This window comes from Vombatus ursinus, unplaced genomic scaffold, assembly GCF_900497805.2.
Source record: "Vombatus ursinus unplaced genomic scaffold, bare-nosed wombat genome assembly UNPS02014786.1, whole genome shotgun sequence".
In the NCBI taxonomy this organism is placed as follows: Eukaryota; Metazoa; Chordata; class Mammalia; order Diprotodontia; family Vombatidae; genus Vombatus; species Vombatus ursinus.
Window position 1 is genome coordinate 46,996,559 of NW_020954564.1, and position 72,089 is coordinate 47,068,647.

General features: G+C 42.8%; 1 protein-coding gene across 1 annotated transcript; it reads left to right on the forward strand.

Annotated features, from left to right (window-relative positions):
* The first annotated feature begins 9,663 nt into the window (after positions 1-9,663).
* Positions 9,664-55,984, forward strand: LOC114047377 (olfactomedin-like protein 2A). Its single transcript, XM_027868202.1, has 8 exons — positions 9,664-9,804; positions 27,503-27,766; positions 31,192-31,299; positions 34,866-35,051; positions 38,710-38,959; positions 46,244-46,516; positions 49,376-49,561; positions 51,686-55,984. Exons 1-8 carry the CDS (start codon positions 9,736-9,738, stop codon positions 52,288-52,290), a joined length of 1,941 nt encoding a protein of 646 aa, XP_027724003.1. The 5' UTR covers positions 9,664-9,735; the 3' UTR covers positions 52,291-55,984.
* The last annotated feature ends 16,105 nt before the right edge of the window (positions 55,985-72,089 follow it).

The following is a 72,089-nucleotide window of genomic DNA, read 5'->3' on the forward strand; positions in this document are numbered from 1 at the left end:
CGTGAGAAAAGACCACCAGAATTAACAATAAAGAGATCATGGTAACTTTAAAGGGGGAAGTTTCAGTTGAGTGATGAGGTCACAAGCCACTTTAGATTGCTAAATTGAGGGGTAAGTGAGAAGAAAGGCATAAGTGTTTGTTAACTGTTGAATGAGGAAGTGGAGGCAGCAAGTATAGAGAGCCTTTTCAGGGAGTATGGCTAAGAAAGGGAGGAGGGTTATTAAGCTATTATTCCTTGCTTTCGCTACATGAATGCTTCTCTCCCTCTCCCTCTCCCTCTCTCCTCCTCTCCCCCTCTCCCCCTTTCTCCATCTCCCCCTCTCTCCCCTCATACCTTTCTTGTCATCTCCCATAAACCTTCCCTCCTTCCTAATTTCGCTATTACTGTTGAGAGTACTACCATCCTTCCAGTCACTCATGCTAGAAACCTAGATGTCATGCACAACTTCTCACTCTCTCTCACCTCCCATATGCAGTCTGTTGCCAAGTCTTCCTGATGCTACGTTCTCATCAGCTCTCGTACATGCCACCTTCTCTACTCTGACATTGCCATCACCCTGATACAGGCTTTTAGTCTCTCTCCCTGCTTCAAGTCTTTCCCCATTACAATCCAATCCTCCACTCAGCTGTCAAATTAATCTTCCTAATGCACAGATCTGAACCTGTCATCCCCAAATTCAATAAACTCTAATGTCTTCCTATCATCTCCAGGATAAAATATAAAATCCTCTGCTTGGCATTCAAAACCCTTCATAACCTGGTCCCCTCCCACCTTTCTAGTCTTCTTACACTTTACTTACCCCAACATATTCTGTGATCTTGTGACACAGACCTCCTTGCTGTTTCTCAAACATGATACTGCATCTCCCAACTCAAGACATTTTCACTGGCTGTCCTCTATGCTTAAAATTCTCTCCCTCATCAGTTCTTCCTCCTGGCAGAGTCCCAGCTAAAATCCCGCCTCCTACAAGAAGGGTTTTCCAATTCCCCTTAATGTTATACCTTCCATTTGCCAGTTATTTCCAATTCACCCTGGATATATTGTGTTTGTTCATTGTTGTTTTCATGTTGTCTCCTTGAGAACAAGGACTGTTTTTGTTGTTGTTGTTGTTGTTTGCTTATTTGTTTGTATAGCACTTAGCACAGTGCCTGGCACATGGTAGATGCTTAATATATGCTTGTTGACTAATATCTTTGACACCTCTTCTTTGGTGCAAGTCATCATGGGTTTAAAAAAAAAAAGGCTTGATCCTACAGTTAAATAATTCAATTATACCTTTAACCTTGAATCCCTTGCCTTCTTGTTCTATAGCTACTCATATCTTGCCAACCCCCACCCCTGAATTATCTTGAACTCAACATACCAAAAATAGAATTCTTGAACATGGCGTATCTTAAAAATTTTTTAAAGATGTGAAAAAAGTTACATGTTGAATTTGTTATACACTTTAAAAGAAAAAACAAGCATTATATAATAGAGATTCACAGTTTCAAGCACAATGCTATTTTTCTGTTCTAAATAATTTTTTGAAAAATCCTATGGGAGTAAAAATAAATAAGTACACAGAACAAAAAGAAGTTTGAGAGCAAAGAAAGATAAGAGGGAGAGCTTTGGAACTAACCTGATGAAAGTATTATATAACTTTAAAAATCTCAAGTTGTAGGGACAACTATGTGGTGCAATGAATAGCATACTGGCCCTGGAGTCAGGAGGACCTGAGTTCAAATCCAGCCTCAGACACATAACACTTACTAGTTGTGTGACTGTGGGCAAGTCACTTAACCTCAATTGCCTTTGCAAAAAAAAAAAAAAAATCCATTTGAGGCAGCTAGGTGGCGCAGTGGATAGAGCACTTGTGGCTTCATGTACAATCTTCTTTTACTATTTTTTTTCTCTAGGGAAATATTCATATTTGCTGGTATTTGTCAGGTTCAGGATAACAAAAAAATTTAATTATGTTAAAGATAGAAGCCATTTTCTTCTTCCTTAAACCTGTCCTTCCTCCAAACTTCCCAATTTCAATTGAAGATAACCCCAGCTATTTCGACAACTCAGGTGGTCAAGCTCACAACTTAGATTTCATCTTTGACTCTTCCCTCTCCCTCATCCCCCATATCTAATCAACTACCAAATCATGTCAGTTCTACCTCTTTAATGACTCTTATATCCCCATTAATACTTCAATAGCTTCCTAGATTGGTTTTCCAGCCTCACGTCTGGAAAAGTGACTATGTCACTTCCCTGTTTGAGAAGCTCCAATAAATTCCTATTGACCCTATGCTAAAATACAACCTCTTGGCTTGGTATTTAAAGTCCCTCCCAGTCTCTTCTTGCCTCCCTTTCCAGACTTGTTTCACATTTCTCCCTTTCACCGTTATACTGTCCAATTAAATGGGTCTTCTTCTTCTTCTTCTTCTTTTTTTACAGATGAGGAAATTGAGGCCCCTGGAGGTTCTTATTTTTTACATGTAATTTATTTATTTTTAGCTTTCAACATTCATTTCCATGAGTTTTTGAGTTTTTAATTTTCTTTCCCTCCCTCTCCTCCCCCCTCCCCAAGACAGCGTGCAATCTGATATAGGCTTTACTGATACGTTCATACTAAACATATTTTCACATTAGTCATAATGTAAAGAAGAATTAGAACTAATGGGAGGAACCACAAGAAAGAAGAAACAAAATTAAACAACAAAACAAGAGGAGAGCAAATAGTATGCTTCCATCAGCATCCAGACTTCTAAGTTCTTTCTCTGGACGAGGATAGCACATTCCATCTTGAGTCTTTCAGAGTTGTCTTAGATCCTCGAATTGCTGAGAAGAGCTAAGTCTATCAAAGTCAGTTATCACACAATGTGGCTGTTACTATGTACAATGTTCTCCTGGTTCTGCTCATTTCACTCTGCATCAGTTCATATATGTTTTCCCAGGTTTTTCTGAAGTCCACCTGCTCATCATTTCTTATAGCACAACAGTATTCCATTATATTCATATACCACAATTTGTTCAGCCATTCCCCAATTGATGGGCATCCCCCTCAGTTTCCAATTCTTTGCCACCACAAAAAGGGCTGCTATAAATAGTTTTGTAGAGGTGAGTCCTTTCCCTATATTTATAATCTCTTTGGGATATAGACCTAGAAGTGGTATTGCTGGGCCAAAGGATATGCAGTTTTATAGCCCTTTGGGCATAGTTCCAAATTGCTCTCCAGAATGGTTGGATCAGGTCACAACTCCACCAACAATGCATTAATGTTCCAATTTTCCTACCTCTTCTCCAACATTTATCATTTTCCTGTTTTGTCATGCTAGCCAATCTGATAGGTGTGATGTGGTTCCTCGGTGTTGTTTTGGTTTGCATTTCTCTAATCAACAGTGATTTACAGCATTTTTTCATTTGACTATAGATAGCTTTAATTTATTCCTCGGAGAACTGCCTGTTTATATCCTGTGATCATTTATCAACTGGGGAATCAAATGAGTCTTCTTACACAGATGAGACATCGTCTCCTGTCTCTTCTACTTTGCCCAGGCTGTTCCTCAGGTCTGGAATGCCTTCCTTTCTCATCCCTGACTCTTAGAATCCCTTCAAAGCCCTGCTCAATAGACACTTCTCCATGATATCTTTCCCGAGCTCTCTCAGCTCCCCTCAAATTCCTTTCTTCCTATCCCAGATTCTTATATTTATTTTATATATTTTAAAAGTATATTTACATATCTACATGTTAAATTCTCAGACAGAATGCAAGATCCTTGAGGTCAGAGGTTGTTTTATTCATTGTCTATAGTGCCCAACATAGAGTAGGTATTTATTTTTTTCTATGAATGACATTTTATTTATGAGGGGAATATGATAATTCATAGTCACAAAAACCTGGTTGAGCAAGAAGGAGGAAAAGAAGAACATATCAATTTAGACATTCTGCTCTAGCAATTAATCTGTGAAAAATTATTTATTTGTCTCCTATAAGTGTGTTCAACAAGATCAGAGCTACAAAGAAATGCAACATACTCCCTGTCCACAGAGCAGTCAATGTCTATTTGAAGAAACAAAATAAATATACATGAAACAATTAGAGGACTGTTAATTTGAGTTCAGTATGTCTTGAATGAATAAAGGATTATCCATAGAGTCCATATATAATATGTGCAATAGGAATTTTAAGAAAGGAAAAACATGTATAGTCTAAAACAATTGGAATTCAATTCAATTCAATATGCAACAATTGTGCACAAGACATTGACTTAGTTTCTAGAGACACAAAGCCAAAAAGAAGAAGATAAAAAGAAGAAGAAAAGAAAAAGAAACAGTCCCTGCCCTTAGAACACTTACGTTCTATTAGTAGGAAATAATTCATGGAAGAAATACCGCACAGGAATATTGTACATCACCACTGTAAAAAGAGCTGCTCATTATTTCAACTGTACTAGGTTCTAAGAATACAATGACAAGAACAAAATAAGATTGGCTTCAAGGAGCTTACATATGATTGAACTTACATATGATTGATTATATCTGATTAAGGGAAAACAAAATGGAGAAAATTAACATTTAAAAATAGATACAAATATAGAATATACAAAATTATTTCTTGTATAAGCAACTAACAATGGAGAAAATTAGCATAGGCTTTTGATATGAAGTGGCACTTGACCAGAGCTTTGAAAGAAGCTAGGAAATCCCCATTTAAACACTGAACTGGAAATCCTATTTATGCTTCTGTTGGGTCTTGATATTGGAGGTCAAAATTTTTGTTTAGTTCTAGTCTTTTTATGAAAGCTTGAAATCCTGTTTCATAGAATGAACATTTTTTCCCTTGATATATTATGCTTAATTTTGTTGGGTAAGCGATTCTTGTTTGCAGTTTTAGCTCTTTTGCCTTCTGTGATATCATGTTCCATGACCTCTGATACTTTAATGTTGCAGCTGCCCAGTCCTGTGTAATCCTGATTGTGATTCCCCGATATTTGAGTTATTCCTTTTTGGCTACTTGTATTTTTTCCTTGACCTGTTCTTTCTAAAATTTGGCTATAATATTCCTTGGAATTTTTATTTTGGGATGTCTTTCCCTATGTGATCAGTGGATTCTTTCAATGTCTATTTTGTCCTCTGGTTCCAGGACAACAGAGCAGTTTTCCTTGATAATTTCTTGAAAGATTCTGCCTACGTCCTCATTTTGATTATGGCTTTCAGGTAGTCCAATGATTCTGACATTGTCTCTTCTGCATCTATTTTCCAGGTCAGTTGTTTTTCCCATGATGTTTTTTTTTCCTTATCTTCCATTCCTACTATTAAAATAGATGATTTCAGTTGTTTTTCAGTTGGTGATGATCATAAAAGCGATTGAATGTGAAAATCTAAACTGCTTATTGAACATATCATGAGATTCTTTTACAAACCAGGGATATCCATTTTGAATAAAATCTCACCCAACATTTCTTTCTATCCCCCAGTCCTAACCTCCATCCCATGAACTGATGCTGAAGTGAGCAGAATCAGGAGAATACTGTATATAGTAACAGCAACATTATGCGATGACCAACTTTGATAGACTTAGCTCTTCTCAGAAATACAATGATCTAAGACAACTCCAAAAGACTCAAGATGGAAAATGCTATCCACATCCAGAGAAATAACTATGGAGTCTGAATGCACATTGAAGCACACTATTTTCTCTTTTTTTTTATTTCTTGTGGTTTTTCCCTTCTGTTCTGATTCTTCTTTTACAACATGACTAATGTGGAAATATATTTAATATGATTATACATGTACAGTCTATATCAGATTGCATGCTGTCTTGGGGAGAGTGAAGAGGAGGGAGGGAGAAAAAAATTTGGAACTCAAAATCTTATAAAAGTGAAAGTTGAAAACTAAAAAGAAATAAAAATTTAAAAGTTAATAAATAAATAAATAAATAAATAAATAAATGCTTGTTGATTGCTTGATTGATTATTGAGTCCCCTAATTGTTTGTTCTCTCACCTCCTCAAATTATATCATGTTTGTTTATCTGTGTAAGTGTTGTATGTCTGCCACCTCTCACCTAGTGCAGGACAGTTACTGTTATTATTTGTCTTTATACGCCCAGCACAGTGCCAGGAAATAGTAGGTGCTGAATAAATGCATGTTAAAATAAACCAAATATAGTTTATACCACTTTTTCCATCTAGATTTTCAATGGAAATATACTTTAGCCTATTCACAACTACCATACAACTTGTCACTGACCTTTGGGTGACCTGAAATTCTGATTCTTTAGAGACTGTGGTGTTCAGGTGACCTGGGCAGCAGGAGAGGCAGAGGCTCTAAGAAGCAATTTTGACTCTTGATTTAGCTTTTGGGACTCTTGGTTTAAAGACAGCGGTAGCAAAGTGAAAAGAGCATTGGACTTCACTGTCAGAATACCTATGTGCAAGTACCAACTCTTTTACTTACTACCTATGTAATCTTGGTCAAGGCAGTTTTCCTGGACCTCAGTTTCCTCATCCATGAAATGGGTCAATTCATGTCTACACAGCTGACCTCGCAGGTATTAAAAAAAAAAAAGCTTTCAAAAGTTTACTGTAATTCTTATTTTCTTGGCACCCTGCGTGGTTACTGATTGATTCACCAGAAAAACACCAGGTGGCAGGCAGGAGCTGAGTTAAACTTGGAAAGCATCCACAGGAAGACTGCAGTGACAGGATTTGGGATACTGCAGTTGGCCACCATTCAGAGAGAAGGCTGGACTAGCCCCATAGCTTCCACCACATCTTTCATTCAGCCTTCCTCTGCTATGATCTCCCCTATAACTGAGATCTCCCACTACCACTATACTCTGAACACTTCCAGGATAATACAACAATGTATCCAGGTTGGAGCTCAATTAAATAAATTGGGGTGAAGAGAGGCCCTGACTCTGATTTAAGTAGTGTAAGAAACTCCCTTTGAGGAAACTTCATGCATCAATGCAAGTCTGCACCTATTTTGCAATTTATAATTTTAGAAAGTTGCCTCAGGCACTGAGAGGTTTTGTGACCCAGTCACACACCAGTATGTGGCAAAGAAAGGACTCACACTCAGGTGTTCCTAAATCTGAGGTCAGCTCTAACCATTATACCATGTTGCCTTTCAATAAATGTGTGCTTCCATACTTCAATGATGCATGATTTCACCAACAGAGGAAAATGAATTTCAGAGAGACACGAAATGATCAATTCTTGATTCTTTCCTACCAAAATAAAAATAAATTTGTTCTTTGTATAGCACTTGAAGTTTTACAGAACACTTTATCTAGACCATCTCATCTGATCCTAGCAACAACCCTGATATTTTCATCTTTCGGGTGAAGGAACTGAGCTCAGAGAGGTTGCATTGCTTGCCTAGGGTCACACAGTTATTAAGTACCTGAAAGAAGATTCAAAACTAGGTCTTCCAGACTCAGTTCAACACTCCATGCACCACCCTAGGATTCTTGTTCAGATATCAATTGGACTAGATCAGTCATTCCCAACTGTAGGCCCTCCTTTGAAGGGGAAGTGGGGCTCAGAGTTTTTTTTGTTTGTTTGGTGAGGCAATTGAGGTTAAGTGACTTGCTCAGGGTCACACAGCTAGTAAGTGTCATGTGTCTGAAGCTGGATTTGAACTCAGCCCCTCCTGAATCCAAGGCCAGAGCTTTATCCACTGTGCCACCTAGCTGCCCCTAGGGCTCAGAGTTTTTGCACGGGTTCCAGAACTCCATATGCCCACCAACCATTGTCCTTTTTATTTTTATTTGGCTCCAGTGAAATATGTAGCATGATTCAATACAATAAGCAAGCATACCCTCTGCAGATTGAATAAACTATCTTACACACATATTTTCTGTTTTTAATTGAATTTAGATGATGTGATTAAGAAAACACAAATTTATTTACAATGCTTCTGAATTCATACTAACTTTTTGTCATGTATTTTCTCAATGGATATTAATGGTACTACTAAGTGGGGGGGGAGATTTACAATTTAAACATTTTTTTTTGTTGTTGTTTTAAAAGAGATCCTCATATTCTAAAAGACCGGGAACCTTTGGGCTAGTTGACCTCTGAGGACTTTCCCAGCTCTGAGATTCTGAAGCTCTGTTAGTCGGTGTGGACGGATGGGGGAGGTTGCTCGGAGAGTGCTGAAGGATAGAATACAGGGAAAGAGGTAAGGGGGAAATATCCTTGAAGGCATTGAGAAAGCGATTGGTGACCTCTCTGCCATTTTCTATCGTAATTCTACCTTTTTTTCTCTCCTTTTTCCTGCTTTCTCCCAGAAAGTAATGGAATAGATCATCTTTTATGATTTACAAAGCACTTACCTCACGATGGCTCTGTGCAGTATCCTTAACCCCATTTTATAGAAAGAGGAAACTGTTGCCCAAGGTTATACAGCTGCAAATGGCAGGGCCAAGAGTCTAATCTACATCCTCGGCCTTGTAGTCCAAAGACTTTTCTGCTTAGTACCTGCCTGGCACGCAGTTCAATCAAATTAAACTTTTACTAAGTCATGTAAATAATACAATAACTATTGAATGCAAGGCTGTATGCCTGGAAGTGTGAGTATATAAAGTAATCGCCCCTGCCCTCAAGGAGCTTACGTCCTTGATCCCGGTGGAACATTGTGAGTGTCGAAAGAATGAATGGAAATTGGGTGGTTCTAGAGTGGGAAATGCGGGCGGCTAGGTAGCAGATAGAGTGGATAGAGAGCCCAGCCTGGAGTCAGGAAGGCTCATCTTCCTGGGTCATTTACTAGCTATGTGATCCCGGGGAAATCACTTAACCCCGTTTGCCTCAGTTTGCTCATCAGTAAAATGAACAGCTGAAGAAGGAAATGCAAACCACTCCAGTATCTTTGCCAAGCAAACCCCAAATGGGGTCACGAGGAGTCGGACACGACTGAAAAAGTGGGAAACTGAGCTAACGTGTTTGGTTAGAGAAAGTGGAATTGAGGGTCAGCGCATAGAAATCTTTGCTCTGGACTAAAGAAGCGACAAGTCTACGAAGAGGAGGAAGAGAAAAACAGAGACACAGAAAGACGTAGTGAATTGAGTCCAAGCAAACAAGAAGAAAGCGAGAAAAAGAAGTTGAGACAAAGAAGACTGAGATAGAGAGGAAAAGCAAAGAGGTTACAAAAGCAGAAAAAAAGGCGGGGGGGGGGGGGAAGAGAAGACAGATGCAGGAGATTAGAGAGAGAAAAATAGAGGGAAGAAAAGACTGGGAGAGTACTTTAAGTAGACAAGATACGGGTCCGGAGAAGTGGAAAAAGGAAGAGAGCTAGGAAAAAGCCGAAGAGAAATGAGAAGAGACCCTTCATAATCCCAGTTTTGACACCCCACCCCAGTGTCTCCAGTTGTCTCCAGGTTGTGAAATTCTCCAAACCAAATGCTTTTAATACACTTCAATTTTTTTTCTTTAAATAAACACGTGCTCAGTTGGGGAAACGCAAGTTCAAACAAACCACTCTGCGCATGGGAAAGTCCCAGGACCGAGGATTGGGGGCCGGAGGGATAGGCGGGGCGGGGCGGCGGCCGGGGCCCAACCCACGGTCCCAGGGGTAAGTGAATGAGGGGGGTGGGGCTGGCCACTTCGGCCCCACCCCCTGGTCCAGACCCTACACAAGCCTGGCAGGCTAGGGCGGGGCGGTCAGAAAGAGCGGCGGGAGCTTCAGGGACTTAACTGCGAGTTGAGCCCAGCCCAGCCGCTCGTCCCTCTTGTCCAGCCTGTCCAGCCCTAGCCATGGCCCGACGCGGACTGCTCTGGTTGCCACTGGTGCTCTACGTCGCCTCAGTTAGGGCCAACAGCAAGGTAAGTCCTAGGGAGCCCAGGGGAAGTGACTCCTTTGCTCACACCGGCTCCCTTCATCCTTGTGTCTTTAGAACCCTAGGATGTCAAGACTTGAAAGGATCTTGGAACGTAGAATGTCAGGGTTGGAAGGAACCTTAGAACACAGAATGTCAGAGTTAAGTGAGACCCTGGGACTTAGAATGTTAGAACATAGAATGTCAGAGCTTGAAAAGACCTTAGAAGGCAACACTGTATTGCTCCAGTTTTAAAGATGAGGAAACTAAGGTTCAGAAAGGGAAAATGACTTGCCTTAGTACTGTGCTAAAGCCCTATGGCCCTGGAACGACTCTTTTCTACTGGTACTCTGCTAAGAGATCTCTTGCCAGTTATCCCCAGGGGGGGAACTAACCCTGTGGCTTCTTAGTGTTGAATTGGGGTGGTGCTGTGACCGGGAGAAGGAATGCTATGGTCCTGGCAGAGGGAGAGTATTCTTGGGAGGGAGTACTCTTGGCTGGGGCCTGGGAAAGGGGGTAGAACCCTGGAAAGGGGACATTTTGACCAGTGCTTTTTCTGCTTAGTATCACCCTGCCCAGCACACCTCAATCAATTTAAACTCTTACTAAGTTAATGTAAATAATACAACATTAGGATGCGTTCAGGGTCTGAGACCAGAGCTGTTTTTCCTTCCAATCTATAAAATAAGGAACTTGGATCAGATGACCTCCAAGATCCTTTCTAACTCAAATATTCTTTGTCCTAAGTTCTTACATTCTATGTTAGAACATTTTGCATTTTAAGAACTTTTCCAGCTCTCTTACATTCTGATTCTGCAAGACCCTTCTTAAGCTACTAGATCTCCAATAGAAGGGGGTGGAGGGAGAAAGATCCATCTATTGACCCTGGTAATTCAGTGAAAGGGAATGAGGCAGGAAAGGGCAAAAACATTGTCTGAGCATAGAAAGAAAAAGGAGGCAGGACTGTCTTCCGCAATTGCAGCTAGTTCACCTAAAGCCTCTGGTGGGGTTTTCACCAGGAAAGTGTAACTTATAAAAAGTGGTACAAATGCCTGCCTGCAGTGAATGATAACCTGCAGTGAAGTATCTCTTTTTCATTGACCATGGAGCCATTCCTGGGGGAGGAGGGAAAAAGACTTCCAGATGGGACTGGAGTCCCCTGTGCTTTTTCTTACATATCTTTCCTCTGACTCCTAGATGCCAGGTGAGTTAGCTCAGGTCCCCCGAAAATATCAATTTCACTTAATTTCCAGAAGAGTTGAAAAGGAACCTAGAATATAATAATAGTTAACATTCATATAGTACTTTAAAAATTCTTACAAATATTACTGCATTTTATCCTCACAGCTACCCTGGGAGGGAAATGCTATTATTATTTCTATTTTACAGGTGAGGAAACTGAGGCAGATAGTAATCAAGACACTTGTCCAAGTTCACATAACTAGTAAGCATCTGAGGCAGGATTTGCACTTAGATGTTCCTAACTCCAGATCCAGTGCTCTGTCCTCTATACTACCCAGCTGCCCCTAATGTTAGGACATAGACCGAAAACCATGAGTGCTAGAATGTTAAGTATCAAAGAATCTCAGGATGGGAAGGGACCTCAGGGGTCATCTAGTCCAGCTTTTATCTGACTAAGAATCTCCTTTAAAACACCTTCAACAAGTAGTTGTCCACCCTTCCATTGATGTCTTCTAGTCAGACAGCCCCTTTTATTGTCCTAAAGATCAAGTTGTTGAATGTCAGTTTAAATCTGTCTCTTCCAAATTCCTGCCCTTTCCTGTTCTGGCTACCTAGGCTAAGCAGAAGAGAAACGGAGGTCTTTGAGCTAGGTTGAACTTGGAGGGTTGGTTGGATTTGGAGGAGGAAAACATGGTTTCTATATATGAGGGTAAAAAAAAAAAACCCTTCCCAGATCTACCATTAACTTGCTAGGTGACTCTGGACAAATCATTTCACTTCTCTCTACCTCAGTTTTCCCAACTGTAAAATAATAAGAATGGACTAGAATGTTCAGTGTCCTAACATTCTATAGTCTAAGGTCTCTTTTAAATCTTTCTGAGTCTGTGCCTTGCCCTTGGTTAGTGGCCATATCCAGGTCTCCTGAATCAGCTATTTCTACTAATTCACTTTGTCATAGATACAGGAAGCAAATATCATCTTGTTATTTTTTTCTCCTTCATCCTCTAAGGTCTCTCTAAACAGAGCAGGAGGTTGTGTGGGCTTGTGGCAGAAGAATTTAAATTGAAAGCAGAAAAGATGAAAATCCAAATATGCTGTGTTAGCTAAATATCACTTTCTTTTTAAAAAAAAAATTAAGAAATCACAAACAAAACAGCTTGGTCCCAGGTGGACGATTTTTGTGGCTGAAGCTGCTGTGGTGAGTGAGTGTTTGGGGAGCCAGGCATCTCTACCATCTAAAGACAGGAATCTTCACTCCATAGGAAGAGGCACTCTGGTTACCATGATCCAAATCTGTCCTTGCTGGGAAAAATACAAGTTGAGTTTCCAATTTGTCTTTCTTTTTTTGCTGAAAGCCCTAGGGGATAGGACGGGGGGGGGGGGGGGGGGGGGGGGGGGGGGGGGGGGGGGGGGGGGGGGGGGGGGGGGGGGGGACCTGCAGCCTCCAGGCCACATGTGGGTTAAAGAAACCTAGGTACAGATCTCGGCTCTGCTATTTATTTGTTGTGAAATAACCATTAACAAGTCACTTTCACCTCTTTCACCTGTTTCTTTGTCTGCAAAATAACAGGGTCGGACTAAGAAATCTCTAAGGTTCCTTCAACTCAACTCTAAATCCAAAGGTGTGTTCAACTAGATGGGAGCAGCTAGGTGGTGCAGTGGATAGAGTGCTGGTCTTAGAGTCAGGAAAACCCATCTTTTGAGTTCAAATGTGGCCTCCGACAATTACTAGCTGTATGACCCTGAGCAAGTCCCTTAACCCTGTTTGCCTCATTTTCCTCACCTGTAAAAATGAGCTGGAGAAGGAAATGTCACACCTCTCTAGTATCTTTGCCAAGAAAACCCCAAATGGAGTCAGAGTCCCTTTTGGTGTTGTTCTGTGTTCTATAACATTTTGTGTTGTGAGGTCATTTCCAGCTTTAACATTTTACATTCTAACATTCTCTGCTCTAAAAGCATATCATGAAAGGCACATTGAATTTAGCATCAGACAGTCCCGGGTTCAAATCCTTGTTCTGCCACTTACTACCTATGTGATATTGGGAAAGTCACTTGACCTCTCTAGTTTTCTCATCTCTAAATTGAGGGGGTTGGTCTGAATGGCCTCTGAGGCCTCTTCCAGCTCTTACTCTGTGATCCCATGATTTCTCATAGCCTTCATCTCCTATGAATCTAGTCTCCTCTGCAGATTAGACTCCTAGCAGGTGCTAGCAGGTGTAGGTTTCTGCGTGGGTTAGGGGTTGGGGTAGGGCAGGGAGCTGTGGCTGATCCGTGTCCTCTGTTAGACCAATGAACTGGGGTTAGGGGTGGAGGAAGCCTCCTTTTAGCTGGTGATAACTGGGTGTGAGAGGCCTGAGGAAGGAGGCCCCTACTGAAATAACCAACAGCACACTGGGGGTGGGAGAGAAGGAAGCAGCTGGTAACAAGGCAGGGGAGCTCTCAGCCCCAGGCATGCCAGGCTTCATTCAATTCCAGGCTGACCCTGGGGTCCCTGGGGAGCAGGTGGGGCTGGGGAGGAAGCTGGCAGGAGGTGGCCCTGGCTCAGACCCTTCCCCCATCATCGGGTAGGGCTGATTCTGCTCACATGTTTCAGGCCCTGATGGCCTCCTGGGCTTAGGTGGCTCTTCTTTGACTTGTGGAGTTTCCGCCCGGGGGTGTAATTGGAAACAGGACGAGCTGGAGCAGGAAAAGCTCTTTGCAGCTGTCACCCCTCACCCCCCTCAACCACTTCCCCCCACACTTCTGACCATGAGTGCCAGGGCCAGAGTTAGGGCAGGCTCAGAGCATGTGGGATCTTCTTGTGGGATCTCTTACCTCTACCCCAGGGAGGTGGTGCCCCTTTTCACCCCGAATAGTGACCCTCTCCTCCAAGACCCCCTTTATGAGGCCACCTTTGCTTCAGGAATACCTATCACTCTGCCTGTTAATTCCTCTGAGGTTCCTCTTCCACCTACCCCTAGGGACCCTTCTACCTCTCCTTCCCACACCAATAGGGGCCTTCTTTGCTCTGGGAGCCTCTCTTTGGGGTTTCTCCCAGGGCTCCACTGAGGAGTTTCTTAGTCTAGGGATTCCTTTCTTTCTAACAACTCCCACCATTAGGTCTTTGCCCCCTACTGGAAACCTTGCCTCTGAAAACACTTCTGGGATTCCTCCATACACCAAAGGAATAGTCCCATTTTTCAGTTTCTCTCTCTCTGATAATCTTTCTGGGTCTCTCTACCTCTGGAAGGCTTCTCCCCACTGTTGGCTTCTGTTCTTCTTAGGTTCACCTCTCATTTAGTCTTTTTCCCCACTTCTCCCTCACACTGTGAAGTAGTTAGTAGGAGCATTGGGTTTAGAGTCAGAAGCCTGGGTTTAAATGTTGATTGTGCCATTTATACTACCTTTGTGATCATGGTCAAGTCCTCCTCCCCTCTAGACCACAGTTTCCTGATCCTTAAAATGAGGGGCTGGATTAGATGATCTCTAAATTCCCTCTCAACTCGAAATCCTTTGATCCTGAGAACCTAGTCATACTTCTAGCAAGGTCTTCCTAACCCTGTACTCCTCAAAGCCCCTGAAGCCCTGCACATGCCCCAGCCTAAAGAGGAATGGGGACTAGATGTGGTTTATTGGCCACAAATGTGTACTATGTGACCCTCATGTGAGATTGAAGATTTCAGAATGTGGGAAATGATGGGGGTGGAGGTGAGGGTAGAGACAGAGGAGGAATAGGATAAAGAGAGGGAGAGAAAAGAAAGAAGGGGAGGAGAGAGACTGGAAAGATGGAGATGCCAGGGAGACAGGAAGAGAGGGAAACCTGAAAAAGAAGCAAGCCAGGAAAGAGATAGAAAAGACAATAAAGGGCAGACAGCCAGTTAGACTGAGAAAGTTGGAAGTTCTTTCATGCAGAGGTGGGAAGGAAGGAGGAATTGATTGGTTGGGGGGAGGGGTCACAGAGCCTAAATTCGAGTTTTTGGCAGACAATAAGATTGACCCTGATTTCCAGTCTGGAAAAACTTTGCCCTGGGAGGGTAGTTGAAGGTGAGGATGAAGATAAAGTAGGGGACAGACACCCTGGCTGCCGGCAAACTCCAGATACTGGCTCCAGTTGAGGAGGAGCCATATAGCTCAGCATTTCCTTTGACTGACAGACAGACATTATACTCCTCCATCAAACGCTGTTAGGAAATAGCTTTGATTCTGACTTTGCTTCAAAGGAAGAGAACTAAATGTGTTCGTATCAGCCAGCAACTAAGACCTGGAGATTTTCAAGTCCTACAGGCTTGACAGGAGAACCCAACCAGTAATTTTCCCATTCTAAGTGGATCTAGCCTGACACAGGAGATGGGTGAGGATATCTTTGTGCTTAATGTATTGTAACATGGATTGAACTTTGACAATCAATCATCCAATAGCATTTATAGATTGCACACTAGGTCTATTTCAGGTCTGTCCCTCTCGTCATGGAGCTTATAATCTACAGACAGGACAAAGAAAATCACGGGAGCTAGAAAAGATTATAGAGATCATTTAATCCTCCACATGGGGAAACTGAGGCCCAAAGAGGGAAGTGATTTCCCCAACATTACACAACTAGTAAATAATAGAGCTGGGGTTTGAATCCAGGTCCAATGCTCTTTCCATTATTCTCTAATTTATATCACTCCTCAATTAGAATGTAAGCCCAATGAGGACAGCGATAGAGTTAACCTAAACTTTGTCTCTTCTTCATCCACTGAGAGCAGTGCTCTGTATAGAGCAGAGAGAAAGATTTGTTTGTTGAGTTTTAAGTGCCAACTGAATGACACAGACCAGCTGTGTCACATAGGAGTGTAGAGAAAGGACAAAATCCTGTGAGCTATAGTCGTTAGAGAAAGTTTCCTGGAGGAAGGGAGGTAATTGAATGAGTTGAAAGATGGCTAGGATTCCGATAAGCAAAAGAAGAAAATGGCAGGCATTTTTGGGAATAAACACTGGGTACCAAAATGGAGAGGCATTTTTTCCGTGACAGAATTGTAGAATCTCAGCATTAGAAGGAACTTTAGAGACCAATCAGTCTCATCTCTAGCTGTCCAGGAATCCCTCATACAATGTCCAACAAGTATTCATCCAGGTTTGACCTAAAGACCTCTAGTGACAGACCTCTGGCTATCTCCCAAGGTAGGCCATTCCATTTGAGGTTGGCTGTAATTTTTTTCAAACATTTTTATTGATATTTTTTGTTTTTTACATCAGATACATTTCCAAATGTATCCTTTCCCCTTTTGTCTTCCAAAAGAAGGATCCCTAACAACAAAGAATAACAGAAAGAGAAAGAGGAAAAAAACGGGTCAGTGAAACTAAGCAACCCATCCAAACGGTCTTGAGCTGTCTGTAGGGCCCCAGACCCATAGCTCCTCACCTCTGCACTGGGGGAGTGAGGTGCCTTCTCAAGCTTTGCTAGTAGGGATTCTTTCTTTAAACGTATTTATATCGCTAGTGCCTAGCACAGTAGTTACTGATCAATCAATCAGTAAGCATTTATGAAGTATTTACTATGTGCTAGGCACTGTGTTAACTGTAACTTATTAAGAAACTTTTTCTTACATCAAGCCCAAAACTGCCTGTCTACAACATTGCTCCTAGTTCAGCCAGTTGAGGTTAAGAGCATGTGTAATCCGGGGGTGGGGAACCTTCAGCCTTGAGGCCACATGTGGCCCTCTAGGTCCTTAAGTGGGTCCCTTTGACTGAACCCAAACTTCACAGAACAAATCCCTTTTCTAAAAAGATTTGTTCTGTATAAGTTGGACTCAGTCAAAAAGCCTCACCCGAGGACCTAGAAGGACACGTGTGGCCTCAAGGCCACAGGTTCCCCACCCCTGGACTCTCTCTTCCATTTGACAGCCTGTCAAATACTTAACGTTACCTATCTTGCCAACTCTTCTCTTCTCTAGACTCAATATCTTCAGTTCACTCAATGTCATTCCTTCTATGACATGGTCAAAAGGTTCCTCACCCTCCTGGTTTCACTACTCTGCAACTTCTCCAGGTCAGTGAAGTAGTTTCTTAAATGTAGTACCCAGAACTGAATATACTACTTTAGAAGTGATCTGACCGAGGCAAAGAATTTGGCCTTTTCCCAATTTATGGACAAGATACTTCAAAAACAGCTTGATAAAGCCCAAGATCTCATTGCTTTTTTGGCTGACATGTTGTACTGCTGACTCACATTGAATTTGCAATCCATTAAAACCCCCAGACCTTTTTCACTGTTGTCTAACCACCATATGTCCCCTGCTATATATGTGGATTTCTGGAATTGATTTTTTAAAAATTCCAAGTGGGGAACTTTGTATTTATTTTATTAAATTTCATCTTATGGAGGTCTTTTTAGATTTTGGTTCTGTCATCCAATATATTGGCTATCTTGCCAAGGTTTGTGTCATATGCAGATTTTATTAGCATGCCATCTATGCTGTCATCCAAGTTGTTTATAGTAATATTAAACAGCATAGGGCCCAGGATAGGCCTGTGGGGTATTACATGAGGGACCTCCTTTCAAATTGACATCTACCCATGAATGAAGACTCTTTAAGACCAGTCATTGAACCAGCTCTGAATCCATCTAACTGTACTCTCCTCTAGCCTATATCTCTGCATCTTGTCTATAAGGATAGCATGAGAGACATTGTCAAGTGCACTGTTGAAATCTAGCAAAAAAAAAAAAATTGTTGCCATAATACCCTGATCTAGCAGTCTTTGAACCCAGTAAAAAAAAAAAAAGAAATGAGATTTGTATGTCATGACCTTTTTTTTAAAGAGCATGGCCATCATTGTTTCCCTTCCTAGATGTTAACAAATCATCCTTTCAATAATATGTTCTAGAATTTTTCCAGGAATTGAAATCAAGCTTCAGTTATCTGTAGGGTCCAAGACTTACGGCTCCCCACCTCTGCACAGAAAAGAGGTGCGATTCTATAGTTTTCAGACTCTACTGTCTTCCCTTTTTTAGAAAATTAGAGCAGTGTTTGCCCTTCTCTAGTCCTGTGGGACCTATCCCATTTTCCACAGTCTTTCAAAGATCACTGACAATTACTCAATAGTGGCATCTGATTGTTCTTTTAGTAGTTTGGGATCTACTTCATTCAAGTCAGGTGACTGGTACTCATCAAGCTTAACTATCTCCTCATTTATCTTAGGTTCAACTCCCTGTTAACCATTTTTGTTCTCCTTGGCAGAGAAAATAAGGAAAATATTGACTGGACTGGATAGTTCATTTAGACTGGAGAAGTAATGGGAAATAAGGCTAGAGATTTGGGTGGACAGCATTCTATAATGGGCTGAGGTGTGTGGGCAGTGAGGAGGCATGGGGTTTTTTAAAAGCATAGTCAGCTCTGTGCCTTGAGCCTGGAAGCAGTGTGGTATAATGAAAAGAGGACTGGATTTAGAGCCAGAAGACTCGGAGACTGGTTCTATTACTTAAAGCTGTATGAAGAATGAATTGAAAGAATAAAGAGGGAGATCACTTTGTTATAATAACATAAATCTAGACCAGAAAGGGATCTCAGAGATCATCACATCTACCCATCATTTTACAGATCAGGAAACTGAGGCTCAAGGAGCTTAAGTCATTTGCCCAAAGTCATCCAAGTAGTATTGTCAGAAATGGGATTTGAACCCGTTTTCTGATTTCAGAGTCGCTGCTCTTTCCACTATGGCAGAACTTGGGTTATAATAGTGGAAGTAAAGAAGAGGAGAAAAAGGGTTAGAAGAGATTTTTTTGAAGGAACCTTCAAGATGGGTTGGCACCTGATTGAATGTGGAGGCATGAGGTGGGGAAAAGTCAACATGAAGGTTTCTAGCCTGAGTGACCAAATACAGGTGGTGCTGTCGTGAATAGAAATAGAGAAGTCATGGGGAGAAACAGATGAGAGGGGACAGGAAATGATGAAATCAGGTGGAAATATGTTAAGTTTGAAGTGCCAGTAGGACAATTAGTTGGATATATTCAGCAATCAGTTCAACACATAGATGTAAGTCTCAGAAAGGACATCAAGACCAGAAATATAAAACTGGAACTAATTTAAATAGAAGCAATCATTGAACCCATGGAAGTGAATTAGACTACAAAGGGAGAGAGTATAGAGAAAGAAGAGAGTCTGAGAGAGTGTTAGGGCTCAGCAGGGTGCAATCGATCAACAAGTGTTTATTAAACACCTGCTGTGTGCCAGGCACTCTGCTAAGCGTTCCTCCAGGAGCTTATTCCAGAGGTGGGAGACAACTTGACTTATATAAGCATATCCAAAATATATTCAAAATGAATATGTTGTATAATAACGTAGTTCGGGGAAGGATACCTCTAGCAGTTTAGGGATGAGGAAAGGATTCTCGTAGAAGGTTGCATTTGAGATCGCTGGATTGGAGTCAGAGAATCTGGGTTCAAATCACAGATCTGTCCCTTACCTTGGAAATCACTTAACCCCTCTCAGCCTCAGCTTCCTCATCTATAAAATGAGGGGAAGGACTTAGATGACCTTTAAGTTCCCTTCCAGTTCCAAAGCTATGGAACTGTGAACTTGTACTTAGGAAGCAGGAGAAAGAAAAGGAATTGGTGAAGTAGATTGAAGAGTGGTTGGAAGGTAGATATTTGGAGCATTGAGAGTAGATGAGATCTCCCAGGGAGTAGTAATAGGGGGAGGAATGTGGGGGAATAGGGGTGGTGAAGAGTAGGAACAGTAGTATTAATAGGAGTAGGGAGTGGAGGAGGAAGCAGAAGAATAGAAGGAGGAGAAGGAATAGTAGTAGGAGTAATAGGAGGAGGAGGAGAAGGAAGAGTAGTAAGAGAAGTGATAGGAAGACTAAAAGACTGAGAGTTGGAAAGAACCTTAGAGATCCTCTAGTCCAGGGTTATTAACCTATTTGTGTCATGTATTCCTTTGCCAGTCTGGTAAAGCCTGTGGACCCTTTCTCAGAATAGTGTTTTTAAATGCATAAAATAAAGTGGACGGGAGTAAGCATTTATTAAGAGCCAATCATGTGCCAGTCACTGTGCTAAATTTACAAATGTTATCTCATTTGGTTAAAAAAAATAGAAATTTAAGAATAAATAAAACACAGAATTACAAAGGAAACCAAGTATACATATATGTATATATATATATATTTAATTTGGTTAAGCAGTGGGGTTAAGTGACTTGCCCCAGGTCACACAGTTAGTAAGTGTTATGTATCTGAGGCCAGATTTGAACTCAGGTCCTCCTGACTCCAGGGCCTGTCCTCTATCCACTTAGCCACCTAGCTGCCCCCCGAAACCAAGTATATTGAAATATGGTTATCAAAATATAAAAAATAAGTTCAGAGGACCCAGGTTAATAACTCTTAACCTTAGTCCAACCACATCACTTTACAGAGAGTGCACATTTCTGTAGTGTTGTAAGATGTACAAAACATTTTTTCCCAGCATCCCTCTGAGGTAGGTAGGAAGTAAAGATTATTTTCTCTACTTTGCAGATGAGGAAACTGAGGGTCAAAGAGGTTACATGAATTGCTGAGCTAGTAAGTATGAGGGTTAGGACTCATGCCAACTGACCCCAAATTTAGCATGCAGCGGGTGGAGTGAGAGAGACAAGACCAAAAAGACTGGAACTGACTGGGGAGGTATGTCCACAATTAGGTGATTTGCATTATATGTAAATTAGGCCCCATTGCTTAATGTTAAAGTAACTATACTGTCTCAAGTAAGAGCTCCAGAGGCCAGATTTTCAGGCTTTTAGAAGGACAGAATCACCTTCCAAGTAGGTGGCAGGCTATCCTAATGGAAGGAGGTGAGGGGTTGGAGAAGAAATACAAAGGGATAGAAAGGGAGAATAGCAACTTTCTTTGGCACTAATGGTCCGTGCAGAATTTGATCCATCTTAGAATCTAATTGACTCATTTTCAGTAAAACCACTAATTTTCCCCCTGATGGTTTTTGGATTCTATTGTGAACTACTTGTAAGCATTCAGAGTCATGTTTATATAAAAACTACCAAGAAAATGAGGACAGCAGCCGTCTATGTGGGCAGTGAGGAGTTTTGTTTCAGAGGTAGCAGAAGGGTGGGAGTAAAAGAGGAGAGTGGGAACCAGGGAGATCAGGACTTGAAGAAACATATTTTCCAGGTTTGCCTAGGGGGAGGACAGGATTAAGAAAAACAGCCAGTTGTAAAGAGTCACCAAAAGACTCCCCAGGATGTCTGGAACACAGTCATTTAAAAGCTCTCTTGGCCCTTTACAGAGTGGTGTCGGGAATGAGCCCTGATATGAGAGGCAAGAGAACTGGGTTCTAATCTTAGCTCTGCCTCGGTTCGGCTCTAACTTTGGGAAAGTTGCTTTCTCTCTCTGGGTCTCTCTCTTCTTTAAAATAAAGGGGTTGGACAAAGAAGATAGACCCCTAAGGTCACTGCCAACTCACACTCTTTGTTCTAGAGTCTAACATTCTATGTTCTGAGGTTCCTTCCAGCCCCTCTATGTTCTGTGTTCCAACATTCTATGTTTTGAGATTCCATCGAGTTCTAACATTCAGTTATTAGGAATCTTCCTTCATTGTGTAAGTTAGTGGAGGAGAGGAAGGAATTCAGAGTCAGCTCCACCTCCAAGTATGCACAGGGTTTTGTCTTTAGAAAAGTGAAAAGATGGGTGGTAGGAGGGAACAGGAGTTGGGTGGGGGATGGGAGGCAGGAGCCAGCTGGGTAGGACTTGGCTTGGGGTGGGGTGAGGAGGGGCTCCCCTCCTGGACCAAACCCAGGATTGTTGCCAAAGGCTATTTCCAGGCCAGCTTGAAAACTGACCCACCAGTGGGCCTGAGTAAGCTTTGCCAACCTCCCTGCACCACATAGGACGTTGCACCTCATCACTGAGGGAAAGAATGTAGCAGATGGTCGCTGCTTGGGCAGATGAGCTAAACAGCTTTTCCTGCCCAGTAATGGGGGAGGCTCCAGTTAAGTCCCCCACACCCAATTTCTGTCAGCTCCCCTTTTGCTAGGGCACCATCAGACCAGGCCAGAGAAGCACAGGCTGGGATTGTGAGTGGGCAGAAGCAGGGAACCTAGAGGCCAGCAGGACACGAACTCTCTGAGAGTCTGGAGACCCTTGGGGGTGATTTTCCAGGGTTGAGAAGCAGCCCCATTTAGTGCAGAGAGCTAGAGGCAAAGGACCTGGATTCTGGTCTGGCTGTGCCACTAATCATCCGTGTGATGTGGGCAGGATTCATAGCCCTCACAGGGCCTCATTTTACTGATTTCTGTTTTCTTAACTCAAATTAGGGGGTTAAACTAGTGAAGTCTAAGGTCTCTATCAACTCTGCTCTAATATTTTGTGTTCTAATATATTTTCTAGCTCTAACATTGTGTGTTTTAAAGACCCCTTCCATTTCTGACCCTCAGTGTTCAAAGGCCCTATCTAAGATTCTGTGTCTAAGGTCCCTTTTCATTCTAATATTCGAACTTCTTTGTTTTAACAATCCATGTTCTAATGTCGCTTCCAACCCAGGTAGCATATACGATTTTATGATTGATTAGATGGAATTAGCATTTGGAAACTCCTCCCACAAATGGCATGGGGCTGTGGAATGCAGCAAACACCAAGCCCTCATCCTGGCCTGGTGTTAACCATTAACAGGTAGGAGATAATTACCTGGCAACTTCAAAAGTAAGTTTTGCCAGGAAAGTGTCCTTGTTACCAAAAACTTCCTCCAGCAGTCCCAGAGCTCCCTGCTCAGGACTGGTCTGTCTTCTCCACAGGATTGTGAGGTTAGAGTTGGACCTTTATTGCTGGCCTTCCCTTTCAAAAACCCCCAGAAAAGGGAAAGAGAAGACTCAAGTTCAGGGATCAAGATTCTGAAGAAATAAGACTATAAGAAAAGCAGTTTTTTAAAAGATGAACGCTAACCTAATCACCACCACTACAAAATTGGAAATCCAAAACAAATCATGAAAGCAATAAGCCCATATTTCTGTATTTGATTACAAAGTACTCTTTTTATAGTAACTTTTATGAGGTAGGCAATGCAAATATTATTGTCCCCATTTTGCAGATGAAGAACTAAAGATGGAAAGTGGAAGTGATTTTCCTGTTAATAGCTCACATTTCTCTAGTCCTTTACAGTTCACAGAATCATAGGATTTAGAGCTGGAAAAGATCTTAGAGAGATCTAGCCCAACCCTCTGATTTTACAGAAGGGGAAACTGAGGCCCAGAGAAGGCAAGTATCACTCAGGTAACAGAGCTGGGATTCAAATCCAGTGTACTTTTCATTTCAACACGTTGCCTCCTAACTTTACAGAGTACTTTTTTCATAGCAACCCGGTAATAAGAGGTATGAGGATTATTATTCCCATTTATCTAAAGATGAACCTAAGACCCAGAAGGGTTAAGGCACCAGCACTGCTTTTGGAGTCAAAGGGTCTGAGTTCAAATCCTGACTCTACTGCTTACTGCCTCTGGCCTTGGGATTCCTCATCTTTAAATGGAGAAGGACAGACTAGGAGGTGGGGAACCTTTGGCTTCAAGGCCACATGTGGCTCTCTAGGTCCTCAAGTGAGGTCCTTTGACTGAATTCAGGCCACAGGTTCCTCACCTCTGAGAGAACCTTTAAGGACCCTCCCAGTTCTTACTTCTATTACTTGTACAAGACCACAACTACTATGTATCAGAACCAGGGCTCAACACCATGCCTCCTGAATCTCATTGCAGGGCCCTTCTCTTTATTCCTTTATGTCTTCTTATCTGGGAATGCTCAGATTACTTGTAGTTATTCTCATTTTGTGATAGTATAAAGCAGAAGTCTAATCTTTCTTCCATATGACACTTTATTTAAAGGTAACTATCATGGTCCTCCTCTCAGTCCTTCAAATCTTCTCCAAGCTAAATGTTTTGGTTCCTTCCAACATTCTTCACATAGCATGATCCTGAAGTTCCTCACCATCCAGATTGCCTTCCTCTGGGCCCTCTCTAGCTCATTACTCTCCTTTCTCTTTCTCTTTCTCACGTTTTTTCTGCTAGGCAATGGGGTTATTACTCTCCTTTTTCAAACATGGTAGGCAGAACTAAGCACAACCTTCCAGATGGGTTCTGATCAAGGTAAAGAACAACAGTAAAGTTGTCATTGCCAAAATCATCCAACCTAAGGTTGAATTAAATTTTCTGACTGTCATGTTGAACTGAACTTGCAGTCCACTAAGACCTCCAGATCTTCACAAGAACCAGGACTTTTTTTTGTTAACCTGAGTGTTAACCTGAGAGGACTTTATACTTACCACTATTAAATTTCATCTTATTTGACTCACTCAATTTTTCTAGCCCATGGAGGTCTTTTGGGATCCTGGCTCCATCATTCAGTTAGCTATCCCCACAAGTTTTATTCCATATGCAAATCTGATACCATTATCTAAGTTATTTATAACAAGATCAAATAAGCACAAAACCCAGAACAGAACTTTGGGGTAGTCTTCACTGAAGACCTTCTTCCAAGTTGATATCTACCTTGGGACAGCTAGGTAGATCAATGGATAGAGTGATGAGCTTAGAGTCAGGGAGGCCTGAGTGCAAATCCAGCCTCAGACAGATACTTAGCTGTGTGATTCTGGGCAAATCACTTAAGCACTGTCTGCCTCAGTTTCCTCAGCTGTAAAATGGGAATAATAACTACCTACCTCACAAAATTAAGAGGATCAAATGAAATAATATTTGTAAAGTACTTAGCTCAGAGCCTTGCACCCTTCCCTCTCCTACCTCTGAAATCTTTAGGACTTATTCAACTACATCTGAATCCACCAGACTGTTCTCTTGTATAGCCCACAAGTCTTCATCTTGTCCACAAGGTTAGCATGAGAGACATTGCCAAATGCTTGCTGAAATCAAGTCTACAATGTCTACAACATTTCCATAATGTATCAATCAAGCAACCCTGTCCAAAAAAAAAAAAAAGAAAAAGGAGGGATCATAGGAAGAAAGCAAGTATTTATTAAGTCCCTGCTATGTGCCAGGCACTATGCTAAGTGCTTTACAAATATTGTTTCATGTGATTCCCACAATGACTATAGGAGTTAGGTGCTATTATGTTCTCCATTTTACAGTTGAGAAAACTGAGGCAAACATAAGGTACATGACTTGCTCAGGGTCAAACAGTCAGTGAGCCTCTGAGGCTAGATTTGAATTCAAGTCTTCCTGACTGTAGACTCGGTGTTCTATCTACTGCACCACCTAGCTGCCTGCTATAATCACAGGATCATAGGTTTAAAGCAGGAAGAAACCTCAGCCATCAACCACTCCCTCATTTTACAGAAGAGAAAACTGCTCCCATTCATTCCAGTAGACAACGGCAGATCTTGTGCTTTCCCTCTGTACTATGCTGTTAGCATATGAGTCTGGTCGGCTGAGACTTGTTCTTGGGGAATTCACACAGTCTCATTCTCATCACTGCTTCCCTTTCCAGATGTTCACAACCCTTCCCTTTAATGTATGTTCTAGGATTTTTCCAGGAACTGAAGTCAAGCTCAGTGCCCTATAAATGACAAACTCTGCTTTTTTCCTGGTTTTAGAAATGGGAATATTTGCCCATATTCAGTCCTGAAGCATGGATCCTGTTCTCCACAGCCTCTCAAAGATCTCTGCAACTGGCTCAATAATTATACCTGCTTCTTCCTTCGGTCCCCTGGGATATAGTTCATTCAGGTCTAGTGACTCAAATTCATCAAGGGCAGTCAAGCATTCTCTTGCTATCTCCTTCCTTAACATGGGCTCCAATCTCTAATTAATCATTTTCTAGTCCAGGATCGTTTTTTCTTAGCAGAGAAAAGAGAAGTGAAATGAGTTGAGTAGTTCTGCCTTTTCTTCATTATCCTTTATCTTTGTTCCAACCCTCTTGATGAAAAGCTGTCCTAATTTTTGTGTGTGTGTGTGAAACAATTGGGGATTAAGTGACTTGCCCAGGGCCACAGAGCTAATAAGTATCAAGTGTCTGAAGCCAGATTTGAACTCAGGTCTTCCTGATGCCAGAGCTGGTGCTGTATCCACTGCACCATCTAGCTGCCCCAGTCTTCCTCTCTCTTTTGCCCAATAGAACTAAAATGCCCTACTCATGGTCAATGTCAGCTTGATCTGAACTTTTATATTCTTGACACTCTTCTTACAAGACCCTGGAGCACTTTGGTTCTATTACCTATCCTTGGTCCTACCACCTTTATATCCTTCTTAAAGTCTACATTGATCTCTATAGACCATCACTTCTTAAACTGTGGATTGCGACCCAACATGGGTTTGCGTAACTGAATATGAGGGTCACCAAAAATTTGGCAACAGTAAAAGGTTTCTGAACGCACATTGACCAAAAATTAATTCAAAATCAAATGTGTAATGAATCTGAGGTGTTTCCGGCAGCGCTTGACTGTGTTGCATCATGCAACTTCACTGCAGCCTTGGTTCTGAACACACAACATGCACACTTTGCACTGTGCATGCCGTCACACTACACAATGCAACAGGAATGCTGCCAGAAACACCTCGGCTCAGGTTCAAGACTATTGTATGTTATGAACTGCAGTATTTTTAGTGTGCCTACAAAATCGTTAACTGAATTTTGGCTTGGGATTAGGACAGAATTTGCAGCAATTTCTGAAATGACCCTAAACATACTTCTGCCATTTTGTACTATGTATTTATGTGAAGTGGCGTTATCAACATTGATGATTATAAAATCAAAATATCAATCAACTTTGAAAAACATTGAAGATGTTCTACATCCTTCAGTATAAAATATTCCACCAAGATTTAATTATTTATGTAAAAATAAACAAGCATATCCATCTCATTAATATGTAAATTTGCTTTCATCTTTGATAAATGGTAAAATTATATATATATCAAAGAATCATGATTTGTATACTTATTTTATGTATCTGTATACCTGGGGACATGTAAAAATTTCTCGGGCAAAAAAAAAAAATTTCTCAGGCAAAAAGGGGTTGTAAATGGAAAAAGTTTAAGAAAGCCTGCTATAGACAACACCCTCTTTCCTTCCTCATTGGAGTTGTTTTTGTTTGTTTCTGTTTTCAGAACTTCATTCTTGAGAGCTTCCCATCCCCTTTGGACTGACTTCCCCTGTAGAATTTTTGGCAGTGGGCTCCTACCTAGCTTTCTCCAAATGCTTTGAAATCTATTCTCTGAAAATCTAGAATGCCTGTCAGACTATCCTTGCATCTCCTCTCTTCCTCTCTCAGAGATTTTAAGATGAAGTGAGTGGTGACTTCCCTACAAGGTGGTCAATATTTCTAATTTGGCAGCCAATTCCTTCTTGTTGGTGAGAATCAGGTCCAGAATAGGTGTAGTTGTTACTTCCTTCACTTCCCATAAAAGGGAAATTTTTCCACTTAAGAGAGGAAGAAGCCTTCAACTTCAGTAATGTTGGTGGTCCCTATTACTCATGTGCCTACTCTGCCTATCAGTTAAATGGGCACTTCTCTCCCAGTGCCCACTCTATCTTTGGACCTTCTCTCCAGGAACTTCTGTTCTGCTACTCCCCCCGCCCAGGTATTTGGTGATACTGAACAGGTTCAGATGACGTCTGAGGGCTCTGACTGCCGCTGCAAGTGCATCCTGAGACCCCTGAGCAAAGACGCCTGCAGCCGCGTCCGCAGTGGGAGTATGAGAGTGGAGGATTTCTACACAGTGGAAACTGTGAGTTCTGGGACTGATTGCCGCTGCTCCTGTACTGCACCACCTTCCTCTCTCAACCCCTGCGAGAATGAATGGAAGATGGAAAAGATCAAGAAACAGGCACCAGAACTCTTCAAGGTATGTGGGGTAGGGCTGAGCAGATACTTTCCCTTTCCAGAGAAAGGGAAGCAGCCACAGTGGCTGGTGGTGGAAAGGGTGGAAGGGAGGCAGGCCCAGGGGCCAGATTCAGGAGATTACAGGACCTGTAAAGGGAACCCCCAAATACTCAGCAGTAAGTCATCACAAAAAACATGACTTCTCGTACTCAATCAAAATGGCAAGTCACTGTTCCAGTGTAAAGTCACAATCTCAATAAATTCCCTAATCTCTAATCTCAGTAAATTGTAGAATCAATCCCCACTGTGATTTCAATATATCACAGGTTGGCATAAGAAATTAAATGGGAATTTTTTAGGAGTTTGGCGGAAGCTTCAGACAATACACGAAGGCCAGCAAATGACACAGAAAAAGTTTAGAAACTCGGAAATGCATAAAATACATGTATGGTATTGTAGAATATCAACCCAAATTTTACAAGAGGGTACTGTAAATACCCCATAAAAGAAGAAGAAAAAATTCAGGTTTCTTTTCTGGTACAAAGGGAGGGCCAAAAAATTTTACACAGATTTTCCAGATCGTGGGGGTGCTGTGTCCCTAACCCTCACAATATGGAGTGGATAACCATAATGAAAACTGAAATGGACCTTGACTGCAGAATGTTAAACTTGGAATAAGACTATAGAACATGGAATGTTAGGAAATAAAACATGGAATAGGACCTTAAAACATAGAATGGAACTCTAGGGGTTACCTAATCTTACTCCTTCATTTTACAGATAAAGAAACTGAGGCCCAGAGAGAGGAAGAGATTTGTCCAGAGCTGTACAGTTAATTAAGATTGGGGATCAGAATACAGGCCTTCTTACTCCTAGTACATTGTCCTTTCTGCTCTATCTACTAACAGCACATGGGTTTCAATGTCTGTCCGAGAAATTCCAGGGAGTCACTTGTGCATTCTTTTTGTTTAGGGTTTTGGCAGAATTCCGTTTTTCACTTCTGTCTTCCTTCCAGACTCTTAGTAAGGGTGTTTCTCCAGGTCCTAGATCTCAGGCCCTCTTTTTAGGGGTGGGGGGGGAGGGATGAGTCAGATTGTAGCTTCAGAAAACTGAGCCAGGGAGCTGAGGATCAGCTCTGTCCCTTTGGGCCTAAGTATAAGAGTCAAACCCATGTTTCCTGTGTGGATTGGTTGAGGGGAGGGATAAATGTTATTGAGGTTGGAGATTTAGGAGACTTCCAGAGAAGGGCAGCCTTACCAAGACTTTGGAAGGGGAAACAAATGTCACGAGATGGCAGATATTAGTGAGGGTAGAGTTCGAAGGACTGAGGAACAATCGTTGCCCGCATGGTTCTTTGGAGAAATGGTAGGATGGGGTAGGTATACATCAAGGAAGGTGGAAGGACGGGTGGGAACCCATTGGAAAATACGGGAGAGCTGGGGAAATGGAATATTTGCAGGGATGGGGGCAGAGGAGAGAGGAGAGGAGTTAGGAGCTACTCTTTCTGCAGTCATGGCCTTTGATGTCCCTCCCCCCAACAAGAGCTGTTTTGTGTGATAACCTCCCCCTACAAGTCCTTTGGCTTCTCATGCCAGCCCTTCCACCCCCTTCTAAGGGAGCAGTGATTTCAGTTAAAGGTCAATCAGGACAATGTCCTGGGTGTGTGCTTTTTGTCTCAATCATTTTTCCAGTTTGGTGTGGGGAGGAGACCTGAGACATGGAGTCAATGAGGGAAAGGGTGTGGGCTCTGTTTCCCTTTTTACTCCCAGACCAAGCAAAGTTAACATCAAACACATATGGGAAGGAGCCAGCTTTCCAGGCAGGAAGGGGGCATAGGACCAAGAGAAGGGAGGGGAATTGAAAGTAGTAAGAGTCCCCAGCAACGGTCCCAAGGCCTCAAGGCAGGGGGTGGGCTCTGAGGAGGGTACCCCAGCCCACCAAGTATAGGAAACTCCCAGATTTAGGCTCTTGCGAAGGATTGTTGTTTTTTTTTTTTTACTCTCATGCACTGTTGGCCAAAAGAAACCTTAGAATGTGGACTTTCAGTACTAGAATAGTTCTTAGAACATAGAATGCAATGACTAGAAAGGACCTTAAAACAGAATTTTAAGGTTGGAAGGAAACAACATAGAATGTTAGGGCATAAAGGACTATAGAACATCAATTGTTAGAACTGGGAGGACTTTTGAGACATCGACCATCAGGGCTAGCAGGAGGCTTAGAGCTAGAAGGTATCCTAAAACAGGAATTGTTAGACTTGGAAGGAACCCCAGAATGGAACTTGTTAAAGGTGAAAGAAGGTTGAAAGGGGCCTTAGAACCCAAACTATGAAGACTGAAGGAACTTGAGAACATAGACCGTGAGCTAGAAGGCCCCTTAGAACACAGAATGTGAGGGCTAGAAGGGACCTTAAAATTTAGAAATTGTTAATGCTGGAAAGGTCCTTAGAATATAGAATATAGTCCTTAGATCATAGAATGTGAGCATTGGAGGGGACCTTAGAACGTAGAATGTCAGGGCTGGAGGGGACCTTAGAACATAAAGTATAATAGCTTTAAGTTAATAAGAAGAGACCTTAGAAGAATGTTAGGATTGAACAGTGCTTTAGAACATAGTACTTGAAGGGACCTTGCCAAAACTGGAAGGAACTTTAGTCTAATAATGTAATTTTATAGAGAAGGAAACTATGGTTCAAGGATGGAGGAATGACTTGCTCAGGGTCACACTGTGAGTTGGTGGCAAACTCCAGACTGGAACCCAGTTTTGCCGAGTCCTGGTCCAATGTTCTTTCCACTAGATCAATTTTTCTGGAAAACACAGTATCAAAGAGACCAAGAATGGGAAGTGTAGACCTCAGAAGTCATCTAGCCCAATCCCCTACCCAATGTATATCTCTCTGTTACAAAATCTAGCCTGTGCTTGAATCCCCAGTGATGAGGAACTCATTGTCTTTTGAGGCAAGCCTTTCCAATGTTGGAGAGTTCTAATTGTTAGGAAGTTCTTTCCTATTTCATACTGAACTCCGCCTCCTTATAATTTCCTCCAATTGCTTCCAGTCCAGCACCTGGAGCTAACCAGAATAAATCAAATCCCTCTTTCCCATGACAGCTGTTCAGCTAGTTGAAGTAGATTCTTGATGGAAACTAATCCTAGTTCAACAGCAATGGAGCCCCAGTTGCCAAGAAGTTGAAACTGATGGAAATACTTAGTAGAGCTCTCCCTTGTTGCTGTCAGAGCTTCCTGAGTCATAGGCCATCTGGTCCAACCCCTCGCTGGAGTGTGAATCCTCTCTAAACCATCCCCAACAAATGTTCATCCAACTTCTGCTCACATACTTCCATTGACAGGGAGCTTACTATCTTCCGACACAGTCTGGGGCCCCAGGTAGGGACCTGGGATGTGAAGTCTGGAGATTTGGAGGAAAACTGTGGCCTTTTTTCTTTATAGCTCCAGTCCATGGTCGACCTCCTGGAAGGGACATTATACAGTATGGACCTGATGAAAGTCCATGCCTACATCAACAAAGTGGCCTCTCAGATGAACACACTGGAAGAGGTGAGAGGGTCTGACTCCTCCAAGATGGTAACAGGGTTTGGGACTAATGACTGGAGTAGAAGCAAAATTCGATATTGGTTCAAATATAGGGCACACTCTCCCCCTAAATCTTGTTTGTATGAAATCTGGAGTCTGGGAACCCCAGGCTACCAGGGAAAAAAAGGCTGTGTTCCCTTCCATACCTTCTCCTTTTTAGGGCATCTAGAGCAAAAGGAAGGAACCAGCAACAGCTCCATCTCTACCATTTAGGGGTCCAAACAAATGGAACCAAGCCCTTCCTGGGCCAGCCTTAATCCTTTCAGAACCAAAATGGAGATTTGGTGGAAAGAGGGAGTGCCTTAGAGTCAAGAGACTTAACTTTGCTTCCCTAGCATAGTACCTGGCATGTAAAAAGTGCTTAATAAATGTTTGTTGAGTGAATGAATGAATTCAAATCCCAACTCTGTCATTTCCTAGCTGTGTGACCTTGGACAAGTCACTTCCTTTCCTTGAGCCTCAGTTTCTTCATCTGGAAAATGGTAATAACAATCCTTGCCCTCTCTACCTTATGCTATTTGACTGTTCAAGTGTGACAGAAATATGAGTTGTTCTAACTCCTCTTTGCTTCATTACCCCAAAAGCTGCCTCCAGTCTAGGCAGCCTCCTGACCTAGAGGAAATTATGAGGCAAAGAACATCCGTAGACAGCTCTTCATTAATATTGTTGTTAGAGACTGCCTGGAGGAATGAAAAGAGAACTGAACTTCGAGTCTGGAGTCCTGGTTTATGAGCCTAGATCTAATACTTACTTGCAGCATGACTTTGATATTCCTCTCTATGGGCCTTAATTTCCTCAAACTGGGCTCAATGATGCCTGAACCTCCAGATGTAGCTTTGAGGTTAAGGTGAGAGAAGGTGAATAAAAGGCTCTGTAAATAGTAAACAATAACCAAACCAACAATTATAGCATTTGTATAGGGCTTTGTAAAGCACCCTGTGTATGTGGATTTGTATTACTGGCGTTGAGCCCAAGGCTCGTTTCACAATAGTGAATAGTTAATAAGTATTTGTAAGTGAATGTAATTGAGCCTCATTTTCCTCACCCGTACAGTGTGTGTAGTCAACCTTGCACTCCCCTGGACCATGGAGATGAAAGCACTCTGTAAATATAAAACATGAGCAGTTATTATTGTCTTTTGTCTTTACTGGCTGGGTCTCTAGGCCCCTTCTACCCGTACCTACCCCCCCCCAGAGCTTTGGCTGGGAAAAGGCCCCTGTCTCTTCAGGCTTCCTGCTCCTGCCTCCAGTCTGTGTCCCGCCTTCCTTGTCTCTCAACTCCCTCAGACTCTTCCGGCTTCGGTGTGGATACCTTTCACCTTCCCCTTTGGTGCATCTGAGAGAGAAGCTGGATTTTTCAATAATTAATAATGATTAGCATGCATATTTACATATTTCCCATCTCACATCTCATTTGAGCCTTGAAACAACTCTGTGAAGTATACCAGTATTGCAGGTCTCATTGTCCCCGTTTAGCAGATGAAGAAACTGAAATCCAGAGTGTGGCAAAGCTGGTGGAATGTCCACTTTGGGATTATTAATAGTAATCTTATAATAATAGCTGGGCAGCTAGGTGGTGCAATGGATAGAGCACCAGCCTGGAGTCAGAAAGACTTATATTTGTGAGTTTTAAAGTCCAGCTTTAAACACTTCCTAGCTCTGTGACCCTGGGCAAATCAGTTTTCTCATCTGCAAAATGAGCTGGAGGAGGAAGTGGCAAACCATTGCAGTATCTTAACCAAGAAAACCCCAGAAGGGGTCATGAAGAGTCAGACATGACTCAACAACAACATAGTGCTTTAGAGTTTGCAAAGCACATTACAAATATTTTATTTTATCTTCAAAATAACCCTGGGAGGCAGGTGCTATTATTGTCCCCAATTTACATATGGGGAAACAGAGGCAGATAGATTAAGTCATTTGCTAAGATTTAATAGACTAGTATCTGGGGTAGCATTTGAACTCAGGACCTCTTAATTCCAAGTCTAGTGTTCTATCCACTGCACCGCCCAGCTGCCTCCAGCTAGGTGTTAGGCCCAGCTGAGAACCTAGGCTTCCTGATTATCAAGTCAAGGCCCTTAACTACATTTTTTAGCTATGAAAAAGATCACATGCTGTTATTTAAAAAAAAAGAAGGAAAGAAAAGAGGGGGGAAGGAAGGAGGGAAGGAGAGAAGAAGGAAGGAAGGAAGGAAGGAAGGAAGGAAAGATTTCATATGGTTGAGGGACTATCTAAACTTACATCTTAATAATATAATGTGAACAATAGTGGTGGCTGACACGTGGTACTTTATGAGAGAACTACAGACATAGAACTGAGAGGGAACTTAGGGGTCATCTAGTCTAAAGAGGTCAACCTCTCATTTTTTAGATGAATAAACCAAATTTTAAGGAAGTTAAATGACTTACCCAAGGTCACAAAGATGCTAAGTCACCTAGGAGGAATTTGAACCCAAGTCCTCTGACTCCAAATCTGACGGTCACCCCTCAGCTCCCTGCTGCTTCTGGTGATGCTTCCTAGCCTCCAGCCATGGAATATGATGGTCTACAAAGAATCAACATTGACTTTATCCAGGCTATTAGCAAAAAAAGCACATATTAATGACTGCATGGAATCCTTACAACAACCTCAGGAAGTAGAAACTCAGAAAACCTGGAATGAGTCCAAACTCTGCCACTAACTTGTGTGATCCTGGGCAAATCACTTTGGTACTGCTCACTTAATCTCAGTATCCCCATCTGTAAAGTGAAGAGAATGAAATACTCACTGCTTTTCTCGTACAGTCAGCTGAGGTAGTACATATGTGGAAAGCAGCCCATGGAAATATCATTTTTCCCATTTTTCAGATGAGGAAAATGAGGCTCAGAGCAGTAAAGTGACTTTCCTAAGGTTACATGGCTAGTAAGTGACAAGGTGAAGACTTGAACTCAGGTTTTACAACCTTACTCCAGTTCCTGTGCTTTCTCTACTACACAACAGCCTGCAGTGGTGGACAGGAGGAAAGGGGATGAGGAGTAAAGAGTGGCAGGAGAGATGCTGGGATGTAATGATAATAATTACAATACTACTAGAGAGCTTTGTTGCTGTTGTTTAGTCATGTCCTACTCTTCATGACCCCATCTGGGGTTTTCTTGGCAGAGACACTACAGTGATTTGCCCTTTGCTTCTCCAGTTCATTTTACAGATGAGGAAACCGAGGCAAAAAGAGTTAAGCGACTTGTTCAGGATCACGCAGCTAGTAAGTGTCTGAGGTTGGATTTTAATTCAGATCCTACTGACTCCAGGCACTCTATCCATTGGGTAACCTAGGACTTACAAATATCACTTTCCTCACAATAGTCCTGGGAGAGAGAAAGTATAAGGATTACTATTTCCATTATACAGATAGATAAACTGAGGTTCAGAAGGGAAATGACCTGCCCATGGTCATGCAGCTACTACCAGATCTAGGACTTGAATGCAGAAGTTTCTACCCAAAAGTTCAGTGTTCTTTCTACTAAGCGTTATGCTTCTTGTCCCTGTCCCTTGCAGACCATTAAGACAAACCTTAGCCGGGAGAATGATTTCATGAAAGAAAGCGTGGCCCACTTGACCCACCAGATGAAGCGTTATGAGAACTACTCAGACATCATGATGAGTATTAAGAAGGAGATTTCCAGCCTGGGCTACCAGTTGCTACAGAAGGATGCAGCTGCTGGTCCTGAGAGCAAAGCCCAGGTAAGCAAGAGCCGTGGATTATGTTAATCATGAGAATAGCCCATGTTGCTAGAACACTCTCCAGTTTGCAAGTTGATTCCTTACAAAAACCCCATGAGGTAAGTCATGCAAATGTGTTATTAACCCTGTTTTACAAATGAGGAAACTGAGGAAGTCACTTGCCTAAGTCACACAGCCAGAAAAAAGAATGAGGCATCTCTTCTTAGCTACTCCCCGAACTTTTGGTGCCAGTTAGAGTCTCCACAGGTGACTGACTACTTCTCTCACAAGGTTCTAGGGGTGACTCTGAGGGGTTATGCATCTAGTACCATTGCTCCTGAGCCCCCACCATTCTCTTTCCTATTAACAATCAGGGGCAGCTAGGTGGCGCAGTGGATAAAGTTCTGGCCTTGGAGTCAGGAGAACCCGAGTTCAAATCTGCCCTCAGACACCTGACACTTACTAGCTATATGACCCTGGGCAAGTCACTTAACCCCAATTGCCTAACCACCCCCCCCCCAAAAAAAACAACAAACTCCCTATAGGAGCAGCTAGGTGGTGCAGTGGATAGAGCACCGGCCCTGAAGTCAGGAGGACCTGAGTTCAAATCCAGCCTCAGATCAAACACTTGACACTTATTAGCTGTGTGACCCTGGGTAAGTCATTTAACCCCGATTGCCTAAAAAAAAAATCGACCAAACATGATTAATTAGCTTTAATCAAAAGCATCTACTAGGATGCCATAAGAACAGTTGGTATAAAAGATTGTTCCCCAAAGCACACTCTCTCACAGATTCAGGACCATGGGAAGGAGAAGCTCACATTGAGAGGCCAATGGGAGTCAGGCACACATGGACCGGCTGATCCCTAAGGTACAAAAGTGCCAAAGGGGTGACTCCTAACTTCTGGTGCTTTGTGACTGGAAGTCCTTTCTTTAGTCCATAGCCAGCGTTCATCTTTGGTACAAGGAATCGTGCTCCTCGAAGCTTCCTTCTTTCTCTGGTGCCCATCTTTCCACATCTGCTTTTCCTCAATAGGTCACTCAGTGGGTTGCGTTGTCTCCTACCAGTCCAGTATCTCTGATCCTAGCTGGACACATCGATTGCTACTGCTCCAATCTCTCTAATTAAAATGGTGGGAGGGGAAGAGAAGACTCTTTTCTTCCCCCAACCCCAAGACTGATTCCCTCTCAGGGGCTTGGCTCTGGAACTGGAATCCTCAGCTCCATAATTTGAAATCCTCCACCACTGAACTGGCCTTCTACTGTATGATGCACAGGGGAAGGGAAGGGTATAAACATTTGCACAGTATGTTCTACTGGCCAGGCACAGTGCTAAGTGCTTTACAAATTACAACAATATTGCAAGGTGCTGTTATCCCCATTTTCTGACTCACTGTGACCTCCATTGGGATTTTCTTGGCAAAGATAGTAGAGTGGTTTGCTATTTCCTTTTCCAGCTCACTTTGTAGATGAGCAACTGAGGCAAATGGGTAAGTGACTTGCCCAGGATCACACACCTAGTATGTGTCTAAGATTGGATTTGAATTCAGGAAGGTGAGTCTTCCTGACTCCAGGCCAGGCACTCTATCCACTGTACCACCTAGATGTCCTATGCATATGTGTGTATACGTATATATGTGTGTTGATAGATAGACAGATAGATAGATAGATGAGTCTTCCTGATACAGCAATTTTTGAGATGCTGTTATCCCTATTTACACTTGAGCAAACTAAGGCAAATAGAAATTAAGTGACTTTCCCAGGGTCACACAGCTCGTAAGTATCTGAGGCTGGATTTGAATTCAGGTCTTCTTGACTCCAAGCCCAGAACTCTATCCATTGAGCTGCCTCTGAGCATAGCCTCAGAGACATGTCTGATTCTTTCAGCCATTCACAAGATATTTCCTATGTGGCTTCATCTGCCTTCATCCAATGGCCAAAGGTCTATAATCCTGTCAAGTCGATTAAAAGACTTATTTGCACATTGTGGTAAAGTCTTAGAAAAATTCCTTAACAATTAGTTTGCTCTGTTGGTTGGTTGACTGATTCAGGTTGAAAGACTAGATAAAGAGGACATTTCTCCTTAGGTTGAAATTAGACTAGATGCTTTAACAGGGTTTTTCCAACTCTGGAATTCTGGGATTATTAGTCGTATCATTAATGACAATGATGTATTACATATGAAATGTGGACATTTAAAATAAACATCAAATGAAAGCTACACATTGCCTTGGAAAAAAAAGACAACTGACATGACTGGGAATTGGATTATATATGTAGTATTTGTCATATCACCAAGAGTTTTCGTAGATTGTAAATTGTGGGATCTAAAAACATTGAATATCTGAGTTGGAGTGGACCCTTTAGAAGATCATAGAATGTTAGGAGTGGAATTAGCTTAGGGATAAGCTAGTCCAAATTCTTCCATTTAAAAAAAAATTCTTAATTCAAGTTTTATTTAGGACTTCCTTAAAGGAATGGCAGAGAAGCTTGGTTTCTCCTCTGTGGCAAATGATTTGATAAAAGCCACCCAAAGAATTAATGACATAGCCAGGACTTGAACCCAGATCTTTGGACTCCCAATTGAGTGTGCTTTCTACTGTGATTCTTCCCTGATCTGCTTCAACAATAGATTACATAATGGACTTGGCCAAAAGGGCCCCCATGCTGTTATAGTGAGTTAACACCAGAGTCATCTGAGCAGTAATAAAAATAACATTATTCATCCTCATAATAATAATAGGGAACAAGCTCTCCAAATGCCTATATACTAGAAACTACTCCTAGGAATGGAATAATGAGGTCATGTTGTTCAGTTGTTTGAGTTATATCGGACTCTTCATGACTCCATTTGGGGTTTTCTTGGCAATGATACTGGAATGGTTTGCCATTTCCTTCTCCAGCTCTTTTTTAATAGATGAGGAAATGGAGGCAAAAAGGGTTAAGTGACTTGCCCAGGGTCACATGGCTAGACAGTGTCTGAAGCTGGATTTGAACTGAGGAAGATGGGTCTTCCCAACTCCAGGGTCGGCACTCTATCCACCGTGGCACCTGGCTGCCACCAATGAGGTTATAATAACCAGTAAAAGGTTGAGCTTGGAGAGTGAAAAATTCATAGAATGTCAGACTTAGAAGGAATTTTGGATTATAGAATGTAAGCTGGTGGTGCAGCTAAGTGGCACAGTGGATAAAGTGCCCGGCCCTGGAGTCAGGAGGACCTGAGTTTAAATCTGGCCTCAGACACTTGACACTTACTTGTGTGAACCAGGGCAAGTCACTTAACCCCATTGTTTAGCCAAAAAAAAAAAAAATGCAAGCTGGTATCTAACTTTGAAGTATAGAATGACCTGGAAGGGACATTAGAACATAGAACATAGGATGTTAGAGCTGGAAGAGACTTTAGAGGTCATCTTAAACCAACCCTATAATTTTACAGATAAAGAAACTGAGGGCCAGAGAGAAGTGACTTACCTACGATCATACAGCTAGCAAATTACACAACCAGGTCTCCTGATTTCCACATCCAGTTACTCTTTGTACTCCTCCAGGGACAATGGGAATTGTTACCTGGGCATTGACTTGACAACTAGAAACCTATTCCCCCAATTCTAAACCCCAAATAGCGTCACAGGTGCCCCCCAGCAGGTCTAGGAGTCTTTTTTCCTCTTTCTTTCCTAGGAGACAGCTGGTGGAAAAGGCAGAGAAGCCAGCAAATATTCTGGAGTCAAGAAAAACTTTGGGGACAAGGCTGTCCCAAGGCCTCCCAAAGACAAGCTTCTGAAGGTGGAGAAGGTGAGAAAAGACACTGTGAAGGGCAAAGCCCTGCAGGCCACAGCTAGGCCCCGGGTCCTCCCACACCAGCAAGCAGTAATCCGGGGCATCACCTACTACAAATCCACAAAGCAGGAAGAGGTGGAAGATGCAGCTGGTAAGTATCTTGAGAAGGAGGATTCAGATTTTTCTCTGATACAAGTAACAATAACATTAGGAGACTAGTGAGCTGTCCTTGAATGTTGGAGCTTCTAGGGATGGGGGTGGGGACAGGATGGCAAGGGAAATAAAACATGGAATGTGAGATCATATAACATAGAATGACAGAGTGGAAAGCGAACTTTAGAAAATAGGATGTTAGGGGGCAGCTAGGTGGTGCAATGGATAGAGCACTGGCATGGAGTCAGGAGGACCTGAGTTCAAATCCAGCCTCAGACACTTACTAGCTTTGTGACCCTGGGGAAGTCACTTAACTCCAATAGCCTAAAAAGGAAAAAAAAAAAAAAACAGATAAAGAAAGAAAATAGGATGTTAGAACTGGAAGGGACCTGAGAACATAGAATTTGATCATATATACTACAGAATGTTCAAGAACAGGCCTTAAATTGTCAATGTTTAAACTGAGCCTGTGGTCAAGAGACCAGATAGAATGTCTGAGGATTTCTCTGCTGCTGCTCCTACCACACATAATTCATATGATGGCAGGACTTCCTCAGCATCAGGTGCTCCCTTCTGCCCAGCTCAACCAAGGAAGAGCCACGACCTGGCTCCGTTTCCCCATATTTATTCCTTCCCAGACTTTGCCCAAAAAAAGGCACACAGCAGACAAACAGCTGCAGGAATCTGACTTTGCCAACAAGACCTGTGGGAACCAAGGCTTTCTCTCTGGCAAGCCGCCCAAGACCCATCCACCCTCTCCCTCTTGTGTTGCCGGCTGGCCAGGCCAATGGCAAGGACTCTGAAAAGGGATGCAAGGCCCTAATGTCCCCCTTCCCCTTCTGGCTGGGAGCAGTTCCAGGGCCAGGCCTGATGTGTGAACAGGAAGAAGGCAAGGAAATGCTGATGTGCCCTTGATAGCACATCAAAGGCAGGGGAGGCTAGGGGAAGAACCTGGTCTAGACAAGGTCTGATTCCCCCTTCCCCTCTGTCACCCCAGCACCCCTGGATCCAGACCTTGTTTCTGCTGTAAAATGAAGGGTGAGACTAAGTGATTTCTAAGGTCCCTTTGAGCTTTCACATTCTACATTCCAGCATTTTGTATTCTTGAGGTATAATGGAAAATATTCTGGATTTAGGACTAGCAGACTAAGGTTCCTATCCTGGCTCTGGGGCAAGATACTACAACTCTCAGCCTCAGTTTCCTCTTCAGTTAAATAAGGATAATAATACTTGTATTGTCTCACTCATGTTGTTTTGAGAAAAGTTCTTGGTAAAGTTTAAGGTATTAGCTTGATACACATATGTATGTGTGTATATATGCACATATATACACACATATATATTTAGATATACATATATTTGTTGTTTAGTCATTTCAGTCATGTCCAACTCTTCATGACCCAATTTGAGGGTTTTTTTTGGCAAAGATACTGGAGTGGTTTGCCATTTCTTTAGATAAGGAAACTGAGGCAAACAGTTGACTTTGTGAGGGTCACGTGGCTAGTGTCTAAGGCTAGATTTGAGCGCAGTAAGATAAGTCTTCCTGTGTATGTATATATGTGTACGTAATTTATTGTTCCGATGTCCTTTCCATCACTGAGATTCTATATTCTAACGCTATCCTTCTATCATTCTACATTTTATTCACTTGGTTTAAGGTGAATCACCATAATTCACCCTTGCCTCCCTTCCCAAAGGTGAGCTGGGTACAAGATGGTGACTTTAGAGTGGGAAGACACCTCAGAAGCCATCTAGACAGGGGCATGCTGCTGAACGTTTAGCAACAGTGGTGGGAGGTGGATGGGGAGGAGGGGAATATGTGTACAGGACACACTTTTACGTTTGTCTGCATTATTAACACTTTCTTAAGTCTAGATAATCAACAAAGCAATAAATCAAACCTTGATTGGTAGTGGTTTGCAAGTTTTGATCTCCTAGGTGTAAATGTTCCCGGTGAAAATCACCTATATGTTTCAAGCTGCCTCCAACTGGCCCAACCCCCTCATTTTTTAGTTAAGGAAACTGAAGCTAGAGAAGTTAAGTGGCTTGCCAAGGTCACAAAAGTAATAAATGGGAGAGCTGGTATTTTAATTCAATTATGGGTTTCTAAGAGACAGATTCAACTGATTGTAAACCACTTAATCCCTCTGAGACTCAATTTCCTAACCCATAAAATGGGAATAACATATTATACTATTTTCCTCACAGGGATGTTGTGGGGGGGAAAAGTGCCATGTAGATTTTAAAGTCCTACAGAAATGTTATTATTATCCCTTAGTAGGTATCCAGCTGCTTACAGCTGTGCCTCTGAATTGAAGATTTGCAGAATTGTGGGGGAGAAGTTATAGGTGAGGAATGTGGGGATGGGATAAAAGGGGATGCTGTGGTTAGCTTCATGTGGTGTTTGACCATCACTCTGACAGCCTGGTGGGGAGAAGGGGTTAAGTTAGTACTTAGACGCCAAGATTGGTTTGTTTCTGTGGTTTGGGGCCACAGCCCAGGGATAAAGAGGGATGCTGTGGTCACTTTGTATGTTGTTTGACCCCATCACCGTGACAGCCTGTGGAGAGAAAGGGTAAAAGATTATTGCTTGGAGACCAAGGCTGGTTTGACTCTGTAGGTTTTGGCTACAGCCCAAGGAAAAGTCAGCCAGATTCTAGGCTGATTGGGATTACACTGGGGGTTTGAACTCTGCCATAAATGAATTGCAAAAGGCCCCCCCCCAAACAAAAGAAAGAAAGAAAAGAAAAGAAAATGTGAGGGGACCTCTCCTTTCTAGAACCAGGCTAGTCTTGCAGGTAAGCAAGGATTAAAATTTTTCAAAGCCAAATCAGATGGCTGGAGGAGATAATCCCCAGGGAGAAATTAAGTAGGATAGTGTAGTGGAAGCAACATTGGACTGGTACTCAATTCATGAAGTACAGGATCCAGCCACTTCTGCTATCTAAATTGTCCAATGAAAAGGCTGGATTACATGACCTCTAAAGTCCTTCCTAACTGTAACATTCTATGTTCTTTCCAACCTTAAGATTCTATATTCTAACTTTCTATGTTTTGAGTCTTTTACTGCCCTAACATTCTGTATTCCAGGGTCCATTCCAGAGCTGATATTTTATGTCCCAAAGTCCCTTCCAGTTCTAACATTCTCTGAGTTTGTGAGTCATTGTCCTAAGTGACCCCCTTCATTTTCCCCGTATATTTTTCTGTTACCTGCCCACAGCTATAGGATTGAGAGGCAGGGCCAGTAAGGAGCCTTTGTCCTGCTGCCAAGTTGTCTCAAGCAACCTTTTTAGTGAGAGGAAGTGGATGTCTTGACTCTTAGGGAGAGGGACCAATGTGATTGATGTCTGGTGGCAGGGTCGGGAACAATATTGTCTGCCTTTGAGCCAGGGTACAGAGCAGGTGGCTTTGGCACCTTTAACCCCCATAACAAACAAAGTCAAGGCAACAAAAAGGAAGCATGGAGAGGGAAAGAAGTAGAACAAAAGGGAGAAGAAATGAAGGGGAAGTGGGAGAGTGTAAAGATGGAATCAGGCTCTGTACCCTGAGGATCAGAGAGTGTTAGACCCTAGAACGTAGAATGTCAGAGGCAGAAGGGACCTGAGAGCAGAGGATGTCAGAGCTGGAAGGGACATAAGACTATAACATGGTGAAACATAAAGCCTGGATTATTAGAGCCAGGAGGGACCCTAGAGATCACCTTTCATTTTGCAGATAAGAAAACTGGAACCCAGAGAGAGAAAGTGAGTTGTAAAATGTCACATAAAGTCCATGGTTGAGCCAGGACTAAAACCCAGGTCTCTTCCACAGTTCTTTCTACTCCCATGTTCCTTTAGTCCAAACCAAAATGAAGTACCCCTCTCAGAAAAGATTCAGTTTACCTCAAAGTCAGTATGTTCCAAACAGTCTTGATAACCTTCTCCCAAGGCTGCATCTTCTCTTGACTTCTCGCTTTCTGTCTGGACTCCTATCACTCATCCATCCTCTTGCATTTGAAACCTGTTGGTTATCTACTTTTTTCTTCACCTCTCAAGTCCAATTACTTCCTAAAGCACTTCAGTTCTAATTCCATAACATCTCTCTCTTCCTAGTTGAGGAAAGACTCAGAGATGGGGAAAAGTAGGGCACATTTGGGGCAAAACAAGCAGGTCAGGTGGGTTAGAATGTAGAGTAAACATGAGAGGAATGAGAGGAGGGAATAAGCATTTATATCACACCTACTGTGTCAGGCACTGTGCTAAGCACTTTACAAGTATTATCTCATTTGATTTCCCTCCCCCCCTTCCCCAGAAACTCTGGGAGATAGATACTATTGTTATTCCCATTTTGCAGTTGAGGAAGCTAAGTCAAATAGAGGTTAAATGACTTGCCTGGTTTCAAATAGTTAGTATCTGATGCAAACTTAGGTCTTCCTGACTCCAGGCCCAGTATACCACCTAGCTGTTTCTGTGTACATGAAAGAGAAGGCTGTAACTTGAGGCTGAAAAGGTAGGTATAGGATAGCTTATAGAGAGCCTTGAAATTCAGTCTATAGGCAGGTTTTAACCTCTCTGCTAAGGATTTTTAACCTGTCAGGGACCCTTTTGGCAATCTGGTGAAGCCTATAGACCCCTTCTCAGAATAATTTTTAATGCATAAAATAAAATACATAGGATTACAAGGGAAACCAATTATATTGAAATAAAGATGTAATTGCTTTTTCCCATCCAAGTTCATGGACCATGTGAAATCTATCCAAAGACCCCCAGGTTTCGAACCCCTGTTCTAAGTAATGAGGAACTACTGAAGGTTTTCATGCAAAGGGGAAGGAGACCTTGATCAAAGCATCAGGGGCATTATCCACACCAGTGAGGTCACTCTGGATTGGGGAGAGGAAAGACTGGAGGCAAAGAAAGCAGGGAGGCAGTTACAACAGGCCAGGCAAGAGGGAAGGAGGGCTAGACTTGGGAGGGTGCAGAGGCAATGGAAAAGAGGAAATGCATTCAAGAACTAATCATTGCATTTTGCATTTCTAGAGAGAGCACTTATAAATTTACCGAGTGCTTTCTTCACAGTGGCCCTGTCACTTCAGACTGTAGATTGAGCGTTGTAAAGGACCCTGTAGAGGATGTCTAGCCCATCTCCCTCATTTAACAGATGTGGAAACCGAGGCTAAGAGAAGTGTGATTCCCTAGACCACACAGGCAGTAAGTGGAGTAACTGGGACCTGAGTGGAGGTTGCCTGATTCCAGACGGGGAGTGTTTTCCACTGACTCACATGCAGTACAAGTGTGAGGAGCCTCCCACATTGGACGAAGAACCCAGGACTCGGAGGGCTGATGTGATTGGCCCACGATTACCCCCCACAGGGCAGAAACAGCACTTTCTTCCTGCAAGTCCAGCACTTTTTCACTATGATGATCAACATCTAGGGCTAGGCTATATGACCCTGGTCAAGTCTCTTCACCTTTCATGAAATGTTAAAGTTGAAGGAGCCTTAATGGACTTTATTAGTCCAGGCTTCTTATTTTATACCTGAGGAGCATGAGGCTCCACCAAGGAAACAGATTTACCTGTCCAACCCAATCCAATCCAGGAAGCATTTATTAAGCACCAGCTATGTGCAAAGCACTGTCCTAGGTGCCAGGAACACAGAGACGATGGATGAAACAATCTTTACTCTTGTGGAGTTGGCATTCTACCGAAAATCTACAGTTTGTAAAGAGAGAACTACGTATGATTGTTTGAGGAAGACAAAGGCACTTGTAGGAGTAAGAGATCAAGAAAGGCTTCCTGTAGGAGGTGGCACATTAACTGAACCTTCAAGGGAGTCAGGTGACATAGGTCATTAGTAACAGGCAGAAGATCTGAACCCAGGACTTCTGGTCCCCTATCAAATGCTCTTTCCATAATGACGGGCTGGCTCCCCTAATTGGTGTTGCTTTCTTTAGAAACATGGTCTTTGGGGAAGGGGACAGCCTCAGCCCAGTTAAAAAACAAAAACCAAAACCCCCACCTGCTGATAAGGGGCCCACAGGCTGCTTGAGATATGTGCTCTCAGAATACTTAATGGCCCCAGGCGGGCTTCAAACATCAGGAGGCTGCCATGACAAACAAGGCTGGAGGAATCCGTTTCCTTCCTGTAGATGTTTCTGTGGCCTCCCTCTATCAGAAGAGGGTGGCTGGGGAGAGAGGGCTCCGGCACAAGGCCTAGTTTGTTTCCTGCCTCCCTCGCCTGCCCTGCCAAGGGCTGAGTGAATCTGCATGTCTAGCCCCAGGGTATCTCCACCTTCCCACAGTTTGTAATATGCTCAGGAGGAATTCAGAAGAGAATGAGAGGCAGGGGTGGAGAAAGAGGAAGGGTGGAAGAGAAAAAGAGGGTGGGCCAACCCCTCCATTCCCCCAAGGACTTGGACCTCCATGCATCCAGAGCTTCTTCTCCTGAGGAAAGGGTCTAGGACAAGGGTGGGGAACTTGCAGCCTCAAGGCCACATGTGGCCCTCTAGGTGCTCAAGTTCGGGCCCTTTGACTGAATCCAAACTTGATCCCCTTCATAAAAGGATTTGTCTGTAAAACTTGGACTCAGTCATCCCAAGACCTAGAAGGCCACATGTGGCTTTGAGGGCACAGGTTCCCCACCCCTGGTCTACAAGTTCAAAGTCCTGGGTTTGAATCATTGCTTACTAGTTGTGAGACGTTGGGCAGGTCATTTGATTTCTCTGCAAAGCGAAGGGATTGTATTATATCACTTCTGTTTAAACTACCTATATTATGGTGCCTTTGTGAGGATCAAATGATACCATATTCCAAAGTGCTTGACAGTAGTAAATGACTCTATAAGTGTGAGTTATTATTATTGTTATTATTTTCTTACCTCTGCCTCATAGAATGCCTTATTGCCTTCGGGACTCAACTCAAGCAGTACCTTTTACATGAAGCCTTTCCTGATCTCCCCTCAACTTCTAACACCTTAAATCGCATTTATTTGGTATTTATTCTAACTATACTTATATGTGTACAAGTTGCCTCCCCCTTTCAAAACAATGTAAGACCCTTGAGAACAGCAACTTTTTTTGGGGGGGAAGGCAATTGGTGTTAAGTGACTTGCTATGGGTCACACAGCTAACAAGTGTCTGAGGCGGGATTTGAACTTAGGTCCTACTGAGTCCAGGCTAGTGCTCTACCCATTGGAGAACAGGATCTATTTAGTTTTTGTCTTATTATCTGCCTAGTACAGTGCCTGGCATATAGAAGATAATTTGACATATGTTTATTGGTTGATTATTATTGTTATAATTCATAGAAAACACCCTCAAGGGAGTAACGGGACTGGAGCAGCAGGAAATCAAGCTAGAAGGAAGACACCTGGAACCCAACTCTGATGAGCAGGAGGAAGTGGGGGCTACAGATGAAGGAGACCCCACCCCTGGTCCTCCCACAAGCACTACCCCTCTTCCCACCACCATGGTTCCAACCACCACCACCACCACCACTACTACCAACAATCCTCTGGTCACCATACTGTCCATTGGATACAATGCTGCAGGCCCCAATGGGTCAGAAAGTCCTAACCAAGGTATGATATCAGGCTTTAAAATGTCAGGGACAATGGAATGAGCACTGGGATCTGGGTTCTAGTCCTACTTCTGCCATGAGTGATATGAGTGACAGGAAAGTCACTTAATCTCTTTGTGACTTATGTTCCTCTTCTGTAAATGAGGGAGCCAAAGCACATCATCTCTGAGGCTATTTGAGAGCTAGCACTCTTTTTCTCTAAGATTCTGTGCCCAAGGTCCCTTCTAGTTCTAATATTCTAGATCTCTTGTATCTCAAACACAGGGGCTGTGTCCACTCTCATCCGAGTTGAACTAGAGGACCTCCAAGACACATTATTATATCATATTATATCATATAGTATTATATCATATCATATCATATCATATCATACCATATCATATCATATTGTTATATTATATTTATTATATTATATTATATTTATTATATTATATCAGATCATAATGGGGGGTAGGTATTTGGGAGTAACATCGCACCAACTTTCTTACAGCTCTAACATTTTACATTCTCTGTTGGCTATTCCATGTACTAAGTTCCCTCCCAGATCTAACATTCTATGTTCTAAGATCCTTTCAAGCCAGGGGTGTGCTGGAGCCAGCTCCAACTGATTCACAAGAGTCTATGGTTAAATTTTCAGTGTGAGCGTTTCCACCTTAGAAATCAGCAAACACTACAATTCAGTGTTTGATTTATTGTTTTGTTGACTATCTAGACTTTAAGAAGTGATAGAGAAAATGTTAATAATGCAGATTAAACTTAAAAGTGTGTTGTATGTATTTTTTTCTTCTCCTAGAGAGCCAGTTGTTAAACATTCACTAACACACCCTGGACCCCAGCTCTAACATCTTACATTCTTTGCCCTAATATTCTATATTCTAAGCCCTCACAGATCTAACTTTCTACAAATCTATGATCATCACTAAAAACTGCATTATGCAACATTTGTACAGAGCTATTATTCTTCACACACTATTATATGGTCTCATTTTTCTCCATTCATCTATTCAGTAAGCATTTATTAAGAACCAATGTTGTGAAAGGCATGGCGCTAAGCAATGGCATCCCTGCTCTCAAACAACTTACATTCAACAAGGGGGAAACAACATATATACAGATAAAAAACAATACAAAATATATTAAAGATGAAATAATTTGGCAGGCCCAGGGTACTTGCTGGCATGATCAATATGACGTAAGGTGGGAAGTGGCCTTTGTGTTGAGTCTTGAAGGAAGTTCAGGAGTCTAAGAGGCAAAGATTAAAAGGGAGAGCATTCCAGGTATGGAAAAGAGCCTTTGCAGAGGCACGGAGATGTGATGTCATATGCAGGAAATAGTAAAGAGGCCAGTTTGGCTGGAATGTAGAATATATGCGGGGGAGGGATATGGAGTCAGTCGGAGAAGAGAAGTCAGAAACATATTGTAGAGGGCTTCAAATGCTCAACAGAGAAGTTGGTACTTATGCTCGAGGTAATAGGGAATCACTGAAGTTTATTGAGGAGAGGAGTGACACGGTCAGAATTTTGCTTTGGTCATAATTTGGCAGCTATGTGGCAGATGTATTTGGAGTGGAGACTTTCAGAAAGAAAGCAGTCAGGACACTATTGCAGCAGTCCAGGTGAGGAGTGAAGGGGCCCTGAAGTAAGTGGAAGACTTGACAAAACTTGGCAACTGATGGCATATGGGGTGAGGGAGACAGAGTTGCTAAGGATAACCCTGAGGTTGTAAACCTGAGTGACCAGAAGGTTGGTGGTGCCCTTAAGAGAAATGAGGAAATTCAGGTAAAGGCTGGGTTTGGAGTGAAAGGCAGTGCTGATTTTGAGATGCCTAAAGGACATCCTCTTGGGAAGGTCCAATAGGCAGTCAGTGATGTGGGATGGAGCTCAGGAAGGAGACCAGGGCTAGAGAGAAAAACCTGGGAGTTGTCTGTGTAAAGATGGTAACTGATCCCAGGAGAGGTTATAAATAAGGTCATCAAGAAAGAATGTAGAGGGGCAGCTAGGTGGCACAGTGGATAGAGCACTGGCCCTGAAGTCAGGAGGACCTGAGTTCAAATCTGGCCTCAGACCAAACACTTGACACTTAATAGCTGTGTGACCCTGGGCAAGTCACTTAACCCCAATTGTCTAAAAAACAAAACAAAACAAAACAAAAAGAAAGAATGTAGAATGAGAGAAGAGGGGACCCAGGACAGACAGAGCCTTGGAGTACATCCACAGTTAAAGTGTGGGATGTGAATGAAAACAACAATTTGAAAGTCATTATCAAGCACCTCTTCTCTGTAATTTGTTTTGTCATTGCATATTAGGCAGTGAAGTCTGGAGAAGTGCCTTGCTAAGTCACACAGGTTGTGAGAGCCCTGGGACGTGCAATATATGGATTTATCTAATACTTAGATGATAGAACACACAATAACAATAATGCAGAATAGAATGTGGATAAGAGAATAAGAGAAGGGCTAAGTGTAATGTGAGGTTCAGGGAAAGAAATAGCATTTGTGACTAAGGAGGATGTGAGAGAAGGCTTCCTAGAAGTGACATTTTGTCTAGGCCTTTTAGACAAGAATAGCATCTGCAGTTCTTGGAGACCTTCAAGAACAGGTGTGACTATTTCCTTTGAGCTGGGGGAGAGGATGATGCTGTCCAAAGGCAGGAGAAAGGCTGAGATGATCTGGGTTTACTTGGGATCGTTGAATTTAGAGCTGGAAATGACCATAGAGAGCATCTAGTCTGACCTGTTCATTTTACAAAGGAGGAAACTGAGGCTTATAGTGGCTTGCCCAAGGTCACATTGGTAGCAGGTCCTTTGACTTTTACTTTTGTGATTTGGAAGCTTCATTAATGTATCTCCTTTCTTCCTACAGTCAAAGAAGTGGGGTGTGAAGGCACCATCAAGTCTGTTGACCCCCCTATGAAGCAGCACAGCTATGGGCGGAATGAGGGGGCTTGGATGAAGGACCCTACAGCCCGGGATGACAAGATCTATGTCACCAACTACTACTATGGGAATAGTCTGGTGGAGTTCCGTAACCTGGACAATTTCCAACAAGGTCAGGAATCGTAGGGAAATTCGTGGAGAGGGGCTGGGTCAAAAAGTGGAAACCTTGGCCTTCCACTGGGTACATGGCAAGGACCAATTCTTCAGAACCAGATTTCACAAGGATGTGAGGAGTATTTATGGAGGCCCATGGGACATATGATCTAGGGAAACCTGATAGTCTGTTTGGGAAGGGAATAGTCCCTTCCCTTGACCTGACTGCTAGTAGTTAGGCATCTTTCCCCCGTCCCTGAAGTTTCCTCTCCTGTTCCATGTCTTTATGTTTATGAATTATAAAATAGTAGAATTCCAAGGGACCTCAAAATATGGAATATTAGAATATAGCAAATAGAATGTTAGGAGTGGCAGGGACCTTAGTACACAGAATGTTATGATATAAAACCCAGAATGTCAAACCTGGAATGAGAGACCCCAAAGCAGAGACTGATAGAAGAATCCCAGCATCTCAGAATCCATAAGGGACCTTAGAAGTCAATTAGTCCAACTCAATACTTGGTCCATTTTGGGAAGTGCACCCTATTCTGCCAGGGAAGCAGTTTGGTTATAGTGGAGAGAACACTTGAGAATAGATTTTGTTAGACATAGTAACAGCACACTATGATGAAAAGAGCAATGTAGTAGTATTTGTACAACTCAAATTTTATTCCAGGTTCTGTCAAAATCTTGCTCTCTGGGCCTCAGTTTTATACATGTAAAATGAAGGCATGGACCTAAATGATATCTAATGTCCCTTCTGGGGGTAGCTAGGTGGTGCAGGGGATAAAGCAGTAGGCTTGGAATCAGGAAGACTCATCTTTTTGAGTTCATATCTGGCCTCAGACACTAGCTATGTGACCCTAGACAAATCACTTAGGTCCTGTTGGCCTCAGTTTCCTCATCTGTAAAATGAACTGGAGAAGGAACTGGCAAACCACTCTAGTATCTTTGCCAGGAAAACCCCAAATGGGGTCATGGATGGTTGGACAAGACTGAAATGATTGAACAACAACGTAAATGTCCCTTCCAGTCCCACCATTCCATGTTCTGAGATCTCTGATTCTAGCTCTCCTGTCTGGGATGGGGGCCTGGGTGCCAGCAAGGAAAATCTGCCCTCATTTTTTAATTAGGAAAGATGACCTATATAAATGGGCCAAAAGGGGCCCCTGAGCATCAGGCTACAAGAGGTCAAGTAGCTGCAGGGGGCAAGGAGGAGAGAGCTGGAATGTGCCTAATGCAGTCCATGTGTTTAAACAAGATAAAAGATCAGTGGGTGCTTTTCATGAGCTCAGGAGCTGAGAACCCTCCAGGATTTCCTGAGGTTGGATTGGTGCCCAGCAGAAACAGGACAGTGTTGGAACCTGAATGCAGGCTTACATAATCAAAGAGAAGATGCCGGAAATGGTTGGTTTTCATTGACATGGAAATGACATGCCAGAGGTTCAGAACCTGGGAGAAATATCTGGGGCTGCCTCCACCTTTGTCACCCTTCTGTGCTCTCTCCTTCCTGTTCCTTAAACCATAAGATGTTGTGGTTGGAAGGGAACTTAGAACAGGGAATGTTAGAGTTGGAAGAGACTTGGTACAATGGAGAGAACCCTGAATTTGGAGTCAGAAGACCCTGGTTCAGATCCTGGGTCTGCCATTTGCCACCTGTATGACTTCAAGCAAGTCATACTAACTTCTTGGGCCTTCATTTCCTTATCTTTAAAAGAATGAGCTGGACTACATAGCTGGGGTTCTTTTCTAGTTCTAATTCCTAGGACCCTACAACCTTGGGCAAGGCACTAGAGTATAACTGGAAGGAATCTTAGGAGCCATTTATTATGCCCTCTTCGAGGATGCTGAAGACCAAGTAGGTTAGATAACTTGCCCAGAGTTGAACAAGTGGTAGGCTTCAGAGGCAGGATTCGAACCCAGATCCTTTAACTCCAAAGCCAGTGCTTTCATCTCTCTACACCACGTTACCTCCACTGAACCCATTGAGTCTTTTTTTTCCTTATCTGTAAAAAGATTGTTCTGAGGTCCCTTTCAGCTCCATTCTCTTATGATTTTGCTGGGCTAGGTCCAAGAGCCCTGAAACATTTTTGGTGTGGGGGTCATTAACTGGACCTTCTAATCTCTCCCACTGTCCCTGCAGGCCGCTGGAGTAACATGTATAAACTTCCGTATAACTGGATTGGGACGGGCCACGTGGTGTTCCAGGGTGCTTTCTATTACAACCGCGCCTTCACCAAAAATATCATCAAATACGATCTCCGGCAGCGCTATGTGGCAGCCTGGACCCTGCTCCCAGATGTGGTATATGAGGACACTACCCCATGGAAGTGGCGAGGCCACTCTGACATTGACTTTGCTGTGGATGAGAGTGGCCTATGGGTCATTTACCCGTCAGTGGACGAGGGCGGCTTCTCCCAGCAGGAGGTGATTGTGCTGAGCCGGCTGGACCCTGGTGACCTGTCTGTGAGGCGGGAGACCACCTGGAAAACCCGACTGAGGCGCAACTCCTACGGGAATTGCTTTCTAGTCTGCGGGATCCTGTATGCAGTGGATGTCTACAACCAAAGGGAAGGGCAGATCTCCTATGCCTTCGACACACACACCAACACTGATGCCTACCCCAAGCTGCCGTTCCTCAATGAGCACTCTTTCACCACCCAGATTGACTACAATCCCAAGGAGAGGGTCCTCTATGCCTGGGACAATGGCCACCAGGTTACCTACACTCTCCATTTTGTGGTCTGAGAGAAGTCGGGGTCCTCTCTCCCACCACAGTGGGAAGCACTTTTTGACCACCACCACCACCACCACCACCCCCGAAGGCATAAAGGAGGAGGCCACAGGTGAACAGTGCTCCCCTCTGAGATTACTCATGATAGCCCCCATGCTCACAGAGCACGGGTGTATTGGGAACATTTCTGGGGTGGCCCAGACTGGAGTGGTGTTACTGGAGGCAGGGAGAGAGAGACAGAGCAGAGAGAGGGGCATACTTTATAGAAGACTTGGAATAGGCTTTACCTATCCCTAAATGCTTTCTCGAGCTAGACCCCCATCCTCTCTCCCTCCTTTCCTCTTTCTCCCTTCTACTGTCTCTTCATTCTTGAAATAAAATTCAATTGCCCTTGTGTTCCCAGGGGACTTCTTGCAGCCAGAACCAGAAGACAGGCCACTGTAGCACGGAGAATGAGAGAATCCTAGAACCTCTGGGTTGAAAGGAACCTTTGAGGTCATCTAATCCAAACTGACCCTTTACTGAGAGGCCTCTGAGGACTGAAATATTTTGCCCTCTTTAATAGAAATCGGGGTCAACATAATTTCCTACCAGAATAAATGCATATGACTATATAATATAGAAAGATTACATATATAACACAGTACTTCAAAGACCTGAGATGCTCTTGGTATGGCTGCTCTTTCTCCCAGTGCAGGTTCTAACTAGCACCAGGCCCCCACCCCCAAGTGAGTGGTTTCATGGGTTTCTGGAGCCAAAAAAATTCATCCCCTGGTGGCCATCCTTCAATGGAGGAGCCCTCTGCACTTTGCTAGGCTGGCTGGTCTCCGTGTCACTACTAGAGCATGGCTTCACTGGCATGGCCTAGGAGAACCAGGGGTCCCCTCTAGACCGTGAGGATGTATCAGTGGGAAAAATATCAGTGAGGTTACAACTATATATATGTATATGTTTGTGTGTACCAAATACATGTATGTATATATACACATGTATATGCATGATATACATATGTGTGTCTGTTTTTATATACATACATGTACACATATACCTATATGTGCATGTGTGTGTACATAGCTTAATGGCAAAACAGAGGTAATGAGAAAGCACTCTTGGTTTGTCTTTTTCTCCCTGTTTGTCTGTCCAAGAAACAGTCATTTCCCTGGGTTTAATTTAATTTAATTTAGTGCAGTATAGCCGAGTAGAAAGAGCGCTACTTATGGAATAAAAAAAGCCTAAGTCTCACAAATGGCTCTGATACTTGATCCGTGAAAGACCTTGGGCAAATCAGGTCCCCTCTCCTCTCTTGGGGCCTCCATTTCCTCTTCTGTAAAACAAAAGAGTTGAACTGGAGAACCTCTAAGTCTTGTCCTGGCTCTAAATCTATGATCTATTGAACTGAGAAGAAAGGTGTGGACTAGGTGCAAGGGGGATCTGTTCTTGCCTCAGCTGGGGGTCCTGGGTTCAAATCCTGACTTTGCGAGTGACTGCCAGTGCCCGCTTGGACAAATCCCTTCATGTCTGCCAGCTTCAGTTTCCTTCTTTGTGAAAATAAGGGAATCAGATTAGATGACCTCTCAAGTCCCTTCCAACTTTAAATCCTGTGGTCCTACGGACTTATTCCAGTTCAACAAATGTTAAGTGTCTTCTGTATGCAAGAGAGCCCTGGTTTAGGGGACATTTTCCGTTGCTTGGTAAACCTGGGCTGTATTTAGCCTCAGGCCTCTTCAGGCTGCTCTGATCCAAATTCAGGCCCGTGGCTTCCTCATCTCTTGGGATGCTGTTGTACACTGTCCGACACACATTCCATCCCTCCACAGTCACCCACGAGCCGGCCTGAAATCAAATACCAAGAAAACATGAGAACTTGTTCCAAGGTCCTCTCCCTTTCTTCTACACTGATTTTTCTTTTGTAATTCATAAATGTTGTCATCTATTTCTGCAGTTGGGGCCCAAGAATGCTGTAAGTGCCTGTGTGCCAGGAAATGTTGGGAGGGGAGCACTGTTTCCATCAGGTCGTCCACCTCCTCTCCCACCCCCCCCCACAGTTCTGGCCCAGCCTGAGGCTCCCTCCCACTGCAGAAATGCTTGCTTTGGCCAAATGCCTGATATCTTTGCCCTCCACCCCACTCCCCACCCCCACTCCCATATTGGTATCATGCAATAGATGATCTTGGCAGCTTTCACAGTATCCCCAAACTGAGGTTCCCAGAGTGCACCTGCTAAAGGCGTATGACCTTTAACAAGTCATTTCTCTAGGCCCCAGTTTCCTCATCTGTAAAATAAGGGATTTAGACTATGTGATCTCTAAGCTCCCTTCTAGTTCTGAATCCTATCACAATGGGCATTTTAAACATGCTTCCTACATACTCAGGGAAACTTTCATCAGACTAATCACTTGTCCCAAACCATACTGCGAATCACCACCTTTGCTATTTGCCAGGCTATGGAATTCAGTATTGTTCTAAATATAGGCTGACCATTCCCCAAATACAGACTACATTCTTAAAATCAGATATTTTTGGAAGAAGAAAGAGCAATGAACAGTGGGTAGAAGTTATGGAAACAGCTCAACAGAAGGAAAACCTCTTCCCAGTTAGAAATAGCTAAGAGTGGAACGGGCTGCTTTTATGAGGTCGTAAGGGCCTCATTGCTAGAGGGCTTCGGGTAAAGGCCAGTCGTCAGAGATACAGGACAAGGGATTCCTGCTCAGGTACCTGTTGGACCAGGTGACGTGCAAGGACCCTTCCAGCTCTGAAATTCTGTAATTTGATAGAGGAGCTTGATAGAGCACTGGATTCTAGGTTAAAGAAGTCCACTTTGCTTCCTGGCTCTGCTACTTGTCCCTGTGTGACCTTGGGCAAATCATTTGACCTCTTTGGGCCTCAGGTTCCTCCTCTGTCAAATAAGGGGGATATCTAAGGTCCCTTGCAGCTCTAAGGTTCTGTGATTCTTAGAAAAACAACCTACGGACTTAAGCTGAACAATGGTACCCATTATGGGCTGAACTGGGAGTAGTTTCGAAGGGGAGGATGAGAATAGTATGGCCTATACTCAGACCAGTATTGTGCGTGCAAAGAGCAGCTTCTTCCATCCTTCCTTTTGAACTCCCACCCTAGTTCTGCTGGATCCAGTCCAAACTATCAGCATTGGGACATCCTATGTAATTTGTATCTTGATGGCTGGGGGCCCAGACAGCAGGAGTCCTGAAATCTTCTAGCCTGGGAGGAGCTTTGTATCTGGTTTGTGGCTGGCAAAGGCTTTCCCAAGGAGAGAGGAGACCTGTTACTGACCAGAGACAGCTAGGGGTTGTGAGAAAGAAAAAAATCAGGGAAGGTTGTGAGGAAGAAGGGACCAGGCTTTTCTGAAAGCCTACAAGCCCTAAAGGCTTTCCTTCAATGGGAGAAGCACAGTCAGGTCTGAATGAAGCCATGGAGTGGGGAGGGCAAACAGTCTTGGATTGGACATGGAGGTACCTGAATTTGAGTGCTGAGGCTGCTAGTAATTCACCATGTAACCTTGAACAAACCCTAACCTCCTAATTTTTTGTCCTCTTCAATTGGAGGATTAGATCATCTTTAAAGTCCTTTTCAATTTTAATATTTTGTTTTATGATCCAGTGTTACATGTTCTAATAATCTATCTTCTAAGGTTCCTTCTAGTTATCATGTTCTATGTTCTAGGACAGGGGTGGGGAACCTGAGGCATGGAGGCCACATGTGGCCCTCAAGGTACTCAAATGCATCCCTTTGACTGAATCCAAACTTCACAGAACAAATCCCCTTAATAAAAGGATTTGTTCTATAAAACTTAGACTCAGTCAAAAGGATGCATCCGAGGACCTAGAGGGCCACATGTGGCCTTGAAGTGGCAGGTTCCCCACCCCTGTATCTAGGAGCTCTAACATGCTGATGTGAAATCTTGGCATGAAATCTGTCTTACATGTCTGCCTCTCTGCACTCGCATAGCTACTGCTCTAGTTCAGGCCCTAATCATCTCTTGCCTGGAGAATTGCAATAATTTATTATTCCTCCTTGCCTTAACTCTCTCTCCAGTGCAATCTATCCTCTACCCAGCCACCAAAAGTGGTTTTCCTAAAGCTCAAATCTGGCCTTGTCGTCCGTCCCCCAAACCCCCCCCTTCCCTTACCCCGCAACAAACTCCAGTGATTCCCTATTAGCACAAGGAGGAAATATAAATTACACTAAGTTACATTTGGGCATCCAGGTGGTGCAGTGGTTAGAGTAGTGGGCCTGGAGTCAGGAAAACCTGAGTTCAAATCCAGCCTCAGACACTTACTAACTGTGGGACCCTGGGCAAGTCACTTAATCCTGTTTGGCTCAGTTTCCTCATCTATTAAATGAGATAGAGAAGGAAACGGCAAACCACTCCAGGATCTTTGCCAAGAAAACCTCAAATGGGAGTTGAAAAGTCAGACATGACTCAACAACAAAATTTGCATTTACAGCTCTTCATAACCTGGCCCTTCCTACCTTTGCAGTCATCTTATACTCACCTCTGTGCTCCTTACAATGAATGCACACTGGCTTGCTTGCTTTTCCTTGCTCACAACACTCCATCTCTGTGGCTCTCATCTGCCTGGAATGCTGTCTCTCACTGCTGCTTACTAGCTTCCATAAAGACTCAGCTCAGATTGGACTGTCTGCCAGAGGCCTTTCCTGGCCCCCTCAGCGGCTCGTGCCTTCCCCTCTGAGATTACCTTCCATCTACACTGTATAGACCTTGTACATATCTAGTTATTGTCACATCTCCCCCTTTAGAATATATGTTCCTTGAGGGCAGGGACTTGTTTTGCCTGGCATGTAGTAAGTGCTTAATAAATGCTTCTTGACTGACTGACTGGCATGCTACAATTCTGTCTTCTAGGTCCCATCCATCCCTGACATTCTATATATATTCAGAGGTCATTCCAGCTCTAATACCGTTCGTTCTAAGGACCCCATTAGCTCCTTCCATTCTCAAGGCAACATCCATCCCAGTGGTTAGGGCCCTTGATACCAGTGGGCTCAGGATAGTCAGGCATGGTTCGTGCCCCTGACAAGACCCCAACCCCAGTGCTTGTTGTGAAGGAGTGTGTATAGCCATTCTTAACCTGCCTCTCAGATAGGCAAAAGTATTTCCTACAATTTCCTTTACAGTATGGCCTTCTTTTAGGAATCTCTTCATGGCCTTATCTTCCTCCCACCTGACTCTCTCCAGGAAGGTGTGAACTTTGTGGTACCCTCCCTCTTCCAATCCTTCAGGAGACCCATTTTAACATCTGTCTGAAGATGGGTCTTCTTCTCCCAATCTGTAAGCACATTTCCTTGTGAATACAGCTTCTCATATAGAGAATAGTTAAGAGTATAGCCAGATATCACAGAATTATTGACTCTGGGATCAGGAGGGAGTTGTATTTACATACAGTCATCAAAAAAACTTTAGAGGCGGAAGAGACCATGAGTGTCTGCTTTGGGGGTTGGAGGACCTAGATTCAAATCCTGACTTTTCTATCCTGCCAATATGACCTGAGACAATGCCCTTAATTTCTCTTGACCTCAGTTTCTCTCTATAAAATGAGACGATTGGCTACTTGATCTCTCAGGTCCCTTCTAGCTCTGACATTCTATGATAACAAATCCCATTTCTATAGTGCCTTAAGGTTGATAAATTATCTTTTTTTGATAAATCATTTTCTTAACAACAACCATGTGAGTTATGCAGGGCTAGGATTATTACCCTGTTTCCCATGACAGTATCAAAAAGTCCCTCACTGGAAGGAGGTGGCCCAATGCCATCGCTCATTTAGTCTGAAGGGCCCATCCCGGTATCATTATTTATGGACACAGGGGTAAGCTGTAAAGCCCTATCTGCTACATTCAGGGCTGTTCTGAGGGTCTTTAAGGAGAGGGGAAGAAATGGGTTCCACTCCATCATGTGTCAATACGTGGGTTTCAGAATTGGCTCCTTCAGTCCCTGTAGTCCAAGTGTTGTCAAACTAAGTCCTGCATATTTGCCCTACTGTCTATTTCTGTCCTGCTATGAGCTAAGGATGGTTTGGACATTTAAAAATAATGTCTCATTGTATTTAAAGTAAAAATGGGCCTTGGCATCTGCCAAACCCAACTCCAACCCAAACTTCTCCTGTACCCCTTGTGAAGGCCTAACTGAGAACAGTTTCACCTCATAAAGCAAGGTATACAAATGTGCATCCTGTAGAATCAGCCATGCATCCACATTGGTTGGCAACTTTTTTTTCAAACATGTAACAAGTCTTTGAAATAAAAGAAAACTATGATCCCAAATAAAGGATTGCTTCATTTCAAATAAATATTATTTGAAGATTAGGACAAAGAATTCTGGGGAGTAAAATCTATCCCAACCCTATGATTCAGCTTCAATTGTCTGTGTGATAATTATGTCATCTTCCACTAGTATTGATGCAGTAGAAAGAGTACTGATCCAGGGGTCACAGATTTGTTCAGTCGTTTTTCAGGTGTGTCTGACTTTTCGTGGCCCTATTTGGGGTTTTCTGAGCAAAGATGCAGGAGTGGTTTGTCATTTCCTTCTCCAGCTCATTTGACAGATGAGAAAACTGAGGCAAACAATTGTAAGTTACTTGCCCCGGGGTCACACAGCTAGGAAATGTCAGAGGCCAGATTTGAACTCAGAAGATGAGTCTTTCTGACTCCAGGCCTGGTACTCTACCCACTGCCCTACTTAGAGGACCTAGATTCAAAGCCTGGCTCTTACACTCACTACCTACATGACCTGGGGCACACCTCTCTGGACCCCAGAGTCCTCATCTATCAAATGAGGGGGGTTGGGCTAGATAGCCCAGATGGCTCTGGGGTCCCTTCCAGCTCTAAATCTGTGATACTGTGACCCTCATTGTGGCATGGAGATGATACTGAGTTCTCAACAGCAATCCAGGTTCTGGCCAGGCTTGTTAAACCGGAGAGTCTTCCAAGGACCTGCCCAGTTTGAGATCCAACCACCATCAACTACAGGGAAGCTTATCTCCAGGTGATAAATTTTCTTGGCCACAAGAACTCCGGAAGAATTATCTTGCTTGGCGTAGTGGAAAAGGACACTGAATTTGAAATCAGAAGACCTGAGTCTGGGTCTTAGCTCTGTCACTTATGAACAATCATAGCCTTGGGAAAGTCACCTCTTGGCATCTCTAAAGCCTCTGTTTCACCACCTGATCAGGAGGAAAATAAACTGTGCCCTCCCAAGGGTGGGTTATAAGGCACAAATGAGATCATGCGTATAAAGTGCTTTGTAAATGCTAAAGGCAATAGAAACACCAGTTATTATTACTAAGGCATGGGGGAAAGCAGAGGAAATCTCAGCTCTTTTGAAGTTTTGAAGTCATTTTCCCACAGTGAAAGTGGCGTTTGTTTTGCTGACCCTCTGGTTTATTTTACAAGACTCTGTGTCCCATGATGTCACAACTTAACCATGTGAGAGGATTTACTATTTAAAAAAAAAGGTCATAAAAATGAGACTTCAAACTAGCTGCATTTGGAGAATAAAGATACAACAACATAGGATCAATTTAAACAGCAGGACTGGAATTTAAGAATACCTTGAAGGGGGCAGTGGATTTTTTTTTAATCCATAAGGAAAAGAAATCAGAGATAGTAAGAGGAACATTTTTATTTCAGAGTAAAATTATAATTTCTGCTTGCAATTATTTTGATTTGAGGTGCATTTGCACAGAGAGGAGAAATTATAATAAAATGACCAAAAAATTGTGCCTCAGTTTATACACCTGCTCCTTCTAGTGTAAAATAAAATCAGGCAAGGGAGAGGAGGGTCAATGTAAATACACACCACCTTCACTCACTGTGTCCAGGGAACTGGACACAAATGTAGCACTTAGATAGATCCCTCCTCTCATGGAACTCATGGTCTGGTAAGTGATTAGGACACCAACATGGGTAAGCAGAGTGGGAAAAGAATGAGATTTAGAATGAGAACTGTTTGAATCCCAGCTGTGACACTTGTTAATGACTTTGGACAAGTGCTCTCTCCTCTTCTCTTTCCAATTCAAGTTTCCTCAGTTTCCAGCGTCCAATGGAATGGTTAGCCTAGCTGAACTTCTTGACTTCTTTTGTGTCAAGGACCCCTTTGGCAGTCGGGTGAAACCTATGGATTCTTTAGAATAATGTTTTTAAATGAATAAAATAAGTGCATAGGATTTCCAGGGAAACCGATCATATTAAAATACATCATATATATATATATACACACATATATATGTATACACACATATATGTATACACACATATGTATACACACATATATGTATACATGCATATGTACACACATGTAAACATATGCATAGGGCAGCTAGGTGGCACAGTGGATAGAGTGCTGGACCTGAAGTCAGGAAGACTTATCTTCCTGAGTTCAAATCTGGCCTCAGACATATACTAGCTGTGTGATCCTGGACAAGTCAGTTAACCCTGTTTGCCTTAGTTTCCTCATCTGTAAAATGACCTAGAGAAGGAAATGGCAAACCACTCCAGTATCTTTACCAAGAAAACCCCAAATAGGGTCATGAAGAGTCAGACATGACTGAAATGACTGAACAACAAATATATGTATGCTTATATCTATATATATGTAAATGTGGAGAGAGAGAGAGAGAGAGAGAGAGAATGAGAAAGAAACCCCTAGGTCACTAGATGATTTCTTAGTTCCCTTCTAGCCCCAAACTATAAGCCAGAGACCCAGGAGTCAGAATCTAGGAGAAATAATTCTTGATGCCCAGCCTGTTTGGTGAGCTTTTATTTTAGGTGCTCCTCTTAGGAGAACTGACCTCAGCAAGCTGGCTTCCTTTCCCCGGAGACCAAGGGTTCAATTTTACGTTGGGACTCCACAGTGAAACTGCAACAGCCTGATCCAATCACCAGCTGTAGGAGATTTTACTGGGCTTGGACAGTTCCCACTTGACCTCTGGTTTTGAAAGGACCCCGTAAGCTCAATCACAGAATGTCTGAGCAGGAGGAGAACTTAAAACATAGAAAGTTAGAACACAAATCTCAAAATATGAGAACGTCAAGATACGTTAGACATAATATCAAACAATATTAGAATGCAGGGCCTCTTAGAATATAAGAGCTAGAGGAGATCTCAAAGATCATGGAACCTATACTCTTGTTGGTTATTGTTGTTGAGTCAGTTTTTAGTCGTGTCCGACTCTTTGTGACCCCATTTGGAGTCTTCTTGGCAAAGATCCTGGAGTGGTTTGCCGTTTCCTTCTCCTGCTCATTTTTACAGATGAGGAAACTGAGGCAAGCAGGGTTAAGTGACTTGCCTAGGACCACACAGCTAGTAAATGTCTGAGGCCAGATTTGAACTTAGGAAAATGAATGTTCCTGACTCCAAGCCTGGCACTCTATCCACTGTGCCACCTTGATGCCCCTAAACTCTTGTTTACAAAGGAGGAAATTGAGGCCCAAACAAGGAAATGACTCAGGTAAGGTCACAGAGCTAGTGGCAGCAGAGCCAGAATTCAAATTCAGGTCTTTGATTCTTCCTACCACACTTTCAGCACTACTTCCTTGGACTAGAAGAAACAAAGAGAGGGTCATTTGATCCTGTCCTCTGCCTTTACTCGGAATGAAATCACATCCACATGAAGAAGTCCAATGACAAGGCCAGCCCCAGAGTCAATGACTCTTGCTTCCACTTTGCTTAGACCTAGAGCCCTTCCCATCCCTACTCACAAATACCGTACAGAACAAGAGATCCTAATTAGCCCTGTCCTAGGCTTTCCAGACTGTTTTGTCATGAGTTTATTTTTTGAAAAAGCACTGGAGAATATGGGCAGAAGTACAAAAAGATTGTGGCATATTATAGGGCACTTTTTCAGGGGTGATAGGGAAGAAAAATGAATGGGGGATAAATACTGATAAACTACTTCTCAAGGCAACTCTTGTTGACCATTCTTGTGTGCTAGCCTTGATAATCTTGAATAACCTAGTTAGTTCACTTCACTTACAAAATGGTTATGAGAAGGCTCTTTTGTAGAGCTAACATTGTAATTCAGATCACCCATTTCTTTATGCAAATCCTCTTTGCCTTGCAAGCCAGTGGCACTGTTGAGACCTCCCTAGCCCCTCTTCTGTATTTGTAGAGGCAACAAATAATATGCATTCACATATACCAGGTTTTACATGGAAGAAGACTCTTGGGCTACAGGAATTTTCATGTGGGAATCTATAGAATATTAGATTGAACTGGATGTGGCCTTCACAAAATCACAGCATCTCAAAACTGGAAGGAGTCTCAGGGGTTCCCTCGTATTGATGTGTACCTCAACAGAATCCCCTCCTGACAAGTGATCTCTCAGTCTTCAATTGAAGGCCTCCAGTGGTAGGAAATTCGCTGTCTCTTGAGAAAGCCCATTCCATTGGACAGTTCTGATTGTCCTTAGAGCATAGAAGGTTAGCACTTAGAAATGAAAAGCATTCTGGAGAGGGGGTAGGTGGGGAGGTAAGAGGGAACGGAACAGTGGAAATGGATGCTGGCACTCAAATGAGGCTATGAATCACTGTTCGAGATGAGGCAGAAGAGATTATAGAACAAGACTAGAAGGCATTAAGTAGATCATACAGGTCTGGGCAGAGCCAAACAGCTCTCCTCTGGATATTGCCAGTTGGAAGTTAGAAGGTCACCAAGCAGCAGTTGGGAACAGGAGGCCCAAGAGAGAGAAGGAGCCATTCAGGGTCAAAGCATCCCAGCTGGACTGTGTAGCCAGGCAGGTGTCGCCCATCTCCCCACTCCTTCCTCAGTGCCCTGTGGTCTGGCCTGATCTCCGTCCTTGCAGCCAGCCTGTTTTTCTATTTCCTGTCCCCACTCCTGCCTTTCGACCTCCACAAGCAGAGCTGGGGAACATACCCATGATCCTCAGTGTGGCTCACCAGCCCCCTGGATTGGAAGGAAGTCACTGCAAAGGCTGTCTTGAGAAACACTGGACTTTTAAATAGAAGCCTAATAGCAACCTACAGTGTTGGGTCATGGGAAAACTTAGAGATAGGAAGCTGAGCCTCGTTCAAGTCTTACCCCCTTACTTCTCATCTGTTGCCCTGTCCTTCAAGGCCCAGCAAAAGTGCTGCCATCTCCATGAAGCCTCAGCCGAAAGCCTTCTTTTCTTCCTCAGCTTTTCCTAGGACACTGTCCTGGGCTTGGAGTCAGAAAGTTGTTGTTATTGTTCATTCGCTTCAGTCATGTCTAGCTCTTTGTGACCGTGTTCGGGGTTTTCTTGGCAAAGATACTGGAGTGGTTTACCATTTTCTTCTCCAGCTCATTTTATAGATGAGGAAACTGAGGCTAATGGGGTTAAGTGACTTGTTCAGGGTCACACAGCTAGTAAGTGTCGGAGGCTGAATTTGAAGTCATGAAGATGGGTCTGATTCCAAGCCCAGAGTCAGGAATATCTGAGTTTAAATCCTCCCTCAGACACTTACTAGCTGTATGACCCTGGGCAAGTCATTTAACCCCTGTTTGCCTCAGTTGCTTCATCTGTAAAATGGGGATGATAATAGTACCTCCTCTCAGAGTTGTTGTGAGCATCAAATCTAAAGTACTTAGCCTGGCACATAGTAAGTACTATGTAAATGTTAGCTATTGTTATTATGCCACACATCATATTTCTTCATACTATACACACACACACACACACACACACACACATACACATACACATACACACATACTATTAGACTATAAGCTCCTTGAGGGCAGAGACTGTCCTTTTTCCATCTTTTTCTCCCCAGTGCTGTGCAAAGGACCTTATACACAGGTGCTATTATAAATGTTTGTCAGTCAACAAGCATTTATTAAGTGCTTACTGTGTGCCTGGCCCTGTGCTCAGCTCTGGAGATGTAAAGAAAGGCAAAAGGACAGTACCTGACCTCAAGGAGCTTACATTCTAAAACACGCAAGAAATTGTACATACAAAATCCATACAATATAAGTGCAAATAACTTTCTGAGGAAGGGAATTTCAGAGGGAGGGCACTACCTGGAGGAAGCATGCACCAAAGCTTTGAGTTTAATTGGTTGAACTACAGTGAAAACATGTACACAAATCACTTTAGTAGAAAATGGAATACAAGTACATACAAGAGGTACAGGGGCTTCAAAGAGCTCATAGGTGGGAGAGTTGTTTCCTTCCTCCCTTGGGAACCAAGGAAGGCTTAATGCAGGAGGTGGCACTGGAGCTGGGCCTTGAAGGCTAGAGAGACTTTCAATACATAGAAAATAAGGGTAGGAAAGGGCATTCCCAATAGAGGGGACAGTATGAGCAAAGTCAAGGAGTCAAGAAAAAAAAAAGAACAAATTCAGGGAAACACAGAGCCTGGTTTGGTGGGTTTTAGAATGCATAATGTGGCTCAGATAAGGCTGAAAAGGTTTTGAATGCCAGCCAAAGGAGTTTGTAGTTTTTGTGATGGGCAAAAGGGAATCCCCAGTGGCACTTGACTAGAGGAGCAATAAGGTCAGGCCATATTGTAGAATTCAGGAATCTTTAGGAAGATTCCTCTGGCATTGGTGCGAAGGATGGGTTGGAGAGGGAAGGAGGCAGGGAGACTAGGTAGGAGGCTGTTCAAATAACCCAAGGGAGAGGCAATGAGATCAGGTGCAGTGAGAGTGTAAAAGAGAAGATGGATGGGAGAGAGATTTCAAAGGTAGAATCAGCAGGACTTGGCCACTAGCTGAATGTGAGAAGTGAAGGAGAGGTGAGAGTCAAAGATGATCCCTGGATCATGAGCCTGGGGGACCAGAAGGTGCCATTGAGAGAAACAGGGAAATTGGGAGAAAGGGTAGGTTTCAGAGGAAGAATCAAGAGTATAATTTGGTGTATGTTGTTTGACATGCAGGGGGGTTAGTCAAATCAATTCAGCAGTATGATATAGCAGAAAGGAAAGGAAGAGAAAAGGCATTTATATGGCACCTACTATGTGCCAGACTCTGCTAAGCTCTTTACAAATATTTGATCTTCACCATACCTCTAGCCACCAGCTGCCTCCAATGCTTTTTTTAGGTGGCGTAGTGAATAGAGTGCTGGATCTGGAGTCAGAAAGACTTGAGCTCTAATCCAGCCTTAGATACTTACTAGCTGTGTGACCCTGGGCATGTCACTGAACCTCTGATTGGATCCAAACAAAATGGATCCATTGGAGAAGGAAACATCAAGCCACTCCAGTATCTTTGCCAAGAAAATCCCAAATGAGATCACAAAGGGTCGGACACAACCAAAAAAAAACTGAACAAAACAACAAAAAGTCATGTGACCTGGCAAGGAATTTACCTCTACCTGCCTTAGTTTTCTCAGTAGTGAAATAGGGATAATAATAGCACCTATCTCCCAAGGTTGTGAGGAAAAAATAAGATATTTGTCAAGGGATTTGCAAACCTTGGAGCACTATAAAGTTGCTAGCTATCATTATTATTTGGAATTGTAATCCTGGTTCTGCCACACTTCAGGCAAGCCTCTTTGGGCTTCCATTTGTCTGTGCAAAATGAGGGGATCAGACCAGAAGGTCTCTAGGCTTCCTTCTAGTTCTGAATCCTATGATCTTACATTTAGAGAGAGCCTCCTGTATTATAAAGCTTATCTCTTAGGATTCTGAGCTATAGCTATAGGTCACTGGGAGTTGAGATTGTGAGCAGAGAGATGTGACATAACCAGATCTATGCATAAGGAATATGAATCAATCATTGGAGGTGAGGGAAAGTGGAGGCAGGAACACAGGGAAAGATTCTATTGAGACAGATAGTCTAGGCAAGTGGTATTGAGAGCCTTTACCAGTGTAGGCTGGCTGCGGGAATAAAAAAAGGAAGAGATATCCACAAGATCATACAATCAACCACCAAAAGTTTATGAAGCCCCTGTTCTGTGCCAGACACAGTGGTAGGTGCTACAAAGAGAATAAATGAAACAAGATGGAACAGAGACAGAATCACCAGGATGTCCTAGCTGATTGACTATAGGAGGTGAGGGAGAGGGAAGAGTCAGGGATTACCCCAAGGTTTTGAACATAGGAAACTGATATCCAGTCGGAGAACTATTTGAACACGCTCCAAACATTAGCTAATGGCAAAGATCTTGCCCCAGCTTGAGTGTTCTGATTATCAAGGAAAAACAGGCTGCAGGCACGTGGACCCCCAGATGTTCTGCCCTAATCCCCGAAGTGATTGTAGAGTTCAAGGGAGATGCCTCTGAAGGACAAGGAAGGAAAGAAAAAACGTCAGAAGATCCCAGGGCTGGAGAATGGCCCTTGACCTTTGAGGCAGGGCTGCCAGCATAGGGCTGAGTGACCCTGAAGGGAATTCTTCAGTCCAGGCGCCTGTCCTTTGTGATATGCAGAATCACATCATCTCCCCATTGGACAGGAGCTCTGAGTCATTTGTTCAACCTATAACTCTATAAGAATCCCCTACAACATCCCTGACAAATGATCACTCAACCTCTGCTTAAATATCTCCAGTGAGGGAGAACCTTACCTCACAAGGCAGCTTATTCCACTTTTAGAAGGCTCTGTTAGGATATTTCTACTTACATTAGGCCTAAATCTGTCTCTCTGCATCTTGGATTCATTGTTCCTACTTCTACCCTCAAGGCCACACAAAACAAGTCTAATCCTTTGTCTAAATGACTGCCTTTCATAACTCATTTTATGGCTAGTATTTATACAGCATTTTAATGTTTGCCAAGTGCTTTACAAATATCATCTCATTTTATCCTCACAACAATCCTGGGGAGTAGGTGCTATTATTACCCCTATTTTACAGATGAGGAAACTGAGGCCAAATGGTTCATTGACTTGCCAGTGTCACACAGCTAGTAAGTGTCTTAGGCCGAATTTGAGCTTGTGTCTTCCTGACTCTGGGTCCAGTACTCTCTATACATTGTGCGCCTTAGCTGCCTTGAACTTCTTCTCATCCTCCTTCTCATGTGTGGTTGAGGGAAGTATCCAACCCCAGGGAAATTAGAGATCCTAGAATAATAATTTCATCTTACTAGATTTGCCCCATTTTAACCTGCCCAGATCATTTTGTATGCTGGCTCTGTTTGCTTTTCCTCCCACCCAGTTTCCTGATGTCTGATACTTGATAAGCATGCCATCTAGTAAATATGTAACAATTAAATGCAAGATGATTTTGAAGGAGAGGACATTAGAAGTTGAGGTAAATCCTAGGGAGTTGCCTAAGGAGAGAGGTTAAGTTGACCTGCCCAGGTGTCACATCGCTAGAAAATGTCAAAAAAAAAAAAAAAGAGAGAAGAAAATGTCAGAGGGGAGATTTGAACCCTGGTTTTCTTAATCCAAGCCTAGCATCTTTCCATGATGCCATACTGCCTCTTCAGTAACCAGTCTAGTATTCTATCAATATGCTGTCTCTTTATGATCACTGGTGACTTTTCTACATGCCCATAAATCAGTCCTTTAATATGATGTCCTCCAATTTTGCTAAGACTCAAAATCAGCTTCCCTGCTGTACAGGTTGCAGAGCCCACCCTTTTTCCTTTTTTGAAAATTGGAACATAGTCCTGGAGCACTTGTCTTGGGTTCCATAATCTTCCAAAGACCAGAAGAATGGCCCAGAAATTACATCTGCCAATTCGTTCATTGCCCTAGGACATAATTCATAGAAATATAGATTTAGAGTTGGAAGGGACCTTACAAGAGTATATCCTTCCAAGCCCTCATTTAATGGATGAGGAATCCAAGATCAGAATGATTAAGTGACTTGCCCAAAGTCACCCAGCTAGTAAGTGTCAGGACTGAGATTTGAAAAGTGTTCAAATAGAACACTTTCCCCATTGGACCAGGGCCTAGTAAGTGGAACTCATTGAGAGTGGCTAGGGTGTTCTCAGGGGCAGCTAAGTGGTGCAGTGGATAGAATACCAGGCCTGGAGTCAGAAAGACTCATCTTCATGAGTTCAGGCACTTACTAGCTGTGTGACCCTAAGCAAGTCACTTAACTCTATTTGCCTCAGTTTTCTCATCTATAAAATGAGCTGGAGAAGGATATGGCAAACTGCTCCAGTGTCTTTGCCAAGAAAACCCCAAAAAGGGGTCACGAAGAGTCAGACATAACTGAAAAAATGACTAGACAAACTGACATTTACTAGTTATATAACCTTGACAAATCACCAATCTGGTTTTGTGGCAGACTGAGTTACCTAACCTTTCTTACTATCTCTACTCTAGACATGCTCCCTCTCCTGCCAGGTATCCCTGTCATGTTTCTTCTCTGGATCCTTCCATATCTGTAACCATCCCTACTGGAAACTTCCAGCCTTATTAATGGGCACATTCTGGCCTTTGATGTCAGAGGTGAGAAACCAATTAGATATTCCTGAGCACGCCCTCCCCTCCCATAAGATGTAGTGAAGGTTGAATCATGGGCCCTCAGAGTTGGAATTGACTCAATTGGATATGGCCAGGGGGCATGGGGAAGATCTTCAACGTCAGGCCAAGAAGTTCAAGGTTTTGTTGCTGAACGATAAGAAGCCACAGAAGCTTTTTTGTAGAGGAGTCATATGAGCAGAGCAGAGCATCCAGAGGATTATCTTTGGCAGAAGACAGCATGGCATGGCAGTGCATTGGATTTGGAGACAGAATCAGTTTCAAGTCCCAACTCTGCTCCTTATTACCTCTATCATCTTAGGCAAAGCATTTCAGTTTTCTAGGCCTCTGTTTCTTTTTCTGCAAAATGAGTCAGTTGACTGAGGTCACCCCTAAGATCCCTTCCAGGGCTGAATTCTATGGCCCCAAGTTCTACAGAAAGGGGAAAAAAGTAGCCTAGACCAAAGTAGGGTTTGAGAGTCTCAGATAAAGAAGGCCAAAATGCGGCTGGTTTCTCTTCAGAGGGCACACGCTAGTTGGAGCGTGCTCAGACTCAAGGGCAGTCAGGACAGCTGTAGGTGGCAAAACAGTGAAGGCAGACGATGATTCCCCATGCATTGCTATGGAACTCCCCCAGCACTGTGGTAGAAGGGGACTGCAGCAGGACGTCATCTCATTCCCAATGAGATAGGCCCAGGACCACTTAGAGGGAAGCTGCCTTGGGACAAAGCTTCGGGGCAGCAAGGGAACTGTGCAGGGAAACAGTGGGGGAAAACCCCAGTTGGGCCTAGGCCACTCAGCCCAAGAAGGAAGCTTTGCTTGAGCTTGTTCTGTGAGAGAGTGGCTGGTGGCTTATGCCCTGCCTTTCACTTTGGGGAGCCAAGTTTTAAGACTTGGAGCATGCTACCACATAAGCTGGTTCTCCCAGGGACAGGGAGTGGAGGGAGGGAGCCAGAAGTCAGGCTCCAAGAATCACCAGGTTATTGAAACAAAGGTCTAGAGCTGGAGGGACTTTTAGCCATCCAGTACAACCCCCTCCTTTTACAGATGAGGAAACTGAGGTCCAGGGAGGTTAAGTGACAAGAAGAGCCTGTACTTAGAGAATCAAAGAACTGAAGACCTGAAAGGAAACTTACAACACAAATCATTAGTTAGAAGAGACCTCAGAAAATAGAGTGTTAGAACTGGAAAGGGATACTTTAGAACATAGAATGTGAGAACCTGGAATGGTAGAGAAACTTTGCAACATTGAATATTAGCATTGGAAAGGATCTTGGAGATTGTCTAAACCAGTGCCTTCATTTTATAAAGGAGGACAATAAATCTCAGAGAGGAAAAATTACTTTCCCTGGGTCACACAAGTATTAAATGGAATATGTTAGAATCTGGGTAGTACCTAACTTCAAGATAGCTACAAGTGTGTTGCAAAGCTAGAAATATAGAGAGCTATTATATTCCTCATCTCATTCTGTTCTATTTGTGTTCCCATGAGTCATAGATACCTTTAGACAGAGCAGGATAAGGAAGTAAAAAGCATTCAGTGGTATCAGACAGCAAATAAAGGGTGTGAGTAGAGAGATTTGCAAAATGTCAGGAGTATATGGAACAAGGTAATGAAACAAAAATCTCTTGGAGAAAAAACTGGAAAGAAACTTAACAGATTAGAATAGAAAGTCATAAACCCTGCCTGTGTAATAATAGAGTCCCTGAAAACTAGAATAGATAAAAGAGAAATCAATGACTCCATGAAACAAGAAATATTAGACCAAAATCTAAAGACTGAAAAAGTAGAAATAAATATAAGATATCCGATGTCAAAAACAACTGATCTGGAAAACAAGTCAAGAAGAGCTGATTTAGAAATAAACAAATATCCTGAAAACCAGGATTAAAAAAACAAACAAACAAACTTGGACACTATATTTCAAGAAATCATAAATGAAAACTATCCAGATCTTTTAGAACCAGAAGACAAAGTGAAGATAGAAAGAACCATTGATCACCCCCTGAAATAAACACCAAAAGGGAAAGTCCCAAGAATGGCACAGCCAAAATCCATAGTCCACATATCAAAGAAAAAATATTTCAAGCACCAAGAAAGAATCAGGAGAAGCACCAAGGAAAACATAGTCAAGATCACACAAGACCTGATAGCTTTTCTTAAAAATTAGAGGAGATCTTGGAATACTGTATTCCAAAAGGCAAAATACTAAAGACTTATAAATAAGAATAATTTACCCTGCAAGACTGAATATAATCCTACTGGGGAGAGGGGCGAATGGACTTCTAATGGAATAAAGAACTTTCAAGCACTTCTGATGAAAAGACCAGAGTGAAGTAGGAACTTTGAAATGCAAACACAATTGTCAAGAAAAAACTAAAAAGGAAGGGGTGGAGGAAAGAGGCATCTTATACCATATAACAAGATAAATTCCAAATGGATATGTGACCTAGATGTAAAAGGTAACATCACAAGTAAATTAGAGGGGCAGAGAAGGATATACTTTTCACAACTGTGAGTAGAAGAGTTCTTGGACAAGCAAAAGATTAGGAGGATCACAGGCAACAAAGTGGGTAGTTTTGATTACATGAAGTTGAAATGTTTTTGCACAAACAAGATAATGAGTTAGAATTAGAAAGGAAATAGTTAACTGGGGAAGGGTGGGATCTTTCTCTAATAAAGGTCAACATCCAAGATATATGGAAAATTGATTCAAATGTGTAAGCACAAGAGCCATTCCCTAGGAGTTAGATCCTCAAAGGATATGAACAGGTAATCCTCAAAAGAAAAAAAATAGCCAACAACAACTGTATAAAAATGTTCCAAGTCATTGATAATATGAGAAATGCAAATTAACGTAATTATAAAGTTCTATCTCATATCCATCAGATTGACAAAGATGACAAAAGCAGAAAACACAGTCATTAAAGGGGATGGTAGAAAGGGGCAGGCATACTAATGGATTGTTAGTAGAACTGTTTATTGGTCCAGATTTTCTGCAAAGCAATTTAGAACTATATCCCAAAAGTTACTAAATGGTGCATACCCTTTAATTCAGTGACATCATTGCTAGGTTTATATCACAAGAGAAAAGAAAGAGGAAAGGAATCCATATGTACAAAAATATTTATAATAGCACTTTTCACTGTAGCAAAGAACTAGAATAAGTGAATGCCCATCAGCTGGATAATGGCTGAACAAATTATTGTATATGAATGTATAAAAGGGACAGATTATGAAACATTTGGGAGGATTCATATGAACAGATGCAGAATGAAGCAAACAGAACCAGGAGAAAGAACAATTTATCCAGTGACAACAACTTTGAAAAATTTAAGAATTATGACCAAAGCAGTGACCAGCCACAACTCCAGAGGACTGTTGAAACGTGCTTCCCACCTCTTGACAGGAGTATACAATGATACTGCTTTTAGACACGGCCACTG

Excerpts from the sequence above, each read along its gene's own strand:
- LOC114047377 (XM_027868202.1), top strand. The coding sequence starts at position 9,736 with ATGGCCCGACGCGGACTGCTCTGGTTGCCACTGGTGCTCTACGTCGCC. Across the intron at positions 9,805-27,502 it reads CAGTTAGGGCCAACAGCAAG|GTATTTGGTGATACTGAACA; the intron begins GTAAGTCCTAGG and ends CCCCCCGCCCAG. Across the intron at positions 46,517-49,375 it reads GTCAGAAAGTCCTAACCAAG|TCAAAGAAGTGGGGTGTGAA; the intron begins GTATGATATCAG and ends TTCTTCCTACAG.